Source organism: Lissotriton vulgaris, chromosome 12, assembly GCF_964263255.1.
Source record: "Lissotriton vulgaris chromosome 12, aLisVul1.2, whole genome shotgun sequence".
In the NCBI taxonomy this organism is placed as follows: domain Eukaryota; kingdom Metazoa; phylum Chordata; class Amphibia; order Caudata; family Salamandridae; genus Lissotriton; species Lissotriton vulgaris.
In genome coordinates this window covers 159,975,527-160,047,615 of record NC_141700.1, presented here as the reverse complement: position 1 = coordinate 160,047,615, position 72,089 = coordinate 159,975,527, and the positions used below count along the sequence as shown (strand labels likewise).

General features: G+C 44.5%; 1 protein-coding gene across 1 annotated transcript; it reads right to left on the bottom strand.

Annotated features, from left to right (window-relative positions):
* Positions 1–24,612: 24,612 nt before the first annotated feature.
* On the bottom strand, positions 24,613–57,705 carry LOC147673754 (NAD(P)H dehydrogenase [quinone] 1-like). The gene is made up of 6 exons (XM_086947679.1): positions 57,435–57,705; positions 38,329–38,508; positions 38,096–38,226; positions 36,244–36,357; positions 27,297–27,398; positions 24,613–25,025 (listed from the first exon to the last, which is right to left on the bottom strand). The coding sequence occupies exons 1-6, from the start codon at positions 57,439–57,441 to the stop codon at positions 24,708–24,710; spliced, it is 852 nt and encodes a 283-aa protein (XP_086803805.1). The 5' UTR covers positions 57,442–57,705; the 3' UTR covers positions 24,613–24,707.
* Positions 57,706–72,089: the final 14,384 nt, after the last annotated feature.

The following is a 72,089-nucleotide window of genomic DNA, read 5'->3' as shown; positions in this document are numbered from 1 at the left end:
TGACACGCCCTCATCGGTAGTCCCTTTTCCAATCTATATATCGCCTCCCCAAACTATCCTGTATAAAGATGGCGATTGGTGATGTGCTGCTGTTTGTAGCCAGCCATCCACCATACATCGACATTCTTATGGTGTCTTGTTTTCAGCGAGAGCCGTATCCCGAGACTACTATCCATATCTAGGGTAAGTTGCCGCAAAAATTTATCGTCTCTGGTGTTTCTCAATTTCTTACGGGTTAAGAAGGCTGAGTATACCATATCCGCTTTGGTGCATTTATATTACAGCCATTGCCGCACTGAAGTGATCTTTCACTTCGACATAGCCCTGTTTATATATCGTTCCCTACATCATGACGTTTCTGTATTTTTTAGGACAGTATGTGTATTCTACCTGTTATAATAGGTAATTATTATCTTCACTTTTATGCGAAATAACAGCATCTACGATTCTTTTGCCTTATTTTCAGAAAACAAATCATGAAGTGTCAACATATTCCCGGCTCTCGGTTTCCCGTCAGCCGCCACATTTAGGTACTACCATCATTATTCCCTGTTTTCGTGTTTTAATTTTACGTTGTATGGATATGGTTTTTGGTTATAGTTGCGCCTTTTGATTACAGATTAGAAATTCCTACCTCTTTTTACTGCACACCCATCTATATCGTTATTCCTCTTATCAAATTCTGCGCCCATATAATCATCGGTGGGTGCATATACGCAATATACACAGAGCCCATTCTGAGGTATATCATTCTTTTGCTCAACATTAATAGGCTCGTATATCGTGCAATATTTCTGATATTATAACAAGTCTTGTTCTCTTCACCTACCAGGAGCCGCTATCGCTATCCCCTTTTCATCAAGTCTTACGCCCATATCATCCCTTGTGGCTGCATATATGTTACACACAAAGTGCCCATTTTTGAGGTATATATCTTCCTTACTCAGTGCACTCATGCTCGTATATCGTGTAATACCGCACATATTATAACCAACCTTGTCCCTTCCATCTATTAGGAATTACCATTATCAGCACGTGACGTTGTGGCATTGACTACCACGCCCATCCTCCTCCACTACTAGGTAAGTTTCTAGTATAGGCAACTCATCAGCATTATTTTTCATTGCATATTTGCAGGGGCACGTATTTACATCATTGACTTCGACCTTCAAACTGCATCATTTGTGCCAGGCAGTGTTCCGCGTGTTCTAGCGGGGATAGCTGTAATTCATGCACGCTGTACCTATACCACCTTCCTGATTTGCAATTCATGATTACCTCAGAACACTGTCTCTTCTATTACATTCCAGTTTGAGACCACCCACTTTGAATTTCTTCTATTTTTTTTCTTCATTAATTTAATCAGGATAGGTAGCGTTTTGATGACTGGCGGCCTTTATACGTTCTCTCCAATTCGTTGTACGGTCTGGACTCAAACTTTTTTCTGTAAGTATCATCTTACCTACACTATTTGGATTCCCCTGTGCATTGCAGTTTGATTATTGTTAGCCACCTGTCCAGTCTCTTTGACAGTAATTTTGCTGCATGGTGAATGTTCCCATATATAAAACTGATTTACCCATGGCAATTTAAATATATAACATGTGAATGAACGTACCCATTAAGATCTAGATGATTGAAGTAACATTATATTTCTCTCTATGTGAAATTCTGCAATTGAGATCTGATTGTCTTTGTGCTAAATAGTATTGATCAGAATGTAATGTAAATTTGGGTCGCCTACTATATGAAACATACAAGACAAATTTTGATGCAGTGCTCCACTATGCCCTTCTGCTGTCTTTATACTTATTAATAATGAACTGAAGGAAATGTGACATAGGTTTGCGCCATTACATCCGCTGCTGTCTTTATGCTTACCGATAATGAATAGAATGAAATGTGACATAGGTTTGCCTATTATCTGAAGCAACCACTACTATGAATCTAGATGCAGTACTCCTAGGGCCAGATGTAGGTAGCCCTTTACCGATCGGAATCGGCCGAAAATACCGATTTTCGGCCGTTTCCGATCGGTAAAGGGCTATTGAGATGTAGGGGCACATTTTCGGTAATTTTACCGAATCGGTATCATTACCGATTCGGTAAATTTACCGATTCGGTAATATGTACCGAATCGGTAAAATAATTACCGATTCGGTAATATTTACCGATTCGGTAAAATTACCGAAAATGCAATGTAGGTAGGCAATGTACCTTCTGCACATGGCTTACAGAATAGGTATTTTACCATGGAATACAAATCCATGGTAAAATACCGATTCCGGTGTGCATGCACATGTGTGCATGCACACCTATGTCATGTGACAGGCAGACCTGCCCTTAGGGCAGGTATGCCTGCCACATGGCACCCAAGCCTGTTTTGGGGGTGCCAGGGGGTGTCAAAGTGACACCCCCTGCACCCTTGTGAATTCGGTATTTACCGATTCGGTAAATACCGAATTGGTAATGCCCATTCATTCCTATGGGCTTCAAAGCCCATAGGAATGAATGAGCATTACCGATTCGGTATTTACCGAATCGGTAAATACCGAATTCATCCGATTCGGTATTCCAGCACATCTGGAATACCTACATATCGGACCCATAGATTTACCGAATTTAAATTACCGAATCGGTAAAATTCGGTAATTTAAATTCGGTAAATCTTTTCTACCTACATCTAGCCCCTGATGTATATTGTATATAATATGCTGTCTTGTTTGTACCCACTGTATATAATTGTATGACTCTCACCCATATTGCTTTTAATATTTTAGTGCAATAGACCGTCACCTGAGGAAGGCTGCCTAGCCGAAACGCGCGTAGTAAACTACCCTACCGCATTGCCTCCTTCATCTGCCTTGACTAATGCAAATTGGTTGTTTGTTATGTGATTTCAACAGTTTTTGTATATGAATTGCAAATCAGCTTTACAAGAACAAAAGACTAAAAAAAAAAAGAAAGTGTTATAAAAAGATAAAATATATATACTATTTATGAATAATAAAATGAACAATTGATTTATTAATTGGGTGGTGAGTCTTCATACTGTTAGGTGATATTATTACACATTCTATTTTTGGTTTCTGTATATATATTTTTTGAATACTCAATTTCTTTCACTTGGCTATAGACAGGACACCTTCTACATCATGCAGTCCCGCTCTGCCACCAAGAAGTCTCACATATGATGCGGAGTCTTGATATGGTGTTGCGTGCTTATCTAGGATCCTGATCGATGCTGTGACCTTATGCCCCTATTCGGCTATAAATCCATTTATTCCCTATATTGGCATAACCGTTCAAGTGCAATATTCAGTAACTCATCTCTGGCCTCACACGAACAGAGCCACATTCCAGAATAGCTTTCTCTGTCACTTCCTTTGCAACCAATTAGTGCAATGACAGAGCAGAAGTCACTATCTGAGATTCCTAGATTAACACTCTGAGTTCTTCAACAAGATAAAAACTCAGCAAACCTGGAAATCCCCCTTGCTGTGTTTTGATTAGTAATGGAACTCTAATGAGCAACTGATAAGCGATCACTTCCTAAGTGACATCTTTATTGACGTCTTATGTCCAGCAAACTTACGTCAAACATGGCACCTTTCAGGTATAAATACTACCAACGTGGCCTTAAGCAAGTGTCCTGTTGCCCGTCGCCTGAAGCTGCTGTTATGCTGAAGATATCATAGCTGCTATCGCTACTGCTATCGCTGCTAACTAGCGAATGATGGTGTGGTGAACCTAGGAGCTGAACAGCCGTCCCTCTGCAAGAGCCCAGCAGATGCCAGCTGCCCGCGGACGCTGTCCCCCCTCCTCCTCCTCGACGCGCTGAACAGAGACGCTGCCTTTCTCCTGCCGAGAAATCCAGCTCCAGCGTTTCTGGTCTACCCTTGCGGTTGACTGGGATACCGAGTTTCCCTGAAAGAGATACCAGACCTCCATCATTCTATTCAGAGGTATGGTGTTGACTAAACCCTTAGTGAGAATTCTAGAAGCAAACCTTGGCAAAACCAACTTAACTTAAAGCTACTTACTTACTCCCCTCCCACGTATTAGGCTTAGGTCAGGTACACTGGGGTAGGCGTAGTTAGAAGCACCAGTTGAGTATTTTAGCCTAATGTATATATGACTGTATATATGTTTTATTACTTTTAAACCATTGTATGGCTAAGAAACCATATCAATGCTTTTACAGTATTATCTCGCAATACTTATCTTACTGTACGTACTTTTTATAATAACAAGTCTTGCAATTGTGGCAATTCATTTCTCTTGTACGAGAAGAAAGACTGTTCAATAAATGTTAACCCTTTATTGACAAACGCCCGTCTCTCTATTCTCTACATATTGTGAAAGTAATCTGCACTAACCTGACTGAGTAAAATAACTGTCTATTGTTTCACACGACCCTAGAGATCGACTCTTGATCTGAGGAGCAAAGTTGTCATGTTGCACGGTTGTTGGAAAACTGAATCCCTTCTTGTCTGTGCCAGGGAAGCTGATCACTTCCTATTTCAGTCAAGAAAGTTTCCAGTGACCTCTGAGCTAGTTGGTAACAAACCCAATTAAATTTAGCATAGTCAGTAGAGGCCTGGAAGATCCGCACTTCTACGTCGATACTACTGTTTATGTTATTCCAATGCGCAGGGCCTATTGGGAAAATAGGAACTACACTACATGGCGCCCAACGTTTGGTAAGGCGATAAACTAACGCAAGACGTTAGAGTAACTCATTCGTGCATAGTTCACACAGACCCCTTTCTCCCGTAAATACTCCAATAGACGTCTGGAGTGGGTGAAAGGTTAAAATCCGCCCGACCTTAGTAGGAAGAGATTCCTATGTAAAGCTCTGGTTTATTCAACGTTGAAGGATACAGTGTTCCAAAATATTGTGCACCTAATCTTTGTCTCCTTGGAGACCAACTCTGCAAAACCTGCATTAATAAAATGTCAGACTTAGAAAACAACGAAACCACTGGGGGTGCAGTAAATGCGACTCAGCAGGATCCTGACGAAACGGTACCGGGTGCAATAATCATCCCGGCACATTTAAGAAAATCTATAACATTAAAACTTATAGAAAACGGACTGACACCACAAGGTGGTACAGTAATTTTCGTGATAGAGGCACACGAATATCGGCAGACAGAGGTATTCTATTCATGGATAAACTTTCCAGCGGCAAACGCTAGAACAAAAGAGTTTCACTATTACAAAATAGAGAAACCTCCGGAAGAGTATGCTCCTTTCGAGGAGACTGAAATCCCACTAAAATTCCAAGAGCACTTGCTCTGGTTTAATGGCGCCCTAAAACACAATGATCATATTACCAGGCTCGGTCCACTAGGTAGACCAGGAGCAACGTGGCCGGTTCTAGCCAGCTACACACCACATCCTGACATTGCAAAAATGTCAAAAGAAGAGCTGTTAGTACAGCTAAAAACACTTATAAAAATGCATAGGCAATTAGTCCAATATGTAATGCGGACTGCAACAGTCCAACCAGCTGTTAATGTACCACAGCTGACCCCTCATCAGGGGAACACTAATAAAATTACACCACAGAACATACAGTCATGTCTTGGTAAAACACCCATAAAACGGGAACAAATTCCTTTCTGGTTAGCACAGAAAATCACTCAAATAGAGGCAGTATTTCCTGATACTACCCCTATAGAGAAACACAGAATCTTGACAATCTGCCTTCCTATGGGAATCGCACCACACGTGGAGGACTGTGACACTTGGGGTACAGTCTTTGCTTCCATTTACACAAAAACCCATGGTGTTCCGTCTATGGCGGTAATACCAGAAGTGCTAAAACAGATTCAGAATGAATACGGTCCAGAGCCCGCTTTAACTCTTGGTATGAAATTACTGAAAGACTTCAAGCAGGTCTCGGCTATATTATTAGCCAATATAAAAGGAGAAGCAGCATCTGTGGCGATCCGCCAGAAGTTGAAGGAAACAGATATAACAGATCAGCCAGTTGAGCTTGCCAGAATCATAGAGAAATGCTATGAAGAACTAAGTAGAGACAGCTTGGGTGGGAAACCAGTAAAGCCCCAACTGCTCGAAAATCCTGAAAAATTATTTATTAAAAATTCAAACACTCCTAAAAAGAGCTGGGATGGAAATAAACAATCCACTCCCAAGGAAAAAGTTTTCCAGTCCAGAGGAAGGTCTCCTCGACGGAGGGAAAGAACTCCGACTCGAGAACACCAGTCTCCCCAGAGGGAGCCCCCAGAGAAAAGATATAACCTTAGAAATAGGGATAATTTGAAAAAACCTGATAGATATCAAAGTATTGATACACGTCCCTCTCGATCTTTTTCGCAGAAAACAGAAAGAAGAGGACGGTCAGACCCAGGAGAGCACACCAAGTCCAAAGACAAGGAACCTGCTCAGAGTAAAAAATCTCAATTTCCGAAAAAGAAGGTAGCCAGTATTAGAGTAATCGAACATGCCGAGAATACTGAGGACACAGTTGAAAAACGGGGAGTGGGCACAGACAATGTTAGACAGTGCAGCAGAAATCAGTATAGCCCGCAAGATCTTGATGAGTCATCTGAAGACAGTGGACACGAATGAATACATTCAGGTTGAAACTGCCGACACCAGACTTAGCGAGCCCCATAAGATATACGAAATTACATTGCGTATAGAGGGTGATAAGACTTGGAAAATAAGGGGTCTATTTTGGGATAAACTCTCAAAAGGCTATGATATTCTGTTAGCTGAAAAAGATTGGCCCCCAGAGTTTGTCAGGGAGTGCCCTCGTGGCGATGAAATGATTATGCCTGCCTTCTCGAATCACATTTCGATTCACAAAAAATATACATATGCAAGGAAATGGGCAGTAGCCCAGGCACCGGCATTATATAAAAATCATGTAGGATGGGATGAGGACTCACATCCTCACAAAATCCAATTAAAAAGTGAACCAACTGCCCAACGGCAGTATCCCATTAAGCAAGAAGCTAAAAAAACAAGTCAGGGAGATCTTAGATCAACTTGAATACCAGGGGGTGATTGAAACATGCACCTCTCAAATGAACAATCCTTTGTTTCCTGTCTCCAAGCCAGACAATTCATATCGTCTAGTTTTGGACTACAGACACCTTAATGCATGTTGCAAAACTTTTGCAGTACAAAACTCGCATAGTGCAGCCCTAATGAATAACATAGTTAGGAAAAAATATAAAACGACATTAGACATATCTAATGGTTTCTTTTGTCAAAACATTGCTCCAGAAAGCAGGTATTTGACCGCTTTCTCAGCATTTGGGTCGCAGAAAAATTTCTGTCGACTCCCACAGGGGTTCAAGAACAGCCCAGGACTATTCTCAGCTAGAGTAACAGAGTTACTACAAATATGTGATGATGAGGCATTATCTTACGTAGATGATATCTATCTCACAGACGACGACTTGGATACTCACTTGAAAAGAGTGAACACCATTATACTTGGGTTTGCGGCAGAGGGTTACAAATTCAACTTTAAAAAGTCTCGAATTGCCCATCTGACAGTATTATTTTTAGGATACGAATTATCAAGTGAAGGTAAAAGCCTAGCGGACAACTTCTTAGAGAAGTGCGCAGTACTCCAAGCTCCAAAAACGCTGAAAAATCTACAATCCATACTAGGTTTTCTGAATTTCGGAAGAACTTACATTCTAAATTACGCAGAGAGGGTTAAACCTCTCTACGAACTAATTAAACCTGATTTTAAACAAATCAATTGGACTCAAAAACACACAGAAATTTTGAGATCACTGCAAACAGATATGTTAGTAAAAACAAAATTAGATACACGTGACAACACACGCGATCTTGTAATCCGAGTCATCCCAGGAAGATGCGGATTCACGTACCTGACCTCTAATGAGGGAGAAAAGGTACCAATAGCTTACAAATCACATTTGTACACAAAGGCTGAAATAAAAATCAGTTCAACTGAGAAAATTCTAACTGCGGTTCAGACTGCTGTAGCAAAAGAAAGGCCCCTAGCACAAGGTAAACGAATAATAATCGTAACTCCTATACCGGCTTTAGAAGCGGTAACTAAAGCAAGCATCCCTAATGCTAAAGCTTTGCATCCGAGATGGATCCAGTGGGTTAATCCTCTTGCTGCAACAGACGTAGTTTACGAATTTGATCCTAATTTAAAGACACAGGAATTTTTACAATATGAATATGAATGTCCTCTGCCAATTGAAATCCTGCCTCTCGAAGAATACGGAAGTATTATATATACTGACGGATCAGCACAACCCGCAGTTGGGGGTAAACAAGCTTACAGTGCTGCGTGCGCGATTGTTAAAGGTCGTTGGCACAAAGGAAAATTTAGGCCACTGGTCACTAAAACACAATCTCTAGGAGATTGCTCAGCTCAACGAGCCGAATTGGTAGCATTTAAGAAGGCGCTAGAAAATACCGATCGCGAATTCCCCACACTAATAGTGTGCGATTCCTATTATTGCGTACAATCTTATAATGAATACTTGCAGAATTGGGTGGAAAATGGTTTCAAAGATGCAAAAGGTGGTACAATCAAGCATAAAATGCTTTGGGAACAGGTAGTTCTTTTACAAAAGGAACTACAAAAGACTCACGTGATGCACACTCTGAGTCATCAACGTGATGGCGTTCACGTTGCAGGGAATTCATTGGCTGATGAAGCCGCGAAGGCAGCTGTGCAAACGGCTTCCGTAGCTGCGATAACTCGGTCACAAACAAAAATAGACAGCGATATTCTACAAGCTGTCAGTGCGTCAGTAAAGAATGATAAGAAAACACTCCCAAAAGGCTTTCCAGAAAAGTACTTATATTCAACAGATACGAATAATGTTCCTTTTGCTCGAATCCCTGGAGTGGGGGATAGGGTAATTCCAAACATGGAACACAGGTTAGGACTAATCAAAGCGGCACACGAAGGGCTTTCTTCTGCACACGCTGGCGTTTCCGCAACAATATCACTATTAAAACAGAGATATTGGTGGCCTCGCTTGAGAATACAAACTAAAAAGTATGTATTAGAATGCGATATATGCCAAAGGATAAAAGTATCAACAGTAAAGCGACCAGCGCAGACACCCCTTCTCATCTCGGATAAACCATTTGCATGTGTTTACCTGGACCACTGTGGTCCCCTACAAAGGGACGGCAACTATAGATATATCATGGTAGCAGTGGATTCCTGTACGAGATTCATATGGATGTGGCCCCAGCGCTCGGCTGACGCTAGAACGGTTATAAAAGATCTGCGAGTCTTTATCGGCACATACGCAATTACCACGTTCCATTCTGACCAGGGTCCTGCTTTTAGCTCTCGAGCTTATAAGGAGGCCATGGCCAGCATGGGAATTGGGTTGCGGTATTCTTGTCCATCGCACCCCGAAGGGAATAGTGTGGTAGAAAGAAAAAACCGAGACATAAAGCGATCTATAACAGCGAAGGTATTAGGTTCAGGCGCTGGGTGGGTCAAACATTTAATAAGTGTCCAGTCCAGTCTTAACAATTTGCCAAGAAATTCTCTAAAAGGTTTCAGCCCATACGAACTATTGTTCGGAATTAGAATGAAAATTCAGGACCTCGATAGTCAGATGTCAGTGGTACAAGAAAAAACAACAGACTTTGACATCAAAGATCGTTTGGCTGTTTTACAGGAACTGAATGAAACAAGAAAATCCTTAAGCAACATAAAGTTAAAGCAACAGCCATCTACCACTGACGAGGCACCACAAGCAACAGCCCCAGCAAGGCCTGTCTGGATTCCAAAGATTGGGGATCTAGTCAGAGAAAAAATTGCGGTGAAGAAGGAATTTGGGCCTTCTTACAGAAAAGCAGTACCTGTCTTGGCAGTCACCGGAACAAGATCAGTAGTACTACCGCCCCTTGCTGGTAAAAAGGAGAACAGAGTCGTGTCTATCGACCTGGTAAAATCACAAGCATGTGGCCTATAATCAACAGTAGGCCCAGTGGACTCCCAAGAAACAACAGAATACCCAAACTTGCAACAATGCAAGAGGTTCAAACTGAAAGACTCATCACATTCGATCAGCCTGCAGTGCACAGTGAAGGACTATGCAATAATGCCATGGAACTCGTGCCTCTTGAGACACAGATTGAAACAGTTTGTCAAGAAACACCAGTCTACAATAATGTGGCATCAGAAAATGCTACCGAGAGACAAATTGAAAATCGAATTCCAACAATTGACAGAACTGCCTCTGGTTATTTCATCAACTTCGACAACTTCTCTGAATATCAAAACGACCCCGAAGTGATGCCAGAAATAAAAAAGACTTTAAAAGAAAAAGCAACGGAACTCTTTCATCAACTGAAGGAAATCTACCTTATTTCCCCTTGGTTAGAGTTCTGGTTCGGTCTAGGTGTATTTTTCCTCCTGCTTTGGCTCATCATGGAACTTTGTTTGGGAAAATTCATTGAGGGAAAATATAGTACAATGGACACAGCAAGTCAGAACATTAACTTAGTCCTCAAACCACACAGATCATCCCACGTGAAGAAAAGAGAACTGTCAACAGTAAATGTCACAGCCATTCCGATACCCGGTGGGGTAGTATGGGAGAAAACTGACTATGAGATCTATGGTCCGGTCGAGACCCTGAAGTATCCTCATCAGCTGAAGGTTTCCTTAAGTGACTTTGTAAAACCTAGTACATTCTCTGATGATTGGGACTTTGAAAGTATTAATAATATGATGTCTGATTTAGTAATGTCAGCTAGATTCACAGATAATGATTATTTACAAGGTTCATCTAGTTATGAGCAATTATTCTGCTACACACATTATGGCGATCATTATTTGCATAAATCTGCACAGACTAAAAAATGTTTTTAAGTATAATCAATGGGAACATTGTGCAACGCCACCTAAAAGCAGTTCTAAGACATTCTTTGAGAAATTCAAGTACTTCTCAGGGTTTAACACCAGTGATGCAGAAACGTTTTATTATAAAATGTTAGATAAAACAGGAATGAAAACAATGCTGACAAATTCTAAATTGATATATTCAGAAGCATTTTATGACAAAATGATGACATTTGGTTTTGATTATTGGAAAAATAACATTGAAACAAAAACCATTTGGGGTACAAAAGATTGGCAGGTACAAGGCCTTGAAGCACTATTCAGAACCTGCATGATACCAGAACAAATGATGTTTTTAAATGACACAATTCATCAAACATCCTGTCTTGGCTTAGCTAAGATCAAAGACCTTAACACACCGTCTATTCCTAAGCCAATACCTGATAATGCAACAACAGATATTGAGATAGACGTAACTGAAATTTTACATTTTAACAGAACACATCCTGATTGGAAAAAGTGGTTAATCTGGCCTACTGACACAAACAACTGTCAAGATAGATTCCTGAATAAAACACAGGGGTTGAAAATGACCAGACTAGACCCTAGATACTCCCAGAGACAACATCCAGGGATAGTAACAACATACAGTGTAGGGAAGCTCTGCCTTGAATGGCTAACATCATCCACACTGGCTGAAATTAAGCAACACTTGTCTTTACTAAAAGATGGTGCTGATTTGCGCGATTTCATTCTTGGACCACGCAAACAGCGTCAAAAGCGTTTCATAGCGACCAGTATCTATGCTGCGTACAACGAGGCTTGGAAAGTCACACAAATTGAAACAGCTGAAAAAATACGAGAAATTGATCGTATTAATTTGGAAAAATCACTTTCTGTAGTGGACAATGGGTTAATGGCTCTGTCCTCCAGAAACTATTCGTTGGACAATATTGTATCCTCTGCCTTTGATGTAATTGACAGAGACTTGCTAATGTTACAACATGGCCAGTCACAATTACGTTCTATTATACAATTAGGCTGGACGCTGCAAAATCTTTGTTCAGGCTATGTGCCTTGGCGTTTAATCAACACAACGTCATTGTTTTCCATTTTTAACCTTACTGATAACCAAATCAGTTTGGCACAGAAAGGAGCAGACTATACAATCCTGAGCATCGTAAAACTTGAGAGATTACCATTGACAATGTCAGAAAGTCCTGTCATTGAATGGATAATACACGGAATTATCACTATTCCGATAACAACTTTCCGATTTAAAAAGTGCCTTGAATACATACCTACTGGCCAGTATGAACGATTGGGTAAAGGTTATGTTAAGTCAGCATGGAAATTACCATACACACATTCATGCTACAGTGACAGCGACAAAAATGTATTTCTTAGTGGTGAAAACTGTAAACGGTCACTAAGCGGTATACTTTTGTGCCAGGGTATTAATTTACAGGGAGCTTGTGATGGAAATTCTAACAACCTTTCATGCCACCAGCTTGTCACACCTGCAACTCAGATAGAGCCCTTCTTTATGCAACTTGCAAACGGGAGTTACATTCTTAGAACGGATCACAGATGTTGTGGCCTTGTTCCAGGGAAAAGTTATCTTGTAAGAGTAACATCCATGGTCAAATGCTGTATGCAGGCATTGTTCCCGAGCGGGCCTGTAGACACAGAGACTCCCATCTGGCCTCGTCTGAATCTCTATTCTATACGAATTGATACTTTAAGCAAAATGAAGTCTGTGCTTTTGCAGACAACAGTGCCCATAACGTCATCAAAAGAGACGTATGATCCCCTAGTTGCAAGGACAGCTACGGAAGTTCATGACCTTTTATCAACAAATTGCCCCGTGCATTTCGTAGAAATGTTGAGCCAACTCCTTAACATGTCTAGTGCCACAGGCATCCCAGGCATATTTAAGACGATTTTTACGGGACTGCTAACACCATTTCAAGCAATTCTGGGAATCGTTCCAAATTTTGTCCACTCTGTTTTTGGCGGCATACCCTTATTTTTGGGACTCGTAGCAGGGATTTTATTTTTGACCCTCCTGCTTCGTTATGGCAAGCCACAGCTCAGACATGACTCCTATGGGGATGGAAGAGACAATCCTAGCACTTCGCTACCGGGACAGAATAACTAGAGTCCTTGGATTGGCTAGGCTGAGAGATCTAAACATGACCTGGTTCCTTTCATTCAGACCTATATGGCAAAATTGCATCTTACCTGTGCTACGATGTATGCTGTGCGGAGATGAATGCGTGTTGGACATCTGTCTTTCACTTCCATCAGCAGTACCAATGGACGTCGATACTTTGCTCAGTCCGATCAAGGCTCACGCATTGTGTTGTTCCCAGCGGCTACCAATCCTGATGACGGCATTCGTGGAGACTCCTGTACTACAACCAAGTGGTAACAGTGGAGCGAGTGACAAAAGCAACATCATCCAGGTACAACGTTCCGTGAGCATTGCTGATCCTGCCTTTGATGACAGCAATCACTCTCACACCTGCCAAGTTACAGCACTATCGGATTTGGTCGAACTGTCACCTGATTTTGTAGACCAATTCTTTGAGAGCCTGTCTGATATGATGTTCTCACCCGAACAGAAACAATAACTTTAGAGAAGCATTCCGACACACAGAGTTCCCATGAACTCTGAATTCGGCCTTCAGTTTTGAACAACAAAAAACTGCTAAAAGCGTTGGAACTCTATTTCCCCGTTCAAACAATAATTCTTTTGAATTGAACACTTTTTAATATTGACCCTTTTTTGGCACGAACAATTCTTTGCTTAAAGTAAAAACTATTCTTAGAGAACAGAAGCTTCATCTTCTATTTCTAAACACATCTAGAGACATAATAATTTTACATCAGCCTCTAGCACATGTTATTGCAATGCATTTATATGTGATGATTTATCTCGCCCTTCTTCTGTTTCAGAGATATTTCATGTGTAATTCTTTTGCATAATCGTTCATTGATTTCTATGCTTCAAAAACGTACAGTACCTAAAATTTTCACGTATTACGAAAAACGCCTATTTCAAATGCATTTATGTATTTTGGGGTGGGCAATGTTACACATGCATCCTATTGCTCTAGTTTTAGTAATTTGATGGACATGAATTCGTGGAGTGGGTGTTGCGTGCTTATCTAGGATCCTGATCGATACTGTGACCTTATGCTCCTTTTCGGCTATAAATCCATTTATTCCCTATATTGGCATAACCGTTCAAGTGCAATATTCAGTAACTCATCTCTGGCCTCCCACTAACAGAGCCACATTCCAGAATAGCTTTCTCTGTCACTTCCTTTGCAACCAATTAGTGCAATGACAGAGCAGAAGTCACTATCTGAGATTCCTAGATTAACACTCTGAGTTCTTCAACAAGATAAAAACTCAGCAAACCTGGAAATCCCCCTTGCTGTGTTTTGATTAGTAATGGAACTCTAATGAGCAACTGATAAGCGATCACTTCCTAAGTGATATCTTTATTGACGTCTTATGTCCAGCAAACTTACGTCAAACATGGCACCTTTCAGGTATAAATACTACCAACGTGGCCTTAAGCAAGTGTCCTGTTGCCCGTCGCCTGAAGCTGCTGTTATGCTGAAGATATCATAGCTGCTATCGCTACTGCTATCGCTGCTAACTAGCGAACGATGGTGTGGTGAACCTAGGAGCTGAACAGCCGTCCCTCTGCAAGAGCCCAGCAGATGCCAGCTGCCCGCGGACGCTGTCCCCCCTCCTCCTCCTCGACGCGCTGAAGAGAGACGCTGCCTTTCTCCTGCCGAGAAATCCAGCTCCAGCGTTTCTGGTCTACCCTTGCGGGTGACTGGGATACCGAGTTTCCCTGAAGGAGATACCTGACCTCCATCATTCTATTCAGAGGTATGGTGTTGACTAAACCCTTAGTGAGAATTCTAGAAGCAAACCTTGGCAAAACCAACTTAACTTAAAGCTACTTACTTACTCCCCTCCCACGTATTAGGCTTAGGTCAGGTACACTGGGGTAGGCGTAGTTAGAAGCACCAGTTGAGTATTTTAGCCTAATGTATATATGACTGTATATATGTTTTATTACTTTTAAACCATTGTATGGCTAAGAAACCATATCAATGCTTTTACAGTATTATCTCGCAATACTTATCTTACTGTATGTACTTTTTATAATAACAAGTCTTGCAATTGTGGCAATTCATTTCTCTTGTACGAGAAGAAAGACTGTTCAATAAATGTTAACCCTTTATTGACAAACGCCCGTCTCTCTATTCTCTACATATTGTGAAAGTAATCTGCACTAACCTGACTGAGTAAAATAACTGTCTATTGTTTCACACGACCCTAGAGATCGACTCTTGATCTGAGGAGCAAAGTTGTCATGTTGCACGGTTGTTAGAAAACTGAATCCCTTCTTGTCTGTGCCAGGGAAGCTGATCACTTCCTATTTCAGTCAAGAAAGTTTCCAGTGACCTCTGAGCTAGTTGGTAACAAACCCAATTAAGTTTAGCATAGTCAGTAGAGGCCTGGAAGATCCGCACTTCTACGTCGATACTACTGTTTATGTTATTCCAATGCGCAGGGCCTATTGGGAAAATAGGAACTACACTACAATGGCTATGGCTAACGACATACTCGTGCTCCCAGCATCATCATTGCAGTTTCTTCGCCCGCTCAGTCCTTCCGGTACCACTAACTCAGTAACCAAAGAGGCCATGCACGTTGTGGTGGGCCCCCTGTTCGGTGGTTCGGGCCTACATGAGGCGTCCGAATCACCAGGATGGGCCATCACAGCACTTGCGATGGGAGCAACTCAAAATGGCATACAGCACGTGCGCCCGTCTTTTTTTATAGGTACGGTCATGAGTGTAGTGACGCATGCACTGGATGGGTGTAGTGTGGGTGTATACCAGCCATGAGGGAATGTGTGTGTGCCGTTCTGACAACTAGACCTGGAACTAAGAAATCACTACAATGGAAATCTGGGCAATGTTGGGTTTTTATTTTTTCCTGGAATCGTAAGTGAAGTGGGTTGGCCCGACGTATGCCAGTGCTGCGCGAGGCTCTGAACCATGATTCCGGAGCTATGGGCATGGTCCCGTTGTGAACTATATGAGAAATCAAGTGATTCGGGTGTCCGTTTTGTAGTGCTGACGTCACCCGGGACTTAAAAGCAAATGTGTCATTATATCTGTGAAGTTCCACAACTTGGCCAACATGGAAGGTACGGGGTATCACTGACTATATATTCGTTCATAGTTGTATACATAAAAGATGGTGGACATGACGTATTTCTGCGATTATGAATGTTTATTGTACATTCAGTGGAGTGTTGTAGCTGTAGTAATACAGGGCGGTGAAAGGTTTAAGTTGTAGTTTTTGGCACATGAAGGGCAGCTAATATATATATATGTATGTGATCACACAATAGGCTATACATAACAGTAGACTGTAGAACTTTATGCTGGAAATCAGTGTTTGAGTCTCGGAGTTGCGTCCACATCCTGTTATTGTAGGGTAATGACGTAATGTACGCGTGCCTGAAAATGTATTGTAAATACGGTGCTCATGTAAATAGCTGATATAGTTTTGGGTTGATATTGCGCTATATAAATATGCTTTTTAAAAAATAAAGGAGGAATAGCCCACACTTACTGTCACGGGTAAGATGGTTGCATACACTATTTATAGCTTAATATAATGTGGTAGGGCTTAGGAGCAGCATTTTACAAACACAATAAATACACAGACACAGATAGATAGTTGAAGTGGGTATCAGCACATGTGCTCAACTCCATTTTATTACGTTGTTGTTGGTAACAAGTAGAATAGTAATCATGATATCATATACAGATATTTAATCATAAACGGTTTATGACTTCTGTTGTACAAAGGTAGGAGCATTGTATGAGAAATAATACACAGAACATTCTATCATAAAGGGTTCATGAGTTGTGGTGCACTGAGGTAGGGGCGGTTTGTGTGGAGCCTGCGATGATGCCTGGTTCAGGCAGACCGCACTGGTAAAAATGTGTTTTGACTATTGAATTTTGACTTAACAGGGGCACGTGGCGATTATTTACGGTGTACTGAGTTAGTGGTATGTGTGGTGTTTATTGTGTGCTCACCCTGCGATGATGCGTGGTATGAGCGGGTTGCACTGAAATCATTCACTGTTGCATACTGGACTATAGGAACTTTATGGGGGGGGGAAACTAGCATTGATGGTTATCAATTGCTCTGTAAACTAGGTCTACTGATTGCCCCCCATAACAAATTAAACAATTGCATTTCACGTAGTGCATTTTAACTTTCTCAAAATGGGGACGTATGTCTGGTGGCGAAGTTGAAGGTGATATCCCAGAGGTACTTGGTATTGCCGGTGGTGGAGGTACATTTTGGGGCAATTTTCTGCATTCTTTGTTATCATAGTTCACAGAATGCAACGATTGAAGGTGCTTGAGCATACTAGTAGTGCAACATCACTATTTTTTTCTCTGCTTTAAATAAATTGAGACTGAATTTAATGCTGTCTGTAGTGTAGATGAAAAGGTAAATTCAAGTTGTGAACCCTACTGTGCACAGTGTACAAGGAAGCTAGTAGCCAGTACAGTTATAGAACAATGCTTTTTTCACTTATTTTAACAAAATCTGAATACATACAGTATAATTATCTCTGCATTAAATAAATCAAAGTTGAATTTCTTACTGTCTGCAGTGTAGTTGCAAAGGTGAATTCAAGTTTTAAACCCTGCTGTCCGCAGTGTACATCTTAGGGTGGAGTGCATCATCTGCAATTATGATTGAAGTGGAAGATAGAACATGTATGCAGTGTGCATTTTATTATTGAACTATGTGTATAAGTGATCCAAATTAAGTTTTTCAAGGAAGCATAATAAAGGGATATTGTGTAGGGTTTGATAGGAGTTATACTTACTTTGGTTTACACTGAGTTAGTGGTATCTAAACCAAGAAGGTTCTGTGGAGCCTGCGATGATGCGTGGTCCGGGAGGCTCTACTGATAGTAATGTTTTTGTATTGTGAGTGGTGCCTTAGAAAGGCCACGTGATAATCATTTTTGGTGCACTAAGTTACTAGTATCTTTGGTGCTTAGCGTGTACATATTCTGCGATGATACGTGGTCTGGGGGAGAGGGTCAGTAATTGGAGTAATGTGTTTTGTCGATTAGATTCTGCATGAACTCCACTTAAAAGTGATAGTATGCCTCATTGCTGACATAAAACTGTTCACTCTTTTTTATGATAATTTATGGCACACTGAGTTAGTAGTATCTTTGGTGCTGACTTTGTACGTACTCTGCAATAATGCGTAATGCAGGGGGGCTGTACTGGGAGCAATGTTTTTTGCCTAGTGAATTCTGCTTTAATAAGGCTACGGGGAAACGACTTGTGGTGCAGTGATTTAGTGGTACCGAAAGAACTCAGCATGTGAGTACCCTGTGATGATTAGTGGTTCGGGGGGGGGGGTCGCAGTGGTATAATGTCTCTTGTCTACTGGAATGCGTCATGTACAATCGTCATTCTATCTGAAAAAATCTGAACACATACAGTACAATTGTCTCTGCATTAAATTAATCAAGGTTGAATTCCTTATTGTCCGTAGTATACATGCAAAGGTGACTTCAAATTGTGAACCCTGCTGTCTGCAGAGTACATCGAAGGCTGTAGTTGACACAGACATCGAGGAATGCTTTTATTTGTCACATACTTTAACAAAACCTGACAACACAGTAGTATTTTTCTGCCTTAAATAAATCGAGACCGAATTTTATGTTGTCTGTAGTGCTTATGCGCCACTGGTATCAAGCCGTAAACTCTTTTGATTGCAGTGTACATTTGAAAACAGAACTCACTACAGTCATTGAGTAATATTTTTTGTGACATCATTTAACAAAATAGTAGTTGCCTTACATAAATCAAGGTTATCTTGAATGCTGTCCATAGTGTAGATGGAAATCTGAATTCAAGTTGTGAACCCTGTTGTACGCAGTGTAGATTGAAGGCAGTAGTCGACACAAACATTGATGAATGCTATTTTGTCACAGTTAACAGAATCTGAGGACACAGTACAATTGTCTCTGCCTTAAATAAATCGAGACTGAATTAAAGTTGTCTGTAGTGCTGATGCGCTTCTGGTATCAATTAGTAAACTCTGTTGATCGCAGTGTAAATTTCAAGGCAGTACTCGGTACAGACATTGAGGCATGTTTTTTGTCGCAACATTTAAAAAAATTGTCTCTGTCTTACATAAATCAAGGCTAATTTCAATGCTGTCCGTAGTGTTGATGCAAAGCTGAATTCAAGTTGTGAACTCTGCTGTCCACAGTGTAGATCGAAGGCTGTCGTCAGCACAGTTATAGAAGAATGCTTTTTGTCACATCTTTTTACAAAATCGAAAGACATAGAGTACAATTGTCTCTACCTTAAATAAAGCAAGACTGGATTCAATGCTGTCCTTAGTGTTGATGCAAAGCTGAATTCAAGTTGTGAATCCTGCTGTCCGCAGAGTAGAGTGAAGGCTGTAGTCGATAAAGGCATAAGTCTGCGGTGCTGTGGCGTTGAACTCGGAATGAGCCTATATCGAGGAGGCACATGGTCATGGCGGCAGCCACATGGCAGGGTGAGCACTTCGCTGCTGCGGAGTCTTTTGTCTTTGCAGAAGTGAATCACGCCCAAGGCGTAGCATAATTATTTATAGTCTTACGTTGACATTGTTTACGTTGGACTAGACCACTCCGCTTCTGTTTCAAATGAGGGGGGGTGAACACAGCTACATGACCGAAATAATCCCCAGTGTCTGAGATAATATGGTTGCGTCCACTTTTCAGAACACTACACGTATCAATGGTACACATACACACTTAAAGGTTTTTGATTTTTATAGTGAATTGTGTATAGTATTTCACCGGTAGTCTTAGCTTAGTGTACATTATTGTTGATGTTCGAGTTCTTTCCATTATACATACTTGGTTGCCACATCTCTGTAGATTAAGCTAGTGTACTGTTGAGGGGATATAATATTTTGGAAAAGTTTGTTGTCCTGTTTTGCTCTGCCTCTGAGGTAGTAGGGGTGGGGTCCGTGGAGGTGGTTGTGGTGGTCGTGGCGGTGGGTATTGTGATTTTGTTGGGTGTCGGAGGTGTATAATTAGAACCTCTACCACATATTGCTCTTTAAAGATGGGTGTGAGTTGAACGTAATTCACGCAGTACATATTCGACGTTCTAACAGTAGTTAAATGTTGATGTTAATTTGTTAGTGGTAAGTGGAACTATTGCCTGATTTTTTAGGTAGCTTTGCAGATTTAGTTCCTTGTTGAAAATATGGGGAAGTGGTCAACATTATAAGTGGGAATTATCATTTAAAAACCCTTTTAAATTCACTGAAAAAAACATAGGTTTCAAGCAGGATTACTTACCGGTAATCTTCATTACTCTGAGTCCAGGTCTTCCACGTCACAGTCATAGATTCCTTCCTTCCCTCCCTGAACCCAAACCGATCTACAGGGGGGCTTTGATATGTATCAGGAATGAGTGAGGAACTCAGTGACCTTTTACAAATGAGAGGGAGGTGAGAAAGCACACAGAGGTGTGGTTAAAAGGAGACAAATTATTTTTAATTTTAGGCTTGTTTAAGGCAATTCTGTCTCATGGATGAGGCAGACCTCACTTCATTAGGGTAGGGCAAGGAAGACGGTCAAGGAGATATTGTATTAACAGTACATTATGTACCCCTTTCAAAGTAATGGAAACAGTGAATGTGCACTTTTTGGTCCTGTGAATTGTGTCTGGTTTTGCCTGCTACAAATTGTGGAGACAAACAGGAGTTTCACCCTAGGCTGCTGCCCCGTGTGAAATACTTTACTTGTTGTTCAACTTTTAACTTGTGATGACTGGGAGGTTGAGGAGTTCTAATTTTGGCACACCTTGCATGATGTCCCATTACTCTACTGTTCCTATGAACTCCCTCGTGTTCCTTAGGTCAACTGATGATCCACATTCTTGAACTTATGGAAGTTAGAAATAAAAAGGGGAGCATGCAGGTCCTTGCACACCACTGGTCTCAAACAACACAAGAGTCATGCCCCTAAACGCAGAGCAGAGAGCTAGCTAGTGCTACAAGCAACACCTCCAGAAAAACACAGACCTCCCAGGCCGACACAACCACAGGGATATGCACAATCTTAATGACAAACAGAGGTACACAAACACATATATCTCCATTCTAAGTTGGCACACCTACTAGTGGGAAAAAAAATTGTTGACCCTTGCATTTTTCAGATCACCCCACCTCTGTGTTGGAGTGGAGTTCTGAAGAGCAATATCCTTCACGACTGAATCTGATAATATAAGTTTTTAGATCACCCATTCAAACAAATCATATTTGCTAAGAGGTGCTTTACCTATTGGTATTCTGTAAGTAATGTGTTTCTAAGTTTTTTTACAATGCTTGCTTCTTTTTTAGATTGCAGACAAGAGTGGTCCCATGCCAAACATTTTGATGAATCCATGGTAGGTAATTTAAAAAAACATTCATTGGTAGATGCAAAGACCTCAGCCACCATGTTAACCGTATGCATTTTGAGAAATAAATGTACTGCTTAGACACCAGACTATCATTTCTTGGTTTGTTCACCTCGCCAGCATGCGAACAAGAAAACTCAAAAAACTACGGTCATTTGCAAGTTTGAGTTCCTTCTAGTAAGTCCAACTCAACCTCCAATCCTTCAGATGCTGTTTAACTGAGTACCATTAAATTGATGGTAACTCTGTTTGGTACAGGTGCACAGCCTTGTTTCTTTTAAATGCTTCAAAATAAATTTAGAAATTTATAAATCAGTTTTCAGGTGCTCCACGAGTGGCGTCTTCCGTCCTAGACGTCTTGTTAAACACTAGCAAGATGTGCTTCTAATGACCTATTAGCTGCATCCCCATGGGAACTCTAATTCTGGTTCCTCCAAGAAAACTGAGGACTCCACGCGGTTCAATGCAATTATTCATTTGTTCTTTTATTCTTTCTCAATTATTTCATACTTTGGATAATGAAATTCATTTATCATACCATTTCCATGTTAATCATCATTCCACTGTGACATTGTTGCTTTTTCCACTCCGATGCATTTCGGGCTGAAAAGCCCTTCCTCAGGGAGCATCACTATTAATAAAAAAAAATAACCTCATAAACATATATCCATCATGTGTGAAAAACATTATCTGTACAGTCAACTACTTAAGCAAACTTTGTGTAACATGGCAAAATATGTTGTGATTTTCGTGTGTCCTGTTGCAAAACAAACTTTTGAAAAGTGCCCGTGCAATATGTGTAATGCGCGTGTGACCCGACAGCTGATATGACCTGCAAGAAGTCGTAAAACCAAACTTACGTGCCCTTACAATGTTCGGTCATCAGTTTGGTGTTTACTGTATTATTTAAATTCATTGTGTGGATTGTAATCTTCATGCACCTGAGCAGTTTATGCATTAGTTTTTAGCATTACATGACCAGCACACATTTTGGATTTCACACGCTTCGTTTTCATATGCTTTTTTACATTTCACACAGTTCGTTTTTACACTTCATTTCCTAACACCTCGTTTTTTTACACTGTTCAAGGCGAAAGCATTAAATAGATTAACAGATTGTATTTATTGAGCATCGCAAGCACTGTAGAATATAGGGATTGTGGCTGTTTTCTTGTAGCAGCCGTGTTAAAGTCTGTTGTTAGGTTTCACTACGGGAGATGGCACACGTGATCACACGGGCAGCATCCAATCGCGTACTCTTCACTTTATGAACACGGAAGCGCCGGGAGCGTTCAGCGAAGGTCAAAAAAAGTTGTTTAGACGATCGGATGATTTGCTTTACAAGTAAGGTTAGCCCGCATTTTGTGGATTTAGTGGAATTGAGAACGTTATGACACAATTTGGTAGACTGTCAAGGATTGTCACGGATGTTACTTTTTCTTTATTTTCAGACTCAAGAGCATTGTAAGGACATGTAAGTTTGATTTTACGAGTTTTTGCAGGTCATATCGGTTGTCCGGTCACACGGGCATTACACATATTGCACAGGCACTTTTTAAAACTTTGTTTTGCACCAGGACACATGAAAATTACAACATATTTTGCCATTTTACACAAAGGTTGCTTAAGCAGTTGATGTACAGATGATGTTTTTCACACATGATGGATATATGTTTATGATGCTATTTTTTTAATTAATAGTGATGCTTCCTGAGGAAGGGCTTTTCAGCCCGAAATGCATAGGAGTGGAAAAAGCAACAATGTCACAATAGAATGAAGATTAACATGGGAATGTAATGATAAATGAATTTCATTAACCAAAGTATGAAATCCTTGAGAAAGAATAAAAGAAAGATTGAATAACTGCATTGTACTGCGTGGAGTCCTCAGTTTTCTTGGAGGACCCAGATTAAGAGTGTCCATGAGGATGTAGCTAATGGGTCATTAGAAGCACATCTTGCTACCATTAAATTGAAACATATTGTATTTACAATGTGACATTTCAAAATTGCTGTGTCAAAAATCAATAGTCCTATTTTCAGCAAGCTCCTCCATCCAGACAAGAAAGGTAGGAAATCTCTCCTATCATTTTAGCATTGTATGAAATATATTGAGGTCAATAATATCCACCCACAAAAATATTGCAGACACTTAACTGCTTACCACTACATTGTGAAGGTAATGATATGCTTACTTTAATAATAAAATAATATTTATGCAAAACATCTCTGTGTTCATCTGCTCATTTACTATGCTTCTATGTGAGGAAGACACAGTAGAGATGCCCCTGTTTTAGAAACAAACCTAGAAAAATAAAATACCCCATGAGAGTTGGTACTGCCTCTTTATTGGTTAGTTTTGAGAATTCAAATGCATGATTTTGGTATGTCTATGGAAATGACAGCACTTAGTTCCCTCCACAGGTGCATGTGTATTCATCATTAGATCTTTCGTATATACAGTAAAACTAACAGAAAAAATAAGCTAAAGAAAATCTTCATGCTGAGAAAGAGCAGCAAGTACTGTCTCGGGGCTCCATTTTCTAAATATTAAGGGGCTGATTACGATGTAGGGTGGATCGCCACCACCATACATTTCCCTCCGCCCGTGACCCATTTCCCTTGCCATATTAGTATGGGACCTGTTTTTCGCCGGTTGACCAGGTTGACCAGTCAACCGGGCGGAAAAGGGGCTAGATATGGTGGCCATCCATATTAGCATGGGTGTGGGAAGCGGCCTTTTCGTGGCGGTCATGCCGCCAAGGAAAGGCATGCAGATTTTGCTGTCTGGGCCGTTGTGGGCCCCCAGTTTAATGGGGATGCACATGGGGGTACCTATGGTACCCCCCTACATTGTCATGAACAAGGTGGCAGGCACCGAGCAGTGGCTGTTACCTTGTGCATGACAATGCACACTGTGCATTCCCAGCATTGTGGCGGGCGGTGCTGTGAGCACCGCCCCCCACAATGCTGGGAATGGAGGATGCCTCGCCACTGTGGCATCCTAATTGCAGGTGCGGGACCGCCGCACCACTAGCGGCTGGTCCCAGCACTGCTAGGGTGTCCGCCCGCCATCCTAATCGGCCCCAAGGGCTGAAGTGGGGTGGTTCCTCAGTAGCTCAGCTAGACTCTTTCCATCCTTTTTTTCTATGCATATTTATTTGACATTAATTGAGAACGTTGAAGTACTGTAAACAAACAAAACTTTTCATTTTCGAGACTTTATTTTAAAATAGATCTCTTCGACATGAGTGTAAAATTACAAATCAAGGAGACGTTTGTGGTGTACAATCGTTTGATTCAGTTCTTACTGCTTGGAGCTTTAACTTGATCATCAGGAGGGACAGGTTTCCCCAGGTGTTGCCCTACTGTCAGGCCGTATTTCCGGTGGGCGTTGGCTTCCTCCACATCCTTCTTTAGTGCAAAGCTCCCACCAGGAACGGAAATGTCAAAGTCACTTCCGGGCACAAAGCTGATGGCGTTCTCTTCCCAGATGTTCTCCAGTCTAATCTTCCAGGCCTCTAGGAGCTGCGCGCGTCCCGCATTAGGCATGTGTGAGACCGCGTAGGACAGCTGGGGCGCCAGGACTTGGAAACAACAGAAGTTCAGTAATCCATTCTGGAGATCACACAAGAGATGCACATATATTAAAGTGTGAATGAGAAATGTGCCCAGCCCTTGCAGGTGGAGCTTTGAAACATTCTACAGGCCTGATTACAACTAAGGTCCCTCATAATAATTTGCCTGATCTTTCGTGCGATAAAAATTGCATCTGATAAAATCTGATACCGCGGTCTTTGGGATGTATTGATTGCCATCACTTTGCCTATCAGGGGCCATATTACACATAGCGCCTCTTAGCCGGGGTGAACAGGCGTGTGCACACGCTTGTTGCTCCATCGGGCACTATGGATTACAGAAGGGGCCTCAGATGCTTTTGCAGCCCCTTCTGTAATACCGATAGCTCTGGGGCACATGTAGCACCAGTGCTATCTTCAGAGGGCATCCTCTCATTTGCATAAGGGCGTGGCCACATGCAAATGAGATAATCACTTTGCACCCGCACTATAATATGGACGTGGGCACAGAGGCAAACATTTTTTCAGCAGGATTACTTTGGATGATCCAAAAATGGTGTCACCTCTTTAAAGTGCAGGAGGGTTGTCGCCAGCACTGTGAAACATGGATCCACTTAGAAGCAGCTGCTCCGTATCTCACTGAATGTGCTGTCCCAGGGCAGGCTTCTGGCCGCTGCTGCCCTGAGGACAGTGCATTTAAGGTAATGAGGTGCACCATTACAGTCTGTGCCAAGCGCAACTTTTAAAAGGTGCGCGGTGGTGCAAACAGGGAAAGTACGCCCTATGTACAATACGGGCACTGGGGCTCTTCCCACTAAAAAATAACATATCACTATGCAAGTATTCAAATGTACCTTTTCCCAACCCTCACCCCATGAGGCAAATTAGTGCCCCTCTGCTCCTGGGTCAAAAGGCTGATGCCTGAAATTGCCTTATTTTAGAGCTGGTCTTGAATCAAAATGATATACGAAGAGAAATCCAACGGTTGAAGCATCCCCTATTCATCCATTATTCGTGGAGAATGTCCCATATACCTTTAAATTGCTTACTGTCAGGTACCCTACTTCTAATGGCTTTAAAGAACATCCCCCAGTTGATAAGCTATATAAAAAAGAAATGAAAATGCTATTGTGCTCTAATGAAGCAAAGGCAGGGAAACATCTCTCGAAAAATGTTTGCCAAGTTTAATCTCAGATTGAACCATTTCGATATCAAGTGTTATCCTGCACTAGAAGATATATACATACCAAACATAAATGTATATAGAGAAGAATATGACAAACCCACGAGAATGGAAATGGGAATTTTTAGCTGTTCAGGAACGTTGCAGGAAGGAAGGAAACATTTTACATTTCTGAGAGGGGTAGGATGGATATATCAAAAGTTGATTATATAGTTCAGAAAAAGTGTTTCTGGACCACACAAAGGATGGAAACAGTACAGTATTTTGGAAAACAAATAGAACTAATATGAAATACAGTAAAAGGGGAATAGTTGTGAAGTCGATGGACTCCTGGCAGTTACCGGCCTAAACTCAAGGCGGTACATTGGAGACCCGCAAGTAGCCAGGGGTCATGTTTAGAAGGCATGGGAAGATGCAGGACCACTCTCGCAAGAAAATGGAAGGTCACTGCTCATGAGGAATTTCTTTGATAAAAGGCTTAGCAATATGTTCCTAAGGGGGCTCAGGCAAGGCGTGAGCGAACACGTTCCTGAGAAAGAGTTGTATTTCTTTGGTGTGGAAACCAAGAAAGACAAAGGGGCATATTATCAAGAAAGGGCATTACATTACCGCCACTTTTATCGGCAGGAAACTGCAGATAAAGCGGCGATAATGGGCTTGATAATATGCTCTATGGAATTCCAATCGAAGCCCATGTTATATGTGAAGACATCTAACATGGGCTTCGGTTGGAATTCCATAGAGCATATTATCAAGCCCTTTATCGCCGCTTTATCGGCAGTTTCCTGCCGATAAAAGCGGCGATAATGTAACGCCCTTTCTTGAAAATATGTCCCATAGTTTTTTTTCGATTTCTCAAAATTCTGTTTCCTTATATAAGGCATGTTTGCTGCGAGTTTCGAAAGAGTCACTCAGAAGGATGCTCTTACTAGAAAGGCACAGAGGATGCTGCAAAGGATGGTTTGGTACATGAGGGTGACCTTCTAGAAGACATAATATGTATATAATATATGTAAGTACTTTGATGACTGTTTCAAAATTAACCCTGCCCTGTTAATTTGTTGAGGACCATATCTGTTTCATATATAGGTGTACAGAGCCGCCGTGGTACATGCATTCAGATCTTACCTGTATCATCCACAGAATCAGGTTTATATCTCCATGGATACCCGATGGACCGTAAGATGACTCTACCCCGCCAGTGGTGAAAGACAATAAGGCCTTCTTTTTCTGTAGAAAAAAACAATGCAATTTCTGGTGAGAAATAAAATGTACAGACTTCTGTTCAAAATAAACCCCACAGTATCCCAAGTGCTGGTGAATAAAAGACATTGAGCTCCAATCAGCAAGGATATTGTTTGTTTTAGCGAATATTTAGTAAAAAAAACTTTCAGCCTTAGTGCTCTTTGAGAATAGGGCATAATTTTAGTCATCAAGTAGCTGATTTGTGGTTATAATTCATAATATTAGTTGAATGTATGTGCTAACATGTTAATTATATGTACTTCAACATACCCGCAAAAGACACAAATTTACTATTGAACATAAGCAAAGGTAAATTTAGATTCCTCGTAGAAGACATCATTTCACTACCATCCAGTCACAGCATTTCTCTTCAACACTTCGAATCTGATCACCACAATGATCATTCGAGACAATTTCACAATTCTACAATTGTGCTGGCTTTTTCCATTCATCCTATCTCTACACTCTCATGTTTTACTAACATGTTGATGTCTCAACAAAGCCCATATTACACATCTCTTAGAAGCTAACTGGGCGTGAGGATAGAGCCTCCCAACATTGTGATATCATCACATGAATAGACTGAATACACCTGAACAGGTGTATTTTTCTGGCCATGGTGAAGGCTGAGCCTACCACAGGGCAGATTTGAGGGCATATACATGCTTTCTTGTCTCAGTGGCATGCAGTCATGTCAGAGCAAGGACATTAAACAGATGACTTTCTCCTCTCTCAAGGCAAACCTCAATTAGATGCTGTGATGTAAATTGAGTATTTTATTAAAAAATATGCATAATGCATTATATAAATAAATGTTTAAGCAATGCAAAATATTTAGGCAATGTCAAATTAAATCAGGTAAAATCAGGTAATCCATAGTGTACAAAACCTATGCACTCCTAGCTCCACCAGGGCTAGGCACCGATGTCCCATGCACCTCTAAAGGAGATCTTGCTCTATGAAGCTTGCTTCTGCTCAAGTGTCTTAAGTATCCCCACTTTGTTTACCAAGCTCTATAGAGCAAATCTTGGCATGACGTTGGTAGCCCTGCTGGGTATCGTGGGCTTGGAATGCACTTTCTTGATTGAAAACTGGATCCCTTTCGCCACAGGATGCTGCGGCATTTTATGCGGTTAAGCGAATATCCTCTCCACATGGATGAACTAAGCTCTATATGCAACTTGTTAGAGTGTCTGTCACCCCTGTACTGCAGTTGTTTCCTTATATAGAACTCTCAGACACATTACAGTCTAAAATGTAAAACATACAAGGAGGTGTTAAGATATAACATCACCTTACGAATAGATCTTAAGTGCAAATATCAGTACTACTCATATTTGTCAATAGTGACTTGCAGGGCTCGAGTTGAGGGCAGACGGGGGAGACGCGTTCTACCCATTATTTTCAGAGAGAAGACGCCGTCTACCCTGCGGTAAAGCTGGCCACTTTCAGCAGAGTGCCACATTCCTGTCCTGCTTCTCTTGGAATGACAGAAACATGCTGAATTTGTCCAGATGTAATGTTTTGACACAGGACACTGAACAGGTGTATTTGTAGCGTGCACGATTACCCGAAGGTGTCCTGGCGCTGAATAACAGATGTTTATTGTTACCCAACTCAATGGTACTCATTTTATCGACCTCATATGCATGAAAGGCTGAGTGGACCCGCCAGGATTTGAACCTGTGACCATGAGGTTGAACACAAGCCCCTGCCGTTGCTGCTTTAGTCCACTGAGCCACCAGACCCACTTTCAGCAGCGTCTGCACGTTGCCTGCTTTTGTTCCGAGCAGCAACGTGCAGGTGGGGCAGGGGCCTATCAGATGAAAGCTGGGCCCATAACAAAGGCCAAAGTTAAGGGGCCATTAGGCCTCTTTTTGTTGAAGTATCCTGGCTAGGTCTATGGAGAGCCTCACACCTAGATGCACTGGAAGGGAAACAAAGGCTCACATCTTATCACTTCACAGATACTTAAGAGACAAATGCTTTTGCCTTTGTTCAGTCCTGTGTATAAATGCATGCACTGTAAGAATGTCAGACGTATTGGTCGCCCCAGTATTTACCCTGATAACAATGTAAGTACCAACATTTTGTTTTATTTCTTTTATAGCACCTTAACCCCTTCGATGCTTATGACGAGCTCAGCTCGTCATGAGGCACAGTGGAGCTGTGCTCATGACGATCCGAGCTCGTCATAACTGCCGCGGCCCTCCCACGCTTGGTGAATTCCCCACCTGTGCGGGCGTTCTGAAGGAGTAGGCGGAGTCATGACGAAACCAGCTCATCATGAGCACAGCTCCACTGTGCAGCATGACGAGCTGGACTTGTCATGAATACCGCGGCGCTGCGGCACCCGCTCCTCCGCGCCGCGGGGGAATTAGCCCCGCGTGTAAGGGATTAACACCACTGTGCTGCTAAGGTGCTATAAAATAAATAATACAAAATATAGGAATTTAAATTGTTATTTGTGTACGTGTGATGTAAGGCGCTCTGACACCTTGCATTGGGATGAGTAGTGCCAGTACTCATCCCAATGCAGGGTGTCGGAGTGCTTTACTTACTCGACTATTCAAAACACGGATCTCTCCAGCAAATACACTACCTCCAGAGCTATGTTACCGATATTATTCTCTGAGATTTAGCTGGCACCCAAAGATCTCTGCAGCAGGTGCCTTAACCCCATAAGATATTTTAAAATACAGACATTGCAACCAATTAGGAAGAGCAGATTTACTCCCACATTTCTCTTTGTTGCCAATTTCTTTGTGGCAGGGTTTAAAAATTAAATGTATAAGTCAGGCCCAGATTTTGCGTCTGGGTTGAGTACATTTTTTGGCACAACCCAATGCAAAATCTAATTTGTTAAATATTGTAATGCACTCAAATGTACTCATGATAGCCCTAAACATGTGTGAGGTCTTAGGATCTGATATTATTTCCTGTGAGGTCATGGGTTGTGATGCCACATGTGATGTCACACGCTGTGATGTCACTTTCTCTGATGTCACTTCCTGTGATGTCACATCCAGTGATGTCCCTTCCTATGATGTCACACACAGTGATGTCACACCCATTCTGCCTAACATGGTGAGTTCCCCCACTTCTTTTTTTAGGACTTGAGCCCTGGTGTTTTTTAATCGAGTCCTTTGTGGACTTCAAATGCGATTTGTAGATTACCGGGTGTATCACAGCAAAACCGTGGAATAACCAGAGGCAGTGGTGGCCTCTATTTACCGGGGTGGCAGGGCAGGGGGAGGAGGAGGCGTGGGTGTGTAAATTAAAATAATGAAAAATAAAAAAAAAAACCTTCAGGCTGGCCACCCGGCAGGGCACCGCCTCCACCTCTTGCTCCTGGAAGCAGGAACCAGGAAGCACCCAGGCTCCTGACTTCCCTAGCCACCGCTGGTTCGGCGCTCGGACGGGGAATGGGGGCCTGGGCATATTCTACACCCAGGCTGTAATGCAGCCTGGGTGCAGAACATACAAAGTGCGCATGACTGTTATGGTCGGCCTGAGAGTGCCGGCCAAACAGTTATGCACACTTTAGAGTGGACCAACCACTCCTCCTCCTGGCCCCTGCCCCGCCCACATCAGGAAACGGAAAACTAAAATGATAATAATGCTGGTTATTATCATTTTAGTTTTCCTTTAACTACTGCTCGCAGGGCAGTGGGGCGACGTTCCTAAATCTTAGCGGACGAGACTCCCTGACCAGCGGTAAAAAGGAAGCATTATGAAAACATGAAACCTGACAGATCGTATGAGATACACAGGTGTAAGAGGATTTCAAAATTAATCACTGAAGGAAAACAATCTAGTAATCTTGCCCATTCGATCCTTGGCCTTTCTGCCAACTGACATTGCCAATTTGTGCTACCCGCCGCAGAGCTTTAGATTAAATAGGATGACAAGACGGGGGGAGGGCGGTCTTCCAAAGGGGCATGGCCAATGTAATTGAGGGCTTGGATTAAAAACATGTAAACTGAAAATCTGTGTTTAGCATGGTGTGACGCCCAACAGGTATTTTGCTGCTTCTGTCATGGCATCCAGATATATAATACAACAAATAATATTACACCTACAACAAGCCAGGACTATTGGCTTTGTCAGTGGTTGCTAGTTGCATAAGATAAATAAGCAACAACTATGGCTTCGTTATATAGAACATTGAAAATGCTTCAGTTCTGAAATGATGAGACTGAAAGAACTGTAACGAGTCTCTTTGAAGTTACATCAAAGGCAGTGAAGGGTGGCACCGCTGCGGAGTTAAGATTTATTTCTTCACCCAGGGTGAAGGCAAAAATGGAGAGCCCAATAGGGAGCCATCTCAGCACCTGCTTTTTAGTACTGTGGGGGCTGAGCACTGGCAGGACCCGGCCCACTTAAAGCCCTGACTTTTAATTGATTTCTGTAAGCAGCACATGAGGACCAAAGGGACCCTGAAAGAAAACCATCTCACAAAGGGAAATTATAGGGCCCCTTTGCTACAAATGGAGTGCTCTCGCAACTACATAGTCTAGAATGCGGTAGTGAATGCCATTTTTAGAGGGTAAACGAACTATGTGCGTGCTCCTATTGGTTGCTTTGTACGGTAGTTCTTCCCCTTAGGTGCAAACGGTGTAACTCTAGGTTTTCACTAGTAACAGGAGGTAGGCTTGTTGGTCTGTGTGGGTAGGGCCTAACTGATAGTGTGTGATTGGCCAGAAACATAGGTGGTGTGGTTGAAGAGGTGGAATGATCTAAAAGTTGAAAGAGAACCTGTGATTGGCTGCTTGCAAAAAGGGAAGCATCCGGCGAAGTTCAATGCTTAGGACTTCAGGGTGCTACCAAGGGAGGCCCTTCCAGGAAGGTACACAACCAGTATCTGAGGCAGGGATTCCTGAAAGCAGGAGGTGGGGATTAGGCCCAATCTCAGCCATTACTTGGAGTTTCCAAGTCTAGGAATGGTTCACCACCACTTCAGAGGACAGAGTGGACTGGATCTGTCATAGTTATGGAACCCTGGACAGCAAATGGGGGCAATAGGTGGGAATTATGTGAAGAGCCCACTACAGCCTGAAAGAGTGTTATCAATGAAAGATGATTGCAGGTGTTGTGTGACCAAATACCAATTCATGAAAGCTTCGATGGATCAAATATCCCCATAAGTGATCCCTTTATGCCCTTGTGTGAACCTCCAATCAAGTTGTTTGTCACACCTTGTGATCTTTGGGCAGAGACAACAATATAGTGCCTAAGCATTACCTACTGCCAACATCAACACTGAAGCAAAGGTCGAAGGTTCCAGGTTGTCGCCTAAGTTTGGGCCACACGCCTAGTGGCCCTAGTGGGAAAGGGAACTGAGCCCTGTCCTGTGGCTCTCATTTCCCACAAGACTAGAAATGAGCTACATGTTGAGCGAACACACAGGCAGTAAGGCATTTTGACTGCTGCTGATGTGGATGAGGTTCAAGCCAGCATCTGTGTATCTTTGCAGCAATTGACATAGCAATCCTTTCAGGGATGGACTGGGAACTAAAAGCAGCCCTGGAAAATGTGGTCATACTTACTTTAGTATAGCAAGTGAGTCCGACCATCTCCAGGAGGATCTGAGGGCAAATAATATATATTTCTACAACATATGCTAAGTGATGGCTGGAGAGCTGATGAATCCTCATCCCTAAAAGCAGCCACTTACACCCCAGTCTTTCAAAAGTGTTCCCTAAGCCCCACCAGGCATTTCCAAGCCTGACTCAGTGCCAAATTGTGAAGCTGGTCAGCTGCACCATGACAATGAAAGAATACATTAAGGATGTGTTTCTGATGCCACTTATATTTTTCCCAATATATTGTTAAGAGGGAGACCTCACTAAAAATGATTTACAAACAGTTCTTGCTTTCCCTAACCCCACACCCTCAAATTGACTTTTTTTCAAGTGTTTAATGCTCCATGGTGGTGTTAAAACTAAAGAGGTTTTTGGTGGACACTGCTTTAAATAAGTCACATTATTTAAGAATTAATTCTGCGTTGATTGCTCCCTGGCATTAGCAACCCCCCCAACATATGCAACATTATTTGACAGAGGCAGATGGAAACACGGTCAGTGGTCCTACATTTTCCAATAGACAGAAGGGGCACCTACGAGAGGAAATATGGCGACTCCTGAGTGGCATTAGCATCATCATCTAAGGCTTTTATAATACCCGTTGTATCACAAAATCCTGAGATTCAGGGTTTAGGAGAATGCAGAGGAGAAGTACAGGGGTCCTCACAGGTGCTCAAGTCTAGCACATTGCGGTACAAAAGGGGGTGGTCCATCACCACCCCCTTTTGTACCGCTTTGTTCGCCATAAGTTGGCAGGGTGTGCTCAGACCCGAGTCCCTTGCTCACTTTGCCACTGGATTCAAGCAAGCCTGGCTGAAGACGGCTGATATGCCAGAAACCGGTCCTCGGAAGCTTGTTTCCGGTCCAGGGAAGGCATGGCTTGGCAGTTTGGGCTGGACTGTTCCCATGAGGCACAGGGTCAGACTGATTTGCATATGGCCATGTCTGAACTGGGGTGGCAGAGTGGGCTAAAGAACGGTGATGGATTAAACCCAGATCTGTTAACTGGGTGTGAGTGTTTGATTGGTTCAGATGCTCCGTCCATCACCACCCCCTTTTGTACCGCTTTGTTAGCCATAAGTTGGCAGGGTATGCTCAGACGCGAGTCCCTTGCTCACTTTGCCACTGGATTCAAGCAAGCCTGGCTGAAGACGGCTGAAATGCTAGAAACCGGTCCTCGGAAGCTTGTTTCCTGTCCAGGGAAGGCATGGCTTGGCAGTTCGGGCTGGACTGTTCCCATGAGGCACAGGGTCAGACTGATTTGCATATGGACATGTCTGAACTGGGGTGGCAGAGTGGGCTAAAGAACGGTGATGGATTAAACCCAGATCTGTTGACTGGGTGTGAGTGTTTGATTGGTTCAGATGCTCCGTCCATCACCACCCCCTTTTGTACCGCAAGTCTAGCACATTGACATCAAAGATGAGTAAATTAATTTTGGGTGCAAAAATTTGAATGCTTCAAAGAAGTACTGGCTAATGTGGAAAGCATCAGGATGTGCAGTAGTACTTAGTGCTTCTGGCAAAACTGATTTCTAAATCACAGACAAAGAATATACCAGGGGTTTCATCCAGGTCATCGAAGCACTTGGGTTGGTCATACCACCCAGGTCAGCCTTTGGTGAGCAACAATAATAAAGGAATCCAACAAAAAGCATGGCACACTAGACTGTACGGTAAGTGATCTAGAAGGTCACTGAGGACTGCCAATAGGTGAGTCGGTATCATTTAACTTTGGGAGAGAGAAGAGGCTTCTGGGTGAGGAAGTGTAAGAGGGAGAAGAAGAGAATGTGAGGGCAGGAGAAAACAGAAGATATTGGTAGTGTCGGGGTTCGAGAGAGCAACCGTGCTCTTTATGTTTGGGAGAGAGCAGAGGGCTTTATAAACCGTGAGCCCGGAAGAGCAGAAAAGTGAAGACAGAAGATGAGAGGGGAAAAACAGTAAAAGAGCCTGAGCCACACAGAGCTGGCAGATGCTAGAGGAGCCTAGAGATCTAAATGGTGGAGAGAGTGGAGGGGTCAGTGTAATGTGCAAGTCAGAGAGAACGAAGAAGCCTGTAATGTATGGTTGGGGGCTACTAGTAATGTAACAACAGATGAGAGTAGAATAGTCTGAAAATGAAGGGAGGTAAGGGGAGTGGAAGGGGAGGGGAGGGGAGGGAAGGTGAGGGCAGGGACGGAGAAGGGAAGGGGAAGGGGAAGGGGAAGGGGAAGGGAAGGGAAGGGAAGGGAAGGGAAGGGAAGGGAGGGGAAGGGGAATGGGAATGGGAATGGGAGGGGCGGCAGGAGGAGAGGGGAGGTGCGGCAGGAGGAGAGGGGGGGAAAGGATGGGGAGGGAAGAGAAAAGGAGGAGAGGGGAGGAGAGGAAAGGGGAGAGGTGGCAGGAGGAGAGGGCAGGGGAAGGGAGGGGAGGTCAGGGAAGGGGGCAGGAGGGGAAGGGGAGGATAATAGGAGGCAGGGAAGGGGAGGGGGAGGAGAAGGGAATGGGAGGGGAGGGAGGAGTAGAGGAAGGGGGGACGGAAGGGAAGGGGAGGGGAGGGGAGGTCAGGTCAGGTCAGGGAAAGGAGCATGAGGGGAGGGGAGAGAAAGGGAAGGGGAGTGGAGTGGTGGCAGGAGGGAAAGGGAGGGTAATGGTAGGGCAGGGAAGTGGAGGGGATGGGAAGTGAAAGTAATGGAAGGGATGGAAGGGGAGATCAGGTCAGGGAAGAGGGGAGGGGAAAGGGAGGGGTGGGAAGGGGAGGATAATGGGAGGGAAGGGGAAGAGATAGGGAAGGGGGTGGGAGGGGCTGCAGGAGGGGAGGAGAAGGAAAGGGAAGTGGAGTGGAGGTCAGGGAGGGGGAGGGAGGGGATGGGAAGGGAAGGGGAGTGAAGGCAGGATGAGAGGGGAAGGGAAAGGTAATGCGAGGTCAGGGGAGGGGAGGGTGGGGGAAAGGGGAGTGGTGGCAGGAGGGGCGGGGAAAGGGAAGGGGAGGGGAGGAGAGGAGAGGGAAGGGAGAACAGATGAGGTTGTCTGTCTTGGAAGTAAATGAGTCTGGACAATGGGAGAATGTAATCAGATTCAAGGCTCTGTTCATTAAGAAAGAAAACACAATGAATTTCAAGAAAAAGGTGATGGGGAGTATTAGTATTGACATTAGACATAGATCCAAAAACTAAATTAATAATTTTTCCTGAAAACTCAAATCTCAGTGACTACTGGGTGTACAGAATTTAAAAATGCACTTATATAGACTCGAGCTGGCCTTACCTTAAAGGGTCCGTTCTGGTACATGGTTTGTAATGCATAAGCAAAGCCGTGCGTAAACACTCGCTCGATCCAGCCTTTCATGATGGCGGGCATTCCAAACCAGTACAGCGGGAACTGCAATCAGACAAATGTGGTGAAATCACTATTAAGAGTTAGCAGGAGGTATGTAAGTGCCAATGAGGGTTTCAGTGAGTCCCACAGACAGATTCAGTAAGTCTCACAGTAAAGAGTCAGGATACACACAGTAAGCAATGCAGGAGATATCAGTAAACTCCACAGCAGAATATCTGTAAAACCCACCATGTGGTATCAGCGAAGCCCATTGCACTGTTGGCCATGTCCACCAAAGGGGAAGCGATGAGTCCCACAGCATGGTGGCATGAGTGTCCTAAAGCTGATGGGTGAGCGTCAAGGTAGGGTTATTGAAATGCCTCAGCAAAGAATCATTGAGGTCCACAACAGGAGACTGTTATGGCCGCACTCTCTGCAGCTTGTGCAATTTGAGGCAAAAGTAGTAGTTTCAACAAAATCAAATATATTCTAGGGGTGTGCCAGTTCTCGAGCTGAAACACAGTTGCAGTGGAACTACAGTAGATTCAATTGTCAGAACTATGAAGGACCTACAAGCCCTATACGTGTAGCTCTTGAGACAAACCACATCAGTTTTCTGCATCCCCGGGGCATTATAGTGTTACAGAAGCTGCAGACGCTTGTGCACCCTCTTATGTAATACAGATAGCACTGGTGCACATAGGAGGCTAGTGCTACCTCCAGGGGGTGTTCCCTCATTAGCATGGGGCATGGTCCCATGCTAATGAGGGGAATACATTATCTCTGCACCTGGACCCTAATATGCAAAACAGTCAGTCAGTGCACCCCTGAGTGAGACCCCTGAGCGACATGAGAGGCAGGTGAAGTCACTCATTGCACCTGCAAGCAGGCGAAACGGTGTACTCCAGGCACAGCAAAAGATCGAGAGGCTGATTCAAACAGCCACTCCATATTCCAGTAATGCTCTGCCTCTGGGCAGCCCGTGTTGGCAGCTGCCCTCGAGGTAACGCTTTACTTTTAATAAGGCGCACAGCACACCTTTTGAAGGTGCCCCATGGTGCAAACAGAGACAGTGCTTCAATTATTTGATCCGTTCCCAGGAAGATGCAGTCATAAAAAGTACATTTTCACCCTTAAAAACACTTTTTTTCCCCACTTCCCAAATTTCAAACACTACGTTTAACCAGTCCTGACTTAGCTCTAGCATGAGATTGACCGTGCTAACAATGGTTACCTTGTGTTACTGCAGTACCGCATAGGACACAGCCAGTACCTGCAAAATGAAGCACCCAAAGTTGTGTTTCCATCTTCGAGACCCTATCTCCTGAGCTCTGAGTAGTCTATTCTGGTTCTGGTCTGGTATCCCAGTTTTGGTACAGTGTCTCATCTCCTGCATTTTTGCGGACAGTTGTTTAAATTCAATGTGGGTCTTTGGTAGTGGCTCTAAAATTCAGTCAAATTCCTTAATACATACTAAAAAATTTACTGAAGTGTTTACATTAACAAAACTGGAGAAAAAAAACTCCAAGGAAGAGTATCTTACATTTGGAGGTGAACATATATAATTGAGGAGTGAATCCATGTCAGATTTTCGGAAAAACCATAGGATACATAATTTATTCCGATATTATCTCATTGTTTCCAAATTCTTTCCATGTGGATGTCATGAAACTCTGGCATGATTATGGCTCTTTTTGACAAAAGTTGGATTTTCCTGATTTAGTTGTGTGCTCTTCTAAAAAATGCCCACAGCAAGACACGTTTGTCTTGGATGGGAGTATGTTTGAAGATCATCCTTTACCTGGAATATAATAAGATCAGCGGCTTCTAACTTTTTCTGTTCTTCTACAATATCATCACTTAGAGAGCCCTCTTTCCAAGCTTGGCCCGTCTCAACAGCATATTTGAAGTGGGTTGGGTCCTTGGGACTACCTGAGAGAGAAAATAATGTGATTGACATTATAGTAGCAGAGAGAAACTTTGAAGAAACAAAGTTACAAGGATCTTGTGTGTGACAGTACCGGCTTGCACTACCTTTTATATCTTTACGCGACAGCACAGGGTTAAAATTCATGGCGTACAGATCCGACACAGTCACCTCCCATCCTTTTTGCTTCAACGTATTCTCTGCCACCTCCTTCATAGCATAGTTGAATGAAGTCCGCTCCTCATGAGCAAAGATGATGAGGGCTCGCTTGATGACTTCTCGCTTCCCTGCAAAAGACAGTAACAGAAGAGACGTAAACAGTAGCAACCAGTAGCGGAATGCAATATATAGTAAGCAAGAGAAAAGGCAAAATCTTTTGCATAGATCTATGTTTCGCCAATGAGCCTTACACCCTTGAGTTGCAGTAGTAAAACACAAACCAGCAAATTGACATGTAAAACGCTTTAAGGTTCTGTTCACCAATGTGCCTAGATTGATTTAGTTGTGGTTGGTACATGCCATCGTGTTTTGTAGTCTTTTGTAGAAATTCCTCCTTTTGGCATATATAGGCATAGGGGTAAGGATAATGTTTTATTTCAACTCATCGGCTTAATCGATGTAGCTGTGCCAATGTTGAGTGGTGAAAGAAGTAGGGGAACCAATGACTTGGTGAGACAGTGCATTTAGCTTGGGACATGATAACTATTCTGTCCACTGGCCCCTTGGTGGTAGCGGGTGATGTGCTGGATGAGCAGCGGGGCAGGCGGAGGAGAGGGGGGCATAGGTGTCATGGGGGAAATTTGAAAAAGTAATTTTAGAAAATGTACCTGCAGCCGGCCAAGTTGCAGTCTTCTGCTCCTCTTCTCCAGGCAGCACGGGCTCCAAGAATTCCCTGCAGACAATCCTGAAGCTGCTCTCACACATGAGAGATGTTTCAGGATTGGCCTGTGTTCCCTTGATTTGCGCTCCAGGAAAGACTGGGAGTCTGTGCCTGCTCTCTCCAACCCAGCAGCGGTGATGGGTTGGAGAGAGGCTTCGCTGCACATTATGGTTTGACCAGTCTCAGATGGCCTGCCAAACCAGCATGCGCAGTGAAGGCAGTGCACCTACCACTCCCCTCAATGCCTGTCACCCCCCCCCCCCCATGTCCCACCCCCAAGATTCGGCAGCAAAGGAAAATTAAAACAAGTGTTTATTATTGTTTTTATCAACCTTTTCTGCCATTCTTGGGAGGGGGCGACGCTCCTCCGCCAAAGCGGGAGAGCCACCACTGCCCCTTGGTATGGCCATAGTGTATCACTCTGGGTGTTAATTCACAAGTGTTTACAGTCTCCCTTGTTACTGTTTCAAAAGTAATCTGTGTCCATTAATGCTCTAGAAGACCATCTACATGGACCAGTGTAGTCCCCATCTCCAGGCGACAACTGCCTTGGATCAATGCACAATAACCATATCTAGAAGACCATCTCCATGAACCAATGAACGATCACCATCTCCAAAAAGACAACTGACATAGATCAGTGTCGAGTTATCATCTCTAGAAGACCACCTGCATGGACCAGTACGCAATCCCATCTCGACTCAGTTGTTTTTAACCTTTCACCGTCTCTCTAGCACAGTGGCGTAGCTAGTCCTTTGGCTGCCCATGGTGGTCCCTGCGTTTGGCAGCCCGGCCACTTGTAGGAGTAGGGTTGCCGGCAATTCCTGCTTTTGCTGCCCCACGACAGCTACGGGTAAGAGCGGGAAGGAGGCTACTGCCCACAAAACTTGTGACGACTTTCCGCCCACCCTCCCTTGCTACACCACTGCTATAGCAAGTGTTGCTGAGTCTGTAAAAGTAGTGCCTGCAAGCCTCTTTTCATAATTGGGTTTGCTCAGCAGAAAAATGTAATGATGGTGTATTGTAATCTAACACATAAAAGCAAGGGACCCAATTCACACATGGAGTACACCTACTTGTAGACTTAAATTCAAAAAAGGTTCCAGAATATAGCTGACAACCTGCAACATGTACAAGCTTCCAATTGCACTTCTGAGAAAAATGTGTGAATTACTTTCTCACGTGTGCTTTAATACACATGTATATATTTATTACTGCAAAGGCTCTTGCTAACTTTTTTCTTGTTTGTTCATAATTGTCATCATGGACAAATCTCTTCTCCACCCAAAGATGCTGATTAACCACATGAAATTTTTTGAATATATGAAATCAGTGGGCCAAATAGGCAACCATCTTATCTTAGATGGGAAGTTTCTCATTGGTAAAGAGCTTCAAAAAATGTAGGAAAATGTTTTGGAGGACGGATGAGCTAGAAATAATCTCCTAAAATAGCTCAACTCGAAGGTGATATCTGCAAGGAAGGCAAATCAGCAAACTTGTTCTCTTTCTTCAATGTGTTCACCAATTAAAATATAAAAAAATGGAGAGCTCCATGTCACCTCAACTGCATGCCAACACACACTGAGCAGGGCATGCCTTTCTAGGTCAGAGAAGGGATTCTACAAAGATGTGTGTCAGATGATCCACTGCCCTGACAGAAGGGGCACATGTTCAGCATTGATGGCTTTGATCTTGTGCCCGCTGCAGGTGGGTACCTAGGTGGCTGCTTAGTGTTGCCATTGAATACAACCCGCCCTCCTTCGGAGGTGTTTGTTTTATGAGCCGGCGCAGCCCCATGTACACCTGTACCGGCTCTACTCTTTCTGGCTCATTGGTGTAATGTCCCTTGAACCTGATGCGAACAGCCAGGCAAGAATTTTGGCTTTTATCCACCAATGGTGTTCTTGAGTTCAAAGTCAAAGTCAAATCTAACTTTATTCGGCTGCAAAAGCAGCCATAAAGTGCATAAATGCAATAAATACGAACATTGCATAACCAGTTTCTCCAGGACATCTTTAATCAGCAGAGTCGCGGTTCCGAACCTGTCACAGAGTCTTTTATTACCAATGAGATAAGCGAATGTGGTGAAATGCCGCCTGCCCTGTTACGGGTTGTTGGCTAAACGGCTATGTATACTTTTATCAAACAGGCGTTACGAAACTGTGTGTACAACGGTTGTCGGCGGAGTCAGATGGGGGGAGGGTTTTTTTTGAGGGGGACTGTGATTGCAGATTGTTGTTCTTCCAATTGAAATGCAATAAAGAAATGTAATTTTAAAAAAATCTTTAATCAGCAGAGAAAGATACAGATAACACACATACAACTTAAAAAAAAGACCAATAAAAACAAATGTAATCAAAGTGCATTGTGACCCGAGATCGCACTGCAGCACGCAAGAAAGAACTTACATAAAAATAGGCATCATCATCAGATAGCAGTTGTAAGAATGATAGACTTGAAAACATTTTCCAAGGTTTCTGGACATCATAAAAAACGTAAAAAACATTTTGATAAATCTTTATAAAAAACACAAAAAAAGATAAAATGTAACATTGATTATGCAGCGATGTCGCTACATGGGCACAATCCAGATTCAAGATCACTCTGGAAGCAGAGTAAGTATTTAATTGTATCTTCCCACAGCAAGGAGCGTTCCCATCGCCCTCTAGAGTTAAATATTTAGTGGGAGAATCTGCAGAGCCCAAATACAAGTAAGCTGCAATAGAGGGATCTAATGTTTCCACACTTCGCCTCTTCACTTGTCGTGGGTTAATAGTAATGCTTGTACATGCTTTCTCCCTAGGTTGACTCTCAATGCTGTATCAGAAAAAAACATGGGTTAAACCGATCTCTTCAAAAGATTTCTTTGCATAAGCTATCCATAGAATAGAGAGGCCTTTATCGCAAGCTAGGCAGTCAGTAATTATGTCTCTATTGAGAGAAGTCTCTTCACTTTTCCAAATGGATAACCGTAACAGTGGTGGACGTGTTCTGATGCGGTCACTCATATAGCTTAAACCCAGGTCTTTGTGGCAAATAGAATGGGAGTAAGATAGGAGGACGGAATCTTATTACAGAAACGATTTTCCATTGCCTGTATAACCATATTACCATAGGGTCTGCAACACCCTATATTTCCACCCCATAGGATGCCTGCGGAACAAATATGTGATGCTATAACGCGATAATTTACATCCCGATATGTTACATCGCAGTTATTATAACGCAAGTTGTTAAAACGACTTGCGCTAGAGGCACTGGATTTAGGAATAGTATGATTTACTATTCTAACTCCAGCCTACGTAACAGTAGGGAAGGTGTTTGAATAGTAAATCATACTATTCCTTAGTGTATAGCGCCATCCAGCGGCAGTCGTTGTAACGACTTGCGTTGTAATGACCGCGATGTATCGCTGTGTAATGACCGCGTTGTAAAGGTTGTTCGCCCTGCGGAACACATCGAGAGGCATATATCTGCAATAGCAATGCAAGTGCCCTGCCACTCGGGGGAAATGAGGGACTAAAGAGTGACCCTACTACTCTAGAAAACTTCACCCTGCGCTGGGTTATATTTGGTACCCACAAGCCAGGTGCATTCAAAGTAATCCCCTGGTAAGAAAAAGTGCTTGTGCTTAGCAGTTGATTAGAGCCAATTGCAAAGTTTGTGAGGCAGGTACTCTTGGAGCCGCACACATCTTACAAATGATTTGGAGAAATTAGTCTGTAAATCCAGGGTGGCCATAAATTACATGAACGAGTGGACTAACAAATGCAGAGCTTTTGGGGTACGAGCTTTTAGAACTGCATTGTCCTCATATAGCAATACTGGAAGTGGGACTCCTGCATCGGAGGTACAAGAAATAGGGTTAAGATTGTTTATGTATAAGATAAACAGCAGCGGGGCAAGCACGCACCCTTGTCGCCCTCGCGTCAAGTGTTAATTCCTTTGGATACTTTCCCTTTCCTGTCCAAATCTTACCCTGGCATTTGTGTTCTCATGCATTGTTGCTAAGAAATGCACAAGTGTCGCAAACAGCCCCATTTCTAATAAGCGGTACAAAAGGGGGTAGTGATGGACGGTGCATCTGAAACAATCAAACACTCACACCCAGTCAACAGATCTGGGTTTAATCCATCACCGTTCTTTAGCCCACTCTGCCACCCCAGTTCAGACATGGCCATATGCAAATCAGTCTGACCCTGTGCCTCATGGGAACAGTCCAGCCCGAACTGCCAAGCCATGCCTTCCCTGGACCAGAAACAAGCTTCCTAGGACCGGTTTCTGGCATTCCAGCCGTCTTCAGCCCGGCTTGCTTGAATCCAGTGGCAAAGTGAGCAAGGGGCTCATGTCTGAGCATACCCTGCCACCCTTATGGTGAACAAAGCGATACAAAAGAGGGTGGTGATGGACGGAGCATCTGAACCAATCAAACACTCACACCCAGTCAACAGATCTGGGTTTGATCCATCACCGTTCTTTAGCCCACTCTGCCACCCCAGTTCAGACATGGCCATATGCAAATCAGTCTGACCCATAGGTTGGCAGGGTATGCTCAGACGTGAGTCCCTTGCTCACTTTGCCACTGGATTCAAGCAAGCCGGGCTGAAGACGGCTGAAATGCCAGAAACCGGTCCTCGGAAGCTTGTTTCCGGTCCAGGGAAGGCATGGCTTGGCAGTTCGGGCTGGACTGTTCCCATGAGTCAGACTGATTTGCATATGGCCATGTCTGAACTGGGGTGGCAGAGTGGGCTAAAGAACGGTGATGGATTAAACCCAGATCTGCTGACTGGGTGTGAGTGTTTGATTGGTTCAGATGCTCCGTCCATCACCACCCCCTTTTGTACCCATTTCTAATAAGAGCCACAGCTTAGAGCGGTTTACACAGTCAAAAGCCATGGGCAAGTCCATGAAGGCAAGGTATAATGGTGTTTGCTTTTCCACTGTGTATTTACCTAGGATTAGGTTTAAATGCAAACATCTCTCTATGGTGCCTATGCTGTTACGAAAAACATATTTGCAGAGAGTTTATAATGTTCTTTTCTGCAGCCCACTCAGTAATTGATAGACCGGTATTCTTGAGGTATATAACGAAGCCACAAATAATTGAAAAAACTAAATGATTATCTTTAAACAAACAATTCATATCTATTGACAAAATGTTGGAATCAACAAGGGAAAAATAAAGTTCTAAGGCTGCAAGCAATCGGAGGTCAAAGTGGGCAAGGGAAGGGGGAACTGAGTTCCCAAGCTTTGTTAATTTGATCAAAACTGTTCCCTTACTCTTGATTTAAAAAAAGACCAACAGTTTCTGAATTCTGAGTTGCAGCAGGTTGAAAGGAGGGGGTGAAGAGTTTCTTCTACTTTGAAGTGAGAGACGCGAGAGGCAGCTAAAGATGAAACAAGACTTCTCTTCAGGGTGCCTGCTTCCTCAAAGAAAAGCTAATCAGAAATCGAAATCTTGCTTGGGAGCCAGTATAGACTTTAATTGATAAAATATGGAACTTGTCCTTTTAATGGAAACCTATATAAAAAGTTCTGCACTAGGCACAGTCAGCATATTTCTAAAAATTAACTTTTGAAAGCTCTGTAAAAAGTTAAACACAATCTTTTTGCACATTTTACAACCACCTATTTATACTGTGTGAAACCTATCTTATACCGTGGGTAGTACTGCTTTTTATCACAGACTTGAATCTCTTAGCATTATGAATACAAGCCACTACTTACGCAGTGCACTGACTAGGACCCAAATCAGTAACTGTCCAGTTTCATTCACAGAAATCTGAAGTCTTTGCATGAACCAAGTGAGCTGTCCTGCCAGAAAAATGAATTTCCCACAATAAATTTAAATTACATTTATTTTTCATTTAAGGTGTGTGCAATATATTATATATGTTGTTACCAGTAACTGAAGAGGCAACAATATAGTTGTAGGCAGTGCTTAATTTTACCCAGTGGCCTCCGGTGCTCGGCACCAGCACATAATTGTAAGCACTGGCACAGATGGCAGTCTGCCGCATGGTGGTACAGTTTGGCTAATTTACAGACGAGCACAAGAACAGGTTTTTATTAATTGAATATACATTAAAAATACTGATGCCTGCTGCCCAAGCCATTTTTAGGTCTCGGCATCGAGACCTATTGTTATGGAGTTCGCTCTGAAGGGACCTTGAGCTGTGAACACGCCGACCAGGGTCCGTGAACGCGCACACACACAGGCAGGCAGGCATGGCCGTGCACACTCAGACACACACAGAAACAGACACACGCACACACGCACGCACACACACACACACACCCCATCCCTCTCTGCCCACTCCCTCTCTGCCGCCCCCCCTCTACCCACACTCACCGGGCTCTTTCCCTCTGCAGTGGGTCAGTCATGGCAGCAGGCAGACTCGGTGTCTTCCCCGGGGATCCTTCAGCTGATGTGCACGCCCACGCTGCGTCACGTGCGCGCCCACCACGCTGTTTTCACTGCCGTTGATCCTCAGCTTGTTGTTTAAGTTGTAGGTAGCCCGAGCGTAGTTAGCCAGAGGGCACAAGAGCGGTTTACATGGGCTCTGGACATTACACAAGGTCAGGTTTTTTCCATGGACATTGAGTGTGTTGCCCAGAATCACAGGATGTTCCGCCGACGCCGGGACTCGAACCTCAGTCCACCGACTCGTGTGGGACTGTCTATACTCCTGCTTTGTTTTCTATGCTAGAGCCAGTGACTGACTGATGTACACAAGACTAAAGCTGACCATGCAAGGCAGGGCGCGCCTACAGTGAGAAGGGGTTAGTGAACGCATTTAATGAAAATGCACGTTCAGGGGTCATTTATTTGTTCTTGGCTGTTTGTTAAGGGTTTTTGTGGAAGACCCACCTCTCTTCTTCTATGATTGCTGTCTCGACAGTCGGGCTGCAAGGGCCAGTGTGACTGTGGCAAGGGCCAGTGTAACTGTGGCAAGCCTGCATTGGTCTTTAGAACACCGTGCGCCAGAGCTGTGATTTCGAGTATATTGCGCACTCATAAACTCAAGGTCGCGCATGCGCCGTTGGAAGTTGTCATTTTCTCTTTCACGCAGGCCTTCCTTTCCCGGCCCCTGCTGCGGCCGCACTACTGCACATCCTGATTGGCTTCTGGAGTCTGTAACTTTTTTAATCAAACCAATGTGGGGCACGTCTGACAACCCAGCTGCATTACTTGCTGTCTGTTAATATTTGCGTTTCCATCCTTCGGTGGAAGCCAAATGGAATGGGCGGGGACTTGGCCTCGGATGCGGAAGTGAGTGACAGCCGAGCCCATGGCGGATACATTTACAGCGTCTCTCTTGGATTAAACCCCGCTGCCTCTGTTCCTGATCCAAACCCAAGTGAGCACGTTGGAGGCTCCAGGGCTGAGTGACATCTGGTCCTCTGTGTGAGAAAATGCTGCTCTTGCCTTTGACCTTCCACGTCCCAGGGCATCTTTAACCTTGAAGACAAGAATAAATGTCCCTGGCTTGCCAAAGATATTGACCTGTAAGGCCGTATTAATAATGTATGCATTGTTATTTAGCACTTATGTAGGCCACAAACTTCCAGCAGTATAGCATCGCAGCACCTTTTGATTGAACAGGGCGTAGCTTTCCAAACATTTTCGTCGCAGGCCATAGCTTGAGTTGGTTTCGGGGAAAGTGTGCCATCAACTTACGTCAGTGGGGCCAGTTTGAATGAGTTGTGAGTTTGTAGGTCTGTACTACACACAGCACCTCTGTGGCTCCCCCGGATGCTGCCGCTGCTGCCACTGATTAGTGATTTAGGCACTGCATGTCTGCTGCCCTCCTTCTGGGGAAGATGCCTCTTGGAAGTCTGAGGTCCCGCTCTGTGAGTCTCTCTTACTGTTCACCTTGGCAGCTGTCATACTTCAAATGGCCCCACTATGCCCAGAAAAAAATGTCAGAGTGAAGTTTCACATCTCAACGCCCCATGGATTTTTCTTCTTCATCGAGGCCAGTGATGTCCACCCTGGGTCCAGGAGGGCTGGATCTATGCTAATTGCTTCTGCCCTTGTAATCATTGAGTTGTATCTGCCCTTTCTCATTTCTACTTTGACATTTGAGGTGGTCCATTAGGCATATGGTAGAAATGTTAACTGAATGTCCCGTTTAGTACTTTTATATCATGTTTTTATGCATTCTGGGACTTGTAGTCCTGCATGTATAATAGCAAAATACATTTGCAAGTAGCAGAACCCTAAATAGAAAGCAGTCTCCAGGTAAGTTATGGATTACCTACTTTGTGTATTTGTGTATCTTGCACACAGCCTATCCCTGACCCTACAATCCATCAACCATGTTGGCGGACTTCATCCTTAATGAAAGCAGTTGACGAGCCTCAATATTTTGGGCTGTCCTCCACAGCGGCAGAAGTTTCTCCAGCAAATTTGCTATATCCACCTTGGTAGAGAAGTACTTTGATGAAAAGTTCTCCAGTGTTCGTCAACGCTAGTAAACCGTTTGCCAGTGAATGTGTACACTGACAACCAACCAGAAGTTGGAGTAGCCTGGCGGTGTTTGCATGGTAGTCTGCGTTTGACATTGTGGGTGTCACCAAGCATATAGGCAACACTCTACCTATTTTTTCCTGAAAATCTGTCAAAATTTCCTTAGCGGTCTTTCAGGGACACTCTGCCACAAATAGCGGTGGACTAGTTAGCCGTGCTTGGGCGGGGCTCTCTACTGCTAAGTCTGGCTGAGTACACTGCATACTTTGGCAGAGTCAATGAATGAATATATTTGTAGCGCGCACAGCTCATCCTAGGAATGTCCCAGCGCAGGAATCGGAGGTGTCCCCGCTGGCACCATGCCCCCCAATAAGGAAATACCAACCAGGGGGCAGATTTTTAAAGTTTTTTTTCGTTGTGAATCAAGCCGTTTGCATACAAAAAAGACAATTTTCAATGTACAAAGGCCCAGTCTGCAATTTGGTAACTTATTACCGAATCACGAATTGGGTTTGCAATTCGGTATTAAGAAGGGCATGTTTAGGGCATCGTATCGCAGTGGTATATGCAAATGTTTTGCAACAAAAATGCAGTTGCTAAACATTCGCAGCTAAAAATTCAAAATTTACCACCTACTTCAAGCAGGTAGTAACCCATTCGCAAATGAGATGGGGCCCCCATGTGACTCCTTACCTTTTGTGAATGTTTGTAAAAACATTTTTTAAGAGCAGGCAGTCAGGCAGTGGTCCGTGGTCCTACGGACCACTGCCTGCTCTTAAAAAATGAAAGAAAACTTTTCATTTTTGTTTTTGAAACACATCCCGTTTTTCCTTAAGGAAAACAGTTTGCATTAAAAAAAAACATTGCTTTATTGATAAGCAATCACAGACATGGTGGTCTGCTGACCCCAGCAGGCCACCATCCCTGTGATTTTTAGGTCTCGCCTGTCGATGCGCTTGCGAGACTATGGGGGCTTAAACACTCTTTAACCAACTTGCAAGGAATCGTGGCGATTCCTTGCAGTGCCCGTGAAATTTAAGCTCAATGCGCATGCGCATTGAGCTTAAAAGCGCGTGCACATGCCCCCAGCCGCCTGCCTTGAACACTCTCTCTCTCACAGCCTCCCCCCACCTCCGCCCCTCACGTCTTGGTTGCACGGCCGCTAGGCCATGCCTCCCCTACTCTCCTCCCCCCTCCTCCTCCTACTGTCCTCCCCACTCTCTCTCTCCCAGCACAAAGCAAACCTCAGGTGAGAGCAAATGTAGCAACAAAGGTACAAAGAAAAGTGACGTCGCACTCGAATCCCACTATGACTTCACGGGAACTGGGTAATTCCCTTGTGCAGCACCTCCTCCTTTCTTTCCCTCGCACCCTACACATGGGTGAAAGGTCGTGCCGCGCTTCTGCTTCCGGTATGCTTTACTCCAACCGGATCCAGCTTCCTTCTTCCTCCTTCTTCTCAAAACTCATCGCGGGTAAGGTGGAACTCTAGCCTTGCCGCCACCGCTTGAGTCTCCTCGTTCCCCGCCAGCGCCGCCATGGGAGTCCCGGCCTTCTTCCGCTGGCTCAGTCGCAAATACGCAACACTCGTTACGCACTCTGTGGAGGAGAAGGTGGGTCTGACCGCCTAGGGGAAGCCGCACGCTTTTGTTTTGCAAAAAAGGGAAAACGTGTGCTCATTGTCGACTGGTATTAATATTTCTTCAGTTGTTTTCATTGTGTTCTTCTCTGAGGCTTGCTTATCTGTGCCTTTCTCCGAATTTTCAATGGTAGACTGCTATCGCTTGAGTTTGCACAGCTTCATGCCTGTGCTTAGTGCTCTGAGCCTGGTTATGTTTTGAACGCTAACGGGTCGGTTGGTGGACGACCTTCCAGCTGGGGGTTTAAAATAAACAGTTTAAGAGATTCCTATCTTCCTAGATTTATTTCTTCAGAATGCATGTAGGAGATCACAAAACGTTCACCACGAGGGACATTGGTCAGTTCTTGAACTTTGCGATGTTAGTTGTGTCGCACACTCCTGGTCTCGGGATGTTTTTTTGGCACAGCAGTGTTACTGTAAATGACAAAGACGGCTTTGCCATTTGATTACTGCTATCGGTGAATCGACATTTGGTTAAAATAAAGGGCACGCTAAGTGTATATTTTTACGCATTTAACTGCAAAAGGGTTCAAACCCATTTGGCCATGACCATGCTGACCTACATCGATATACCCACCGCATTTATGGAATTTGATCCGGCAGCTGTGCAGCCACACGTGTGCCATGTAGTCACATGCCTGCGTATGAAACAGTTGTATGTGCAAGGCAAGATTCGGGCTACGTTTCATCCCAGAGCTTGAAATAGGCTGTAGAGTCGATCATGATGTAGATGGCTCATACTACTGTTAAGCTTGTCTGCCGCAGTGTCTCTGTGCTTTCCGTACAGGCTAGCTTCTGCCTCTTGCAGTGCTTACCAGCCAGAAGGCTGTGCTGAGCAGCCCCTTGTAGGGACGGGACAGAGATACCAATGCAGGTTCACAGAAGACGGTTTACCTATGTAATCTCACAGATGAGCTAAAAACGACCGAATGTGACAGCGGTGGGCTGACTACCGAGGCCTGACCCCAGAACTCAGTTGTCGATTGCTAACCCCATAGAGTGGCCGTGCAGTCCTATAGTCCAGTTGCGTGATGTACGTTGTGGGATGTCATTCAGGTTCATCGGCCATTGTCTGGGACAGTTCAGCGGGATGCAGACTAGTTATAGCTCAGCGTGTTGTACTCGTTTTGTTGTCATCACCAATATGCAACGTTATGCCACTGTATGCAAGAATACGTACATATGTATGTGGCCCCTCGGCCTGTAAGATGGCTAGAAATGCAATAACATTTGTTTTGAAAAAGAAACGACAGAATGGAATGCTATCTAGAGGAGTTCACAATGGTTGCAGTTCCCTGAGGTTAATTAAGAGTCAAGAGATATTTAGGACAGACTCCTCCTACATTAACCCCTAGTTCCCCAGCCTGCCGAGAGCAGCTCTTCACGCTCAGCCCTCTACCTACTCTCTCTCCCCTCACGACGCTCTTCCCGCTCCGCCCCCCTCCCCACTCTCTCTCCCAGCACACCTCCCCCTCGCTCCGCCCCTTGTGTAAACTTGAAAATACCTCCCGCCTCTCCTCCCCCTTCCTTCCCTCCCCCCGGCTTCTTCCCACCCTCCTCCCTTTGCCCCGAGGACATCACGAGAGCCGCTAACCCTCCTCCAGGAGCCAGCTGATGAGGGAGGAGACGCACAACTGCGGACCTCTCCTGCTGGCACACGAACAGCGTCACCTTCTTCACTCTTCAGCACACCAGCCATATTTTTGGGGGACTAGCCAGAGTTGTTAAAGTTGAGCTATATGTACTGTGAAGCCAATGCAGACAGCGGCAAAGTGGCTTTGAACGAAACTCAAAACAAGTAACTCTCACTAGGGTCCGCAAGGCTTTAATGTCGAGAAAGAGTGCACGCTCTAAGAGCTAAAAAAATGGGACAACGTTTGCGTTCACTCAAATTCTGTGATGCTTCTATCCACAGCTCGAAAAGTTATTTATAAAGAAAGAGACATCTCTCACTTTCCTCTCGTTCCTGCCAGCTGTCACCTCCACATTCCATATCCTCCGTACTTTTAATTTTGAATCATTGTTGCCCTCCTTCTCCGTAACTCATTCTTTATCCCGACTTTTCTTCCCTTTACTCCTTTGTTATCTACTCCCAACGTACTTCTCTCTTCTAATTTCATTTAATAGGTCGAGCCTGGTCAGCCCATGCACTGCTATGCAAGGTGTGCTGTATTGGAGTATGGACTTGAAGCCCTGCCCACTCTCTCCCCACCACCACATCCACCACATCCACCACCACCACATCCACCACCACCACCACATCCACCACCACCACATCCACCACATCCACCACCAATTCCACCACCACCACCACTACCACATCCCATCCACCACATCCACCACCACCACCACCACCACATCCCATCCACCACATCCACCACCACCACCACCACCACATCCACCACCACCACCATATCCACCACCACATCCACCACCACCACCACCACCACATCCACCACATCCACCTCCACCACATCCACCTCCACCACATCCACCACCACCACTTCCACATCCACCACTTCCACATCCACCACCTCCACATCCACCACCTCCAAATCCACCACCTCCACATCCACCACAACATCCACATCCACCACCACCACCACATCCACCACCACCACACCAACATCCACCACCACCACATCCACATCCACCACCACATCCACATCCACCCCCATCTCCACATCCACCACCATCACCACCACATCCACAATCACCACCACATCCACAATCACCACCACATCCACCACCACATCCACCACCACCACATCCACCACATCCCCCAGATCCACCATCACCAAATCTATATGTGTGGCTCTGTGTGTGTGTAGGTGCAAATGCAATGTTCTTGGATTTTCGTCACAATAAAATACACTGGACATAATCTTCACAAAAGTTATTTACAAACGTTTACGATATTGCCATTATAAATTACAATAACTTTTATTTAAGTATTAATTATTTACAAAATTAAAAGCCATTGTTATTTGTAATATCAATACATCTAAGTCACGTAAATACAACACACATTGCATTACAAATGCTATAGGTGTCACATTTGCGAAAGCTAAAACTATTGACATTGTAACTGACAAAGCTATTAATTTTGCTATTTTTAAAACCAACACAAATAAAAAAAAGTGTCATTTACAATACCAATCGCTCAAACTTTCCTAATGCGAGACCTATTGCATTTCCAATGCTTGCCTTACCTCTGCTCCCCTGATTGTGCCGTTTTTCTTGCCTCTGCTCCCCTGTTTGTGCCGTTTTTCTTGCCTCTGCCACCCTGTTTGTGCCGTTTTTCTTGCCTCTGTCACCCTGTTTGTGCCATTTTTCTTGCCTCTGCCCCCCTGATTGTGCTCGTTTTCTTGCCTTCTGCCCCCTGATTGCACTCGTTTTTCTTGCCTTCTGCCCCCTGATTGCACTAGTTTTTCTTGCCTCTGCTCCCCTGATTGCCTAAGACACAACGACAACCATCTATGTTTTAGGAAGGCCTTAAAAACTCTTTTGTTTCAGATAGTATAACCCTCCCTGTGGTATTCCACAGAGACAACATATTCCAGAAATCTTGCGAGCAAAGCGCGGAGATACCTCATGGGTCGATCCTGGCGCGATACAAGCAATTAAATAAAATAAATAAATAAATTGTGCCATTTTTCTAGCCTCTGCTCCCCTAATTCTGCCATTTTTCTGGCCTCTGCCCCCCTGATTGTGCTCGTTTTCTTGCCTTCTGCCCCCTGATTGCACTTGTTTTTCTTGCCTTCTGCCCCTGATTGCACTCGTTTTTCTTGCCTCTGCTCCCCTAATTGTGCCATTTTTCTTGCCTCTGCCCCCCTGATTGTGCTATTGGCAATGTAAATGACAATGCCATTTTTTTTTTTTGTGTGGGTGGCTCTGTCTGTGTGAGGGTGGCTCTGTGTAGGGTGTAGCTATTGGCATTGTAAATGACAATGCCATTTATTTAACGATTAAGCTATTGGCAATGTAAATGTCAATGCCATTTATTAATGATTTTAAAAAAAAAAGAAAAGTCATGAGCAATGCCAATAGCTCTACCTTTAATGATGCCGAGACCATTGCATTGTAAATGCTTGTTATGGCTTTGGGGCCTGGAATGGTCTAACCGTCCCACATGTAGGAGCATGATGGTTAGTAGCTGTGTTGGTACTGTAATTGGCCACACTGGCTGAGACAGTGGGTGATGCAACCTGAAGTGGCCTACTGACAAGGGCCCTGGCACTTATTTACTTTTTACAAATTAATCACTGGTGACAGGGTATTTTGTTCTTTTTAGCCACGTCTCAGCTCACACTCGCTGACCCAGCCCCTATTGTACTAAAGATCAAACTTCCAATAATTTTCTTTATTTACTTCGATCACTGCGAACAACATTTAGTAAACTGTTGATGTCATATAGGAAATGATATATGCAGGCTGGCCTTAAGCATATGCAAACTGTCCCCACACCCAGAATGCACACCTCCAGGGGGAGCTGGAACTCACTGCAGCAGTCTCTCTACCACTTACTTCCAACAAAAAGTGTGTTGAAACACTTTTTCTGAAGGCTGCGGGCACCCTTGTCTGTTTTTGCTTATTTTTAGGTTTTGCCTGCACAGTTCTTGCGTTGTGCTTGAGAAATCTTTTGTTTTTAATATAAACTTAGAAGGGGCTTACATCCTGCCTCCTCTCTTTCCTGGCATCTCATTAGTTTCTGTGCATGCCACTTACTTTTCCTCTATATCTATTGGAGAAAGCATATTTTCCTGCATTTACCAAAACTTGTTCCTCGTCTGCTTCTCTTAACAGTTTCCCGTTCCCCAAATACTGTTAGCACCCGATCTGGAACAATTTCTTCATAAAGTTTTGCCTTTTTTTGCTCTTGCAGCATATTTATATTGCAATTTATCACCCCGAGAGATTCAATAATTTGCATAGAATTACAGGATGTTGCACCATAGAGCAGGGCCGGACGGGCTGTAGCGGGTACTGAGCCTTTCCCTGGTGGGCCGCCAGAGTGGGGGCCATTTTTAGGTCAAGCCTGAGTCAGCGTGCATGCGCTGCTCTGGTGAGCTGCTGTAGTTGAGTATGGAAGAGAAGCCCTGCCCACTCTCAACCCATATTTGTCATTGGCTTCGGTCTTTGTCCTTTGTAAATGCAGGGTTCTGATTCAGTAATTAGTTTGTTAGTACCGCCTTTTCTTCATTTGTAACCTCCCATGGCTACTGGCCCCTTTACTTCGGTTGACACGCTAAGTCTTTGTAAGTCTTTAAACACTACTTTCTTTAACGTGTTTTTACTACTGCAGGCACAACATGCTTTCCTGCAACATTGAGCGTGTGATGCACGCTTTCATTTTACAAGCACGGACGCTGTGCATGATCACGGCGTCGGCTTAATTTAAAAGGGACAGGCATTATGCATGATGTTGTTGCAAGGCGCCCATTTTATCATTATTGTTTTTATGTAAATAATGATACCCAGCCTTCCCAGTGCTCCATCTAACTTCATTGAAAATGCTTGTTATTTTTTTGCAATGCTGAGATAATGCAATCTTTGCCCGAAGGTATTGAATACTTTATATAAGCACCAGTTTTATCACACAAGGACATATTTTTTTTTTTTTAGGCACCAGAAGATTTAGCAGATGCCGGAACTCGAACCGGGTTCCCCAGTTCTAAAGTCAGCAGCTTTATTTGTTAAGCCACACCCTCTCCCTGTTCTGCTAGAATTCCGTGGGAGCATGAGGCATTCCAGATCCTTAGACAGAGAAAAGACTGCATGCAATACGTATTCAATTGATGCTCACCCGCCATATTAAACGGTGAAACTTTACAGCTGACCTAAGCAGTCTTTTTTACATGAGGCACTTAGAAAAGTAGTTCCCCGAAAATTAGAAGGGCAGCTTTGTATCTGTTCCATGGTGGGCAAGTTTTATTGAAAGGATACAGTAAACCAAAACATGTCACTAAATTCCACCAGTGAGTTCCATGGTCAACAAACCTATTTATTTATTTATTTATTTATTTCTGATTTTGTATAGCGCCTGGTTACACTGTCAGTGTGTCCCCGCGCTGTCAGAAGAGTCAGTTGCTCCGACAGTCATAGCAGGACGGGCTAATCTTTAGGAAAGAGGAATGTTTTCAGTTTCCTGCGAAAGATGAGCTCCGATGTTTCCACTCTTAAGCTCAGGGGGAGAGAGTTCCATCTGTGTGCCACCAGAGTCCGAAAGGATCTGCCTCCCATTCTGGCTTTTTTGTGTCTGGGGACAGCAAGAAGGCCTGCTCCTAAAGAGCGGAGTTGACGGGTGGGCGTATAGGGGCATAACAGGTTCTGAAGGAAGGCCGGACCCTTACCATGTACGATCCTGTGGCCAATACACAGGGCCTTAAAGTCGATCCTTTCGTTAATCGGGAGCCAGTGTAATGTTTGTAGGGATTTTTTAGAGGAGGCTCTTCTAGGCAGCCGGAGGACCAGGCGAGCTGCAGCATTCTGGATTGTCTGCAGTCGCCGCCGACTAGAGACGTTGGCACCTAGATACAGGGCATTTCCGTAGTCCAATCTTGACGTGACAAGAGCATGGACCAGGGTCTTCCTTGAGGATTCTGGGAGCAGGTCGATGGTTTTGCGGAGTTTCCGTAGAATCGAAAAGCAAGCACCAGCTACTCGTCTGGTGTGGTAGTCGTAGTCAAGCTTTGAGTCCACCCATACTCCAAGATTTTTCACCTGATCACTGGGGGTAGGGAGGGGCCCCAAGGTCTGCGGCCACCAGGCAGATGACCAGACTGAGGGGGGTTTTCCCACAATCAACACCTCAGTCTTATCACCGTTAAGACGGAGGCAGTTCTTCGCCATCCATTCAGCCATCTCCTGGAGACATGCTGAGAAGTTTGCAGCGGCTAGTTCAGAGGGTTGGGTCAGAGCGACCACCAGCTGGGTGTCGTCTGCGTATGTTACTACTTCCACCCCATAGCGTTCCGCAGTAATGGCCACGGGGGTGACATATATAGAAAGGCGGAGATGCATTTTCATAAAATGGCTCCTTTTTTGCCTTTCTGAGAACCATGTATATCTTTGAAAAGGAACCAGAAATCTTTGACACATATGAGTTCATGATGCCCGGTTTCACTAGTCGAGAAGCGTTCTTTTTGGAGGATTCACAAGCGGCACCACGTCTCCCACACAATATTCTTCTGTGCATTGATTTAGCTGTGGTAGGTTTGTGCAGGATTATTCCCACTATGCACACTCACTATGACGTCATTAAGATGCACCAGGGACTCTTACTAAAAGAACAAACTGGCTATTGGTTGTCAGGCTGTGTCAATGGACCAGACGTCACTCATGATTATCAGAGTCCACCAGCCCCAGCGCATCTGCACTGTGCACAGTTTTATGTTTTGGTATCAACAATTTTTTACACGTTTTAAACCATTTTCAAGGTAAGCAACCGGATATAAAGACCATATTGTATCCATATCCTAAATACTATCACTGGCAAGAAAAACGAATATTTTGTAATCCATAATCATCCATCAAAGAGTGAACAACTCTGTTTAGAGAAAAATCACCACAGAGAAGGATCTAGAGGTGAAAAACTGTTAGCAAAAATAAATAAATAAATAAATACATAAATAAATAAATAAATCTATACATTTTTCCGTGTTTTAGTGTCACATTGTATTAGTATTTTTTGCTTTCAACAAGTACTACTGAGATTTTTATGAAAGAAAAGCACATACAACATAATAAAACATAATTTAATGAAAGACTAGCAATAAGTAAAGGGATACAAAAACGACATACACTCTGAGTGCTCGATTGATATTAACAAAAAACAGAAAGACAGAATAAACTTGGGGGACACAGATTTGTGTTGAAGCATGCATTGGTCACTGTGTAACAGTCGAGGTGAACTGTAGCAAGGGGTGTAAGAGCAAACATTCCTTTCAATGACAGAACAGTTACAGAGCAGGGGCTGTTCTGTTTCTGCAACTGGCAACAAATTATTTCGATGTTTGAGTTTCTTGAAGGAAAAAAACACATCAATATACACGCTTTTCAGTGCAGAATTTGACAGGTTAAACGTGTTCTAGTGGAAAGCGTTAGATAAATGCAGATGCCAATACAATAGAATGGCGCGTGACTTTCTGAGGGACAAGCGGCCCCCGTTTAAATGACTTTTTTGCGTCTCCTGGCCTGGACTCCGGTGGGTACTCACCGGCCATTCTTCAAGGCAGGCTGGTTCGTGGTCCCTGGACGCCGGTCTCTCCCCTTCTATCTGGGACTTGATGCCCAACTTTCTGCTTCCGGATCGCAGCTCTCCGCTCACTGGCGTCAGGCCAGTGTCCGTGGTCTGTGGCCGCCGGGCTTTTATACCAAGGCGATGTGAAAGGTGGCCACCCGCCTCCGCCTGTAATCTCTGCCCCAGTGAAAGAGCCCCAGGAGGTTGTATGGATGGCTACGCGGCTTCCGGAAGTGTCCTTAAATGTTACAAGTATTGAGAAGGAATCTGCAGCGTCACGGGTCTCCCCAGGACTCGGGCGTAGTGAACCTGGACTTTAGTCGGAAAACATGGGCAGTGACAAAGCACTTTATGAAAGATAGATAAGAAACAATACCGCTGTAACTGACAGGTAACTGATTTTTTTTCTTCAAAAAGCCTTCTTTGTGTCAAGGTGCCCTGCCCCTAAGTCACACGCATGAAAATGTTGACCTTCAACATATTTAGAGAACAGTGGGGTAGGTGGAATATCTTAGGTTGGTGAAGAGAAAACTACAGTGTGAGACACAATAAACACAACAGTGATTAAAAAGTGTGTAAAAAGCGGATTCATTCACAAGAGCTGCGCGCTGAAAGGCATTCCCTAGTATGCCACCTAACAGACTACTAACCATGGCATGACTATTACACACGTCAACAGATCCGATTAGTAAGGAGTGTCCTGATTTTAAGCACAACAAGCATTTACAATGCAATGGTCTCGGCATCATTAAAGGTAGAGCTATTGGCATTGCTCATGACATTTCTTTTTTTTTCTTTAAATCATAAATAAATGTCATTGTCATTTACATTGCCAATACACAGCACTCTGCACCTGCACTCACTACTCTGCACACACTCACTACTCTGCACACACTCACTACTCTGCACACACTCACTACTCTGCACATGCATTCACTACTCTGCACCTGCACTCACTACTCTGCACCTGCACTCACTACTCTGCACCTGCACTCACTACTCTGCACCTGCACTCACACTTTGCACTCAACAGCACACACCACTCTGCACACACTACCACACTGCACTCAACAGCACACAGCACTCTGCACCTGCACTCACTACTCTGCACACACTCACTACTCTGCACATGCATTCACTACTCTGCACCTGCACTCACTACTCTGCACCTGCACTCACTACTCTGCACCTGCATTCACTACTCTGCACCTGCACTCACTACTCTGCACCTGCACTCACTACTCTGCACCTGCACTCACTACTCTGCACCTGCACTCACTACTCTGCACCTGCACTCACTACTCTGCACCTGCACTCACTACTCTGCACCTGCACTCACACTTTGCACTCAACAGCACACACCACTCTGCACACACTACCACACTGCACTCAACAGCACACAGCACTCTGCACCTGCACTCACTACTCTGCACACACTCACTACTCTGCACATGCATTCACTACTCTGCACCTGCACTCACTACTCTGCACCTGCACTCACTACTCTGCACCTGCACTCACTACTCTGCACCTGCACTCACACTTTGCACTCAACAGCACACACCACTCTTCACACACTCGCACTCTGCACTCAACAGCACACACCACTCTGCACCTGCACTCGCAGCTCTGCACCTGCACAGCATAATAGGTGATCTCAGGTGCAGCGTTAACTTTACACATACAGTCCTAGGATTAGTGTTAGAGTGCTGGGGTGGGAGACCTGCCAATCTAAGTAATTGTATTCACTTTTACCACGTCTTACCTTATTTTGTTATTATGTAAGCACATATTACCTCAACCTGGCACACATCTAGCCAGCTACAAAGCTCTGATAGTTAATGAATATTTATTGGCTGGATAACTGCCATGAGTCTGTTTAATCTGCCAAAAACACACATTATTTGCAATGCTATACAAAAGCTCAAAGTTCAAACGTAAATAATAATGCAGGAACAAATTAGCATGGAATTTGTCTAAAGAAAAGTGCAGAGGCTCAAAGTTTTCTTAGAGGCGTGTTGTTGCCAAATGCCGGGGTTGCCGATTAAGTTGATTCCACTTCAAGCAAGCCTTTTTTTACACCACCCTACACTCCCTGTCTCTTTATCTTAATCTTGCAGTATTTTCGCCAATGTGTCTCCCTTTGTCACCTTTTGCTTATCTTTCTCTTCATCCTTGTCTTCCACCTTTTCTGCCTTTCCAGCTTAGACCAACCAAAGTCTGACGATAAAAAATGCCCTGGTCTACAAAAATGAGCGTCTCTAGCCACCGGCTAAAATTAAGCACTGGGCGTCATGGTGTACAGTTCACAGAATACAGCAGCCAGCAAAAGAGTTTAAAACGCTGCATGTAACTTTTGAGAGCAGTAGAGCTGCGGGCAGAAGGAAGGGGGGCAGAGGAGAGACGAAGGGGGGCGGGGGGTGCGACGAGAGACGGAGAGCTGCGGGCAGAGGGAAGGGGGGGGGGGGGGGGGGAAGAGACAGAAACTCGGGATCAGGCTGTAATACCGGGCTGCACATGTGGGCCGGGTGCTGTGGACTAAAACGGCAACTTAGGCAGGCAGCGAGTGTATTGGGAAGGAAAATCAAAGCTGCCTGCTAGTTTTCCATCTGTCTGCCTCTGGCCAATAAAGGCACCGCACGCGTGGTCAGCAGGGCGAAGGCCTTTCCGGAAAAAACAGCAGGCAGGGCGCGGATCCACGAGGGGGTGCTGGGCACGCACTGTCTGCTAGGTCGCATTAATTTGTTTGACAATAACAGAACACTGAGACACATATCACGTGGAAGGCTCCTGATCTTTTGGATATCTGAATTCAGCTATCGGGCACCGGAGCAGAGTGTGACAATTAGCAACAGCGCACTAAATGGCAAGCAGGCTGCCTCAGTACTTACTGTGTCTAAGTGTCAGAGTCCAGGCTGGCGAGGTAAAGTTGCGGCCCGCGACAACGCCGCGTGAGGGCATGAGGTGCTGTCCTCTACTCTGCGCAAATTCAAAATGGGGGCTCGGGGGGGGGCTTCTCTGCGTCCTGGGGCTGAGGTGTGTACTCCACGGCGTCGTGACTGCTGGAGTGAACTAAGTAGGTGAGAGAGATGGGAGCTCCGTGGGGGGAGAGTGGGGGGAGGTGAGCAGCGGAAACGGGGGTGCGAGGAGAGACGAAGGGGGGGGTAGTGTGCGACGAGAGACGAAGGAGGGAAGGGGGGTTGGGGGAGATAGACAGAAACTCGGGATCAGGCTGGATGCACATGATAAGAAACAGCGAGAAGCAGCATGGAAACAGGGACGTCTGGATCAAAAGTCGGGAGCAGCAGCAAGGGAACAGTGTCATGTGGGCCTCGGATAGACCGATCTAGCAGGATGAAGCTGTGGCATATTTTCCGGCATGATCAAAGACCTGCTCCATGACTATGCTTTAGTGGAGGTGTGGAGGCTCCTCAACCCTCGCAATAAATATCGTACTTTTGTCTCTTGTATGACTACTCGTAAAGAATTTCAGTTTTGGTCCCATAAACCGGAGCAGGGCCTGTGCAGTCACGTGCGAGCTGGCCACCGCACACAGCAGCAATTACACTTGCACCAGAGGTTATGAAGCAGCTCAAATACATTTACAATGTCGCATGAGAGCGGGGGACGAAGGAGAGCTGCGGGCGGAGGGAGGGGGTTAATGAGTATGCTTAGCAGGGCTGACCCGGCCTTTCCTTCTTCTCTGGAACAGAAACTGGGAACAGAAGAGGAAGTGCTGGGAAGACGGGCAACGAAATAAAAGGGAAAGAGCAGGGGGCAAACTAGGAGAAACGAGCGGCGAAAACATACCTGACGGCGAGGGCTGCAGAAGAGAAAGAGATCGACCCGCAGTTAAAACGTTCCAAGTTAACAGAAACTGGGAACAGAAGAGGAAGTGCTGGGAAGAGCCTCCTTGTGATACGAGATGGAAACCCACTCTAAGTAAGGGACTCCAGCTTTGGTTTTTTGTGCAATGTGATATTGGGTCCTTACCGGGTGATCAACCGTGGGGGCGGCCCTTCTGCTGGAGTTACTGCATTGAAAGATCACTACGCAGAGCAGGACGACGGGGGGCAGAGCAGGACGACGGAGCTGCGGGGGGAGGGCAGAGCAGGACGACGGAGCTGCGGGCGGAGGGAAGGGGGGGGGGCAGAGCAGGATGACGGAGCTGCGGAGGGAAGGGGGGGCAGAGCAGGACGACGGAGCTGCGGGCGGAGGGAAGGGGGGCAGAGCAGGACAACGGAGCTGCGGGCGGAGGGAAGGGGGGCAGAGCAGGACAACGGAGCTGCGGGCGGAGGGAAGGGGGGGGGCAGAGCAGGACGACGGAGCTGCGGGCGGAGGGAAGGGGGGGGGCAGAGCAGGACGAAGGAGCTGCGGGCGGAGGGAGGGGGGGAGCGGGACCGGGACGAAGAAGGGCTGCGGGCGGAGGGATGGGCGAGGGGGACGGAGCTGCGTGCGGAGGGAAGGACAGAGCTGGACGAAGGAAAGCGGAGGGAAGGGGGGACGAGCAGAGCAGCTCAGAGCAGCTCTGGAAACAACCACCGTCTTTCTCCGAGGCAAAGCAGAAATGCCTCGGAGAAAGCATGGTAATTTTCGCATTTGGGGGCATGTTTTGCTGTTCTGAGTGACGGACAACGTCACTGTCTAAAGAACGCAAAAAATCACGCCCCCAAATCCGAAAAGGACGGGGCTACATTGGAGTGACTGATCTCTCCTCCAATGGCTGGCCTCCGTTTAGGAAGCCAGCCAATTAAGGAGAGGTCAAGTACAGAGGCGGGTTCAAGCTCCGTACTCATAATCATTAATTCTCTGACCGGAAGCTGGCAAGCCAGCTTTTCCGGTCCGAGACCTAAAAATAACTTCATTTTAGTAGTCTGCCGCTTAAAGTTTCTTCTGCTACAATATATGCCAATGGGGAAAATATAGTTCCCCGTATGTTTCTTTTTTTAAATCTTCCACTTTCAACTTTTAAAACTTGACACTTACGCTAGTTCATCAGCATTTCTAACCGTCTTTAATCCTCCCCATTTTAACAAGAAACAGTCTCATATGCTAATGCCTCTATTACGTCCAAATTCACTTTTGATTATCCTCTTCCTTTCACACTCAGAGCCTCACGACTCACTCACACACACACACACACACACACATATATATATATATCTATATATATATATATATATATATATATATATATATATATATATATATATATATATATATATATATATATATATATAATATATATTCACTTAAAAAACCATAGGTTTCAGGCCTTATATAGTTAGGGATTAGCATTTAAAAAAACATTGAAATTGCTCCTATATAGTTAGTTGTACTAACTATATTTTGCGCACCCACAATCCACTGCTGATGATGTCGCATATTACATCATTCATGACATGGTCAGTGACATCACTGATGACATCACTGATGACATCTCAAATGACATCACTGATGACATCACTGATGACATCTCATTTGTCATCACTGATGACATCACTGATGACATCATCCAGTGACTGTGTGTTTCTGTAAAGTTTAAATATGTTTTACATATTGAAGAATGAGTGGATGTATAAGTGCCTGGATGAAGGATTTAGTAGGTGCGTGACTGACTGTATGAGTGAGTGATTAAATGTGTCTTACTAAATGCATGTGTTAGTGACTAAACTGTCTGAATGTGTGCATTAGTATGTCTGTTGTTGTATAAGCTGCTGCATGTGTTGATCAGTAGCTATATGAGTGGCTATATGGGTTATTGATTGGTTGCCCACGTATTTGAATGGGAGACTGAGTGTGTGTGTGGGTGGCTGGGAGGTGTGTGACTCTGTGCATAGATGTGTGAGCAGTTGCTTCACTAGGTGTATGAGTTCAAGAGTGCATGTGGGAACAGCTATATGGGCGGTTGACTGTGTGCATGGGTGTGTTGGTGAATGAATGGATATCTCAGTGCTACATGTCCAAGTAAGTACATATGTAAAACACAGTCAGTGGCGGTTCGTCCATTGGGGCGTTGCCCCACTAGCCATGGACGACCGCTGCATAAATACATACCAATTTAATTAACGAGTCATGATAATTATTATTGAGCCTTGAGGTCGCCATTGGTCGGAGTCACTAACTATAGTGACGTCATTGCGGAAGGGTGTGTGGGGGGCGGGCCTGCGGCAGTGAGTGGCAGCCGGCAGGCTGGGCTAGCAGATAGCAGCAGAGCAGCGCGGCAGGGAGGGCAGGGGGAAGCAGAAGTGTGTGCGCATTTAGGACAAGTCCTTTTTTAGGTCTCGCCTGTCGATGCGCATGCGCATCGAGCTTGCGAGACTATGGGGGCTTAAACAGTCTTTAACCAACTTGCAAGGAATCGTGGCGATTCCTTGCAGTGCCCGTGAAATTCAAGCTCAATGCGCATGCGCATTGAGCTTAAAAGCGCGTGCACATGCCCCCAGCCGCCTGCTTTGCATGTATTTTCCCTCCGGCGCACTCCTCCCACACCCCCGCTCCGCCCCCTCGCCTGCCTGCCGTGTCGCATTTCTTCTGTTCCCTCAGCCGCACTCCAGGCCCCTGCTGCTTTCACACCCTCTCCCCGCTCCGCCCCCTCCCCTGCCCGCCGTGTCGCATTTCTCCTCCCCCTCCCCTTCTCTGCCTGTTTCAGCCTTCTTTCCTTTCCGTCCATTTCGCTTCCTCGCTCTTTATTTTCCCTCTGCTCTTTCCTTTATTCTGCATTTCTCCTCCCCCCTCCCCTTCTCTGCCTGTTTCAGCCTTCTTTCCTTTCCGTCCATTTCTCTTCCTCGCTCTTTATTTTCCCTCTGCTCTTTCCTTTATTCTTTTTCTCTTTCCTTTCAGATTCCGTTTCTTTCCTTCCCCAGTTTGTTTCTTTTTTCCTGTTCCATTTTAAACCTATTTAACAATTCTTCCCTTACTCATTGTTTGTTCGATCTGTGTGACTTTGCCGACTTACACCTCCCCTCCCTACTTTCTGCCCTGGCCCCTCCCCCTCTCCTTGAGGTGAGCTCGGCATCACCCTAGCTCATAGCCTCGAATCCATCACCCTGCTTCCAGTATGCACACCCGAGCACGTCCTTCGAAACACATTTCCATTCTGTCCATTCCTATGCATCATTCATTTATCACGCAGACACCTCTCAGATCCGTTTCAAAGCCAAACTGCAACTTTCTTGCATTTCAGTTCTAAATGATTTTGTAACGCAGGGCTGCATACCTAAACTGAATGTGTAGTTCTACAGAATTATGTAGTGCACACTAATTATCTTATTTAGATGAACATTTCTTTTAATACATTCTTTTAACTGCCAAATGTCATGGGGATTTCACAGAAGAATACAACACAGTATGTTTTGCAGCATGTCCAAGTGCAAAGCAAAGATGCACTGTCGTCATGCCCCCCTAATCCGAAATTGCATTAATAACTTACTTTAGCACATTAAAAAAAAAAGCTCACAGTAGCATTAGAAAAATAAAGAAATCGGATTCGTTTTTTTTTTGTTTAGCGCAGAGGAAACACCACATAGATGTTGCCCTTTCGTTTCTGAAAGGAACACTGGCATAGCGCCTGGTTGCCTCCTCCCTCTTTTACACGCAGCCGGTGAAGGACCAGGGCAGCTGATGGCTGTTTTACAGGGGCCTAGACTGGAGGGGTTTGGGGGAGGGGTTGAGTAGGAGGTGCATACTCTAACCTGCCCAAGACATCTTCAAACCGTGATTCCACACAATGGTGAGTGGCTTTAAAATCACTCGGACCCTCATATCACATTGGGGAGCGAAATATAAAAATGTGCATACTCTAACCTGCCCAAGACATCTGCAAAGCGTGATTCCACACAATGGTGAGTGGCTTTAAAATCACTCGGACCCTCATATCACATTGAGGAGCGAAATATAAAAATTACGAGTACACCAAATCAAAAGGAACTGTTTGGGTCCAGGTTCAACATCATGCCAAGATTGATGTTAATCTGTAGAGCTATTCTAGCTATATTATATCGCTAAATCTTAAAAATGAACTGACATTTTTGTCAGCCCCACATTTGCCCTTCTTAACTAAATATGCCCTAAATATAAGAAATGGACTTTGGTACCGATGCAATTTTTCCACAAAGATTCGTGAAGATTTGTCAACAGGGTTATTGGTATTACAGAATGTATTTTCTTTAGACTAACTAACACTACAGTTTTTGTATTGATCAACATTTCATACTGTTAATAAATCCATCCCATTCACAGGCTTAATAGTGTTTTGTAAATCAGCAAAACCTACCTCTCCGCCCATACTCATGTATTTTTTTAAAAGCTAGACTTTGCAGTTCTCATGTTTATACAAGCATGAAATGAGAAGCACATCTCTGTGCATTCCGCTTCTACAAACAGCTATTTTTAAAATATTGTACAAGGAACACTTTGGAAAATCCTTTAAAGTCGAACAGGCATTGAAAGCAAAAAAGCAAGGAAAACATAATGTGCTGCAATTACCACCACCACCACATCCACCGCATCCACCTCCACTGCATCCACCACCACATCCACCACCACATCCAACATCACCTCCACATCCACCACCACATCCACCACCGCATCCACCACCACATCCACCACCGCATCCACCACCACATCCACCGCATCCACCACCACCACATCCACCACCACATCCAACACATCCACCACCACTTCCACCACCACCGCATCCACCACCACCACCGCATCCACCACCGCCACATCCACCACCACCACATCCACCGCATCCACCACCACCACATCCACTGCATCCACCACCACATCCACCACCACATCCATCACCTCCACAACCACCATGACATCCACCATGACATCCACATCCACCATGACATCCACCGCCACATCCACCACCACCACATCCACCACATGCACCACCACTGCATCCACCACCACATCCACCACACCCACCACCACCACATCCACCACCACATCCACCGCATCCACCACCACCACATCCACCACATCCACCACCACATACACCACCACATCCAACACATCCACCACCACTTCCACCACCACCGCATGCACCACCACCACCGCATCCACCACCACCGCATCCACCACCACCACCGCATCCACCACCACCACCGCATCCACCACCACCACGTCCACCACCACCCCCACATCCACCACCTCACCCACCACCGCATCCACCACCACATCCACCACACCCACCATCACTTCCACCACCACATCCACCACCACTTTCACCACATCCACCACCACTTTCACCACATCCACCACCACATCCACCACCACCACCACATCCACCACCACATCCACCACCACATCCACCCCCACATCCACCACCATCACCACCACATCCACCATCACCACCACCACCACATCCACCACCACATCTATATGTGTGTGTGTGTGTGTGTGTGTGTGTGTGTGTGTGTGTGCGTGTGTGTGTGTGTGTAGGTGCAAATGCAATGTTCTTCAATTTTCGTCACAATAAAATACACTGAACATAATCTTTACAAAAGTTATTTACAAACGTTTAAGCTATTGCCATTATAAATTACAATACATTTTATTTAAGTATTAATTATTTACAAAATTAAAAGCCATTGTTATTTGTAATATCAATACATCTAAGTCACGTAAATACAACACACATTGCATTACAAATGCTATAGGTGTCACATTTGCGAAAGTTAAAACTATTGACATTGTAACTGACAAAGCTATTAATTTTGCTATTTTCAAAACCAACACATAAATAAAAAAAGTGTCATTTACAATACCAATCGCACAAACGTTCCTAATGCGAGACCTATTGCATTTCCAATGCTTGTTTGACTTGCCCACGCATGCGCACACACGCAGTAGCCCCTTCCCTCCTCCTCCTCTCCTTGCACTCGCACAGGCAGAGACCCGGGGAGCCTGGTCTCATTATGGGCAGTATTAGCCCTGCTCCATGAACTCCGTGATTGGCCGGCGCTGCTTCCCTTGCGTTGCATAGGGGAGGGAAGCTGCCTGCTGGCTGCTTCCTGCAGCAGGAACAAGCTTCGCGAACCCACTAGAACAGGCCAGAGCGGAGGTGGTATACTAGATTCCTAGCCCTCAGGCTCAGGTACGTTTACTCTTATAATTTTTAATTCTGGTGAATTTGTATTCGGGTCACGACCCCCCCCCCCCTCCCTCGAGCATTTCTGCCGTCGCTGCCTTTAGTTCAAATATGCACAACTCGCGCGCCTTTCGATCCCGAACCTCCTGCGGCTCAGCTGGTGCTCACACTAAATGAAGATCGTGTACACACAGCAATTGCTGTTTGCTGTAGTTCGGTATTAATCTGACATTAGTTAACGAGGTGAAATCTTTGCCCAGAATGGTGCCTGGTGGGACTACACAGGTTGGGGAGTTTGGGGGCAAAGAGGAGGGTCTGATCTGATCATGGGCCCTGCAGACGGGAACGGGCTGGCATATACTACAGGCCCGGGTGTTTGCTGTGGAGGTGTGGGAGAGCACAGGTTTTGAAGTGCGAGGGGCCTGGAGGAAAGAGGGTGGGGGGCTGCCCAGGAAAGCGTGTGCCCTGCAGGTGAGAATGGCCTGGGCTGGGACATCTTGCAGCCTCGGGTGTTTGCCGTGGGTATATGGGATTGCACAGGCTTGGAGGGAAGGTGAGGGCCTGCTTTGGAAAGCAGTGCGCTGCAGGGGAGAGTGGGCTGGCACTCCCTGCAGGCCCGGGTGTTTGCTGTGGAGATGTGGGAGAGCACAGGCTTGGAGTGTGCTGAGTGATGTGTTTTGTAAAGCCTCTGCCAGAGCTAACGGAAGCGTAGGAGTGACATCAATCGTGAAACAATTTTTTTATGTATTTGTTTTTACCAAGCTCTATGGCAGCCAGGGGACGGTGCACGGAAAGGGGAGAAGGTTGCAAGAAATTAGAAACAGTAAGCGGACCACTAAGCGTACGTATGCCAAAATGTGTGAATCTTTAGGTGTTTCCAGAATGTTCTGAGGTCACTGTGTACTGGTGTTAGAAGTGATTATTCAAAGTGCTGGGTGACAGCAGGCTCGTAGGCGGGGCTGGTCTGATGGATGCAGGGCTGATGCAGCATTTCATCCTCTCGCTGCCAGGGAATGTGCAGCATTGAAGTGTGTACTGGTGTTAGTGTGTACTCGTGTTAGAACTTGAAGTTATTAGTCGAAGCGCTGGTTGACAGCAGGATCGTAGCGTGGGCTGGTCTGATGGAGGATGCAGCCAGGGCTGATGCTCGCATACGTTCATTCGTTATGCATACGCCCACCAGCTTCAAATTCCACCAGCCGCCGCTGAACACAGTGCATGTGAGAGTTGGCATATATAAATGACTATACATGAGAGCCAGTGAATGTGCGAGTGGCTGTATGGATCATTGTGTACTTGTATCAGTGATTGTATAAGAGAGTAAGTATGTGTTAGTATATGTTTGAATAAGTAAGGTGTTGTGTGTATAACTGTATAGTTGACGAGATGGAAGTGTGATTGATTCTTTGCATGACTGACTAGGTGTGTGAGTAACTCCATGGATGAGTGGCAGTGTGTGAGTGTCTGTATAGGTGTATGAGTGCATATGATAGTGTTGTATTGATGAGTGACTGTATGTATGAGTGATTCTATGGGTGAATGAGTGAATGTGTGTGTAGACCTAGGAATCAGTGAGTGCGTATGTAGTAACTGGTATTGGTGTGTCAATGGTTTCAAGAATGGTAGTCTGTATTTACCACTGGGTGTATCAAAGGTCATATTAGAGTGTGAGGAGGTACATCGTATTATCACATGAATGATATCATCAGTGATGTGATCAGTGATGTCAAATGAGATGTCATCAGTGATGTCATCAGTGATGTCATTTGAGATATCATCAGTGTGTCATCAGTGATGTCACTGACCATGTCATGAATGATGTAATATATGACATCATCAGCAGTGGATTGCGGGTGCACGAAATATAGTTAGTACAACTAACTATATAGGAGCAATTTCAATTTCAAATTCCTAACTATATAAGGCCTGAAACCTATGGTTTTTTAAGTGAATTTGCAAGGTTTTTTAAATGCTATTTCCTAACTATATAATGCCTGAAACCTATGGTTTTTTCAGTGAATTTGCAAGGTTTTTCAAATGCTAATTCCTAACTATATCAGGCGTGAAACCTATATTTTTTTTCAATAAATTTCAAAGGTTTTGTAAATGCTAATTCTATTAGCTGATAACGTTTATATATGCTATTATCCTTCTGGGACCACCTGAGCAGCCATCTTGTTTCTCAGGAGAAGTGAGGCACAAGAGAGCACAAAACAAGAGTGGAAAACGCGAAAAGGGGGCAGGGTAGAGACCCCCTGACCCCCTAGCCCTTCTCAGGGGGTCCCAGAAGGACCACCAAGTGCAAAAAAAAATTATTTCTTTTTTAAATCGCGGGGTACGCGCACGGTATGCGTACGGTGCGCGTACCCCGCGATTCTTTTCATTTTTTTAGACTTTTTTTTTGCCCTTAGGGGTCCTTCTGGGACCCCCTGAGAAGGGCTAGAGGGTTGGGGGGTCTCTACCCTGCCCTGCCCCCTTTTCGTGTTTTCCACTCTTGTTTTGGGCTCTCTTGTGCCTCAGTTCTCCTGAAAAATAAGATGGTGGCCAACACTTTCTGGTTTGGACAGTTTGGAATGTTGACAGTCGACTGCCAGCCAATTAGAAACTCGCTCACGCACGTATGGGTACGCGCACGTGCGCCTATGGTGAGCGCATATAGGTATATAATTTGCTCAAATTCAATTTTCTCAACAACTACTGGAGGGATTTTCACCAAATATAGAAAAGGCACTACTGCATACCTGTCCCTACCATTTTGCCAAGTTTGGTGTAATTCCGTTCAGCCGTTCGGGCTGTAGCCATGTGTAAAGGTCCCATAGAAAATGCCATTTGAAAAATTTCAAATTCAGTTTTCTCAAGAACTACTGGAGGGATTTTCACCAAACATAGCAAAGGCACATCTGCATACCAGGCCCTACCATTTTGCCAAGTTTGGTGTAATTCCATTCAGCCGTTCGGGCTGTAGCCGTGTCTAAAAGTCCCTATGGAAATTAACACGTTTTGGGAACCCCCTTTATTCTTGGCCCCCGCTTGACGAATCCCCCCGAAACTTTCAGGGAAGGAGCGGAGAGGAGCGAAGCAATTTTAAGGAAAATTACAGGCAGATTCCTCAATCGGCGCCAAAGTTATTCCCAATAGAATGTTGGGGATTTCCTATGGTAACTAGGTCCTAACTATATATACCTACTGGCGACCGCCAGTAGGTAATATATATATATATATAAAAATATATATTGATTGTTTTCCAGAATGATGCCTAGGTTCCTAGCATGGTCAGGGGGGTAGGAGTAGGTCCGAGTTCTGAGTGCCACCAGGATGTGTCCTATGGGGAGCTTTTGTTTCCAAAAATCAGTACCTCTGCTTATCCATCTTAAGCTTAAGGCAGTTGTCCTTCGTTCAGTTGGCGATGTCTGTCATGCAGTTGTGGAAGTTGGTCTTGGTGTCGATGGCGTCTACAGAGAGAGAGAGGATGAATTGTGTGTCATCAGCTTAGGATATGATGTTGAGTCCTTGGTTTTTAGCGACTCTGGCCAGAGGTCTCAAATAAATGTTGAAGAAGGTGAGGCTAGGCAAAGATCCTTGGGGTACTCCAAAGATGATTTCCTTAGTTCGAAGGTGAAGGTGAACTTTTTGCATTCTTTCGGTGATGAAAAAGGCTCTTTGGAAACCTATGTTCTGCAGCCTTGTGATGAGTGTGTAGTGGGAGACCATATAAAAATCTGCAGAGAGTTCTACGAGGAGCAGAACCGCAGTCTCTCTTCGGTTGAGTAGGGTTCCAATGTCATTGGTAGTCATGATGAGGGCTGTCTCAGTTCTGTGGTTGCTGCAGAATCCGAATAAGTAGGAGGCTCTGATCCAGATGAGTAGGGCGTTGACTTCTGACTGTTTCCAGACCTCAGGGAAGTTTGCTGTGGCAAATGAGGTACTCAACAAGGTGGTGGGTACGTGACTGATGTTGGCTTCGTCTAAGTTGAAGATGTGGTGAGGGCATGAGTTGGTTGGGGCCCCTGGATGGACCGAGTTCATGATGGAGGCGGTGTCCTGTAGGGCGAGCTGGCTCCATTCAGTTATTTGGATGTTGATGGTGGTGCTTGAAGAAGTTGGTGGCCTTGGGCTGGGGTTTAAATTTTCTGTAGATGTTGGCAATCTTGTTGTGGAAGAAGTTTGCAAAGTTGATGCAGAGCTCCTGTGAGGGGGTAATGTTTGTTGCAGCTGAGGGGTTAGAGAACTCTATGACGATGTTGAAGAGTTCTTTGCTGTTATTGGAGCTTGATTCAATGAATGAGGCTAAGGTCTCTTTTTTTTTTTTTTACAGAGTTTTATATAGTACAAACTTGACCCGAAGGTATCGTGTATCAGAGCACTTTACACAAGCCTTGAGTAGAATTTATACTTTTTCACATTTATCCACAAGGTGTTCCCAATGCATTTCGTGCCTAAAGAATGATTCATTTTGATTGTTTTCACTATATTGTTAATTTAACACTTTTAATTCTTTTTGATATGACAATAAGTTTGGAATTATACTT

Excerpts from the sequence above, each read along its gene's own strand:
- LOC147673754 (XM_086947679.1), bottom strand. Across the intron at positions 36,358-38,095 it reads CTGATCTTATTATATTCCAG|TTCCCGCTGTACTGGTTTGG; the intron begins GTAAAGGATGAT and ends GTCTGATTGCAG. Across the intron at positions 27,399-36,243 it reads ACCAGAACGGACCCTTTAAG|AAAAAGAAGGCCTTATTGTC; the intron begins GTAAGGCCAGCT and ends TTTTTTCTACAG.